The following is a 58,759-nucleotide window of genomic DNA, read 5'->3' on the forward strand; positions in this document are numbered from 1 at the left end:
ATTATATTTTTCTTAAATTTACTGGTCAAGTGATGAGTGATGAAAGAATTTGAGTTGAGCCTGTTAGCCTTGACCAGGCCAGTCCATTCCAGTTCATATATAGTAACTTGTATATGAATGTAACTGTGTACTTGATTCCAATTGGTATATAGTAAACTTCTACTATGTTGTTTTTTCTTTTAAGATTTCTACTATGTTGTTTGTTCAAAGCTACATGTTTGGTGCTTTGGCCCATTCTCCTTTTTTGGGCTGATGATTCAAAGTGTCATTCCGTTAGGCTTTTCCTTGTTTCTTGTTCTGCCGCTCTGGCATCACTTCTTGTGTGCAATGTAGGCCTTTTATAAAATCTCTGCCTTATCTAAAAAACTATGTTGTTAATTAAAAAGAAGGTTGTTGTGTTAGTCAATACTCACTGGAATTATTTTTTGAACATCTTAGTTACTATTAGAGCTATCATGTTAAGGTTATGTCTACTAAAAAAGTGTATTGTTTTCATAAGTCATCTTTCCTAGTTTGTCATTAATTTAATAATTAAAAATAATTTACACTCAATTTTGTGCAGCTTTAACAATATTGTTTTCATAAGTCATCTTTCCATAGTCTATCAAGTGCCTATTCTAAAAATTGTTACAATATGATCCCTCAAAGTTGACAAGGAAAGCATTCGTAGATAAATGTCAATTATGCTTTTACCTACATATTATTAACTTCCTGTGACAAATTTTGTAAATAGTTAAAAGTCAATTTTGTTGTAGTGTGGGAGGAAGCATATTACCTTGAGAAATGAGGATAAGGAAGAGAATCACACTGAAAGCCTAGATGATTGAATTAATCATTTCAAATAACACAAAGGCAAGCTTCAATTCTTGAATTATTTGTTTAGGCAGATTATAACATTGGCATGTTGTGTTATTTATAGATGAACTATGGTAGACAAATTATATATGTTGCCAACAGTATTCGATTGGAAATTTGACTCTTTTCCCTATATTAATTGGAGAAATAATAAATGTAGTAATTAAATACCTTTTATAAGCAAATACCGCATCTATTGAAGTTTGAAGAATATCCTCTCTTTTTTTTTTTTTTTTTTTTTACAAAAGCTCATCAAATCCCTTTGAGTAATGATAATCATACAACACATCAACAAAAATTTGAAATTTTAATAATAAAAAAACAAACAAAATCCTAATCTTAATTAATAAGGTTAGCCAAAAACAATCTGATAAAAAAAAAGGAAGAAGAAAGAAAACTGATCTCGTGGCAATCAGTATTAATGAATATTAAACCTCAAAATCACACAGGAAAGGCTTACAGTAAAGGACCTTTCATTGAATATTAGTAAGTGACCATTAGAAACTTAGTTGAGAAAGGAGGAATAGAAGGGTGTTAACTCAGCAACTGCACAATAATAATCTTTTTTCTTTTCTTGATGTTAACTCGTTAGCTTTAGTCAGAAACTTGATAATCCAAACTGTTTAAAGGGTCAATGTAAATTTGACTTAATGTAAATGTGATAGAGAAAACCATTTAACCATATTCTGAAGTTTTATCACCATCTTTTGATTTTTTGTTGGTGCTAGATTTGCTTTTTTTTTAATTAAGATAAATTAAGATTTGACTCATTTTTTTATAACCTGTTGATTAAGATAAAGAATTTGTTTTTTTAACTAAAATTTGAACTTTTTGTTAATGTGCGGTCGTTGTATAATTTATTGTAAATATCGTTGTATGAATATCATTACTCAATTCATTTTTGTTTTTGTGTGCATAAACTTATAATTTAGGACCATGCGGGCCAGATTATAACAATTTAGGTTTTAGTAAGGTAATAGTTAAAGACTAAAAAAAATGTTATTTTTTCGATTTCTATTTATAAAATATAATTATTCAATTCATTAATATTAAGAAAAATAATTAATTTAATTAATGATTATAAATTTATCTTGAATTTATAATTTTTTTTAAATTATTCTTGTTATTAATTATTTTTTAATCAATATATTTTTCTTCTTCTTTTAATTAGAGATATTATAGTCTAAAAATAATCAATACAAGATACATCATAAGTCTTATAAAAATAAATAAATACCATCTCAAACTTAATTATTATAAATAAGAACAATACTTAAAGAATTTGAAGTGATTTTATTTTGTGTAGCTATGATGAACTATTAAGTGCTGTATGGATGAACCACTCCTCTTTATCTGTAGTAGCAGATTATTCGCTTCTTTTTAACACGTAGTAGCGGGGTAATCACTTTTTTTTTTTTCCAGAAGCTTCCCAATGAAACACTTTATTTTAAATAAACTGAATGAAACTTGAGAATTATATATGTTTTAGTGTCCTCTTCAATATTGTTATCTATATTTATTTTCTCAAATTCTATTTTATCACGCACTAAAAATATTCTATCCTAAAATAATAATTAACATTTTTTTCATATTTTTATTTTTTATCTTTAATTTATGTCAATACTTTTCACCACAAGAAAAATACATATCAATACAAATGAGTCTTTAACAAGTTAAACGATCTTTATATTTATCCAAGTCTAATGTTTACAAGGATAAGTTTACCAACTTTTCCAGCACATGAGAAAGGAAGAAGAGGAATGCTTGGATCTGAAACCCATTGAAGAAAAGGTGAGAGAGGCTGAGAACGGAGAGAGAAAATGATCCTGAAAAACAAAAAAGTGATTAACTTGATTTTACATGTTAAAAAAAAGAGAGTAATCTACTATTAAAGATGAGTGGTTCACAAGTGACTCACTTTTGAGATAATTCTCTAGTCAAATCCTTTTATATAGGATCGTCCTAGATCGAGTTTTATAAAAAAGATATTACTTTAAATTTAATTTTTATAAATAATAATATATAAAGAGTAATTAATTAAAGAATTTGAAGCCATTTTTGTTAGGAACAATACATTTTTCTATAAATTCTTGATCTCTAAAATAATAGTTGTCATAGTCTATTTTACACAAATCATGAAAAAATCAATAAATAGATAAAAAATAATAATTTTATAAAATTAATTTTATATTATCATTAATTTATTTATAGATTTTATTTTTTAAATGATAATTATTTTAAGATTTTTTTTCTTATATAACAATTATAATGGGATAAGGGAGCAATTTAAAATATGATTTTGTTAAAAAGAACAATGACATACAAGTATTTAGAGAGAATGCTCTTTTTCTTAATCTTCAAAAATACAACTACTGTCGTTACAAAAGTTACAATATATAGACTACTGCAGTTACAATATATTTAAAATGACTCCACATAACTACTCCATATAACTACTTCACATAACTCCTATTTACAAGAAACTACCACTAACTTCTTAACTTCTATTAACTTCTATTAACTTCTATTCACATCAACATTCCCTCCCTTAAACTAAAAAGAAAAACAAAACATTTAATTTATAACTGACGCATCAACCATTCCCAGCATACTCCGTAATTTCAAGAATTGTTCTAACTTGAGAGGTTTTGTCATTATGTCTGCAACTTGTTCTTGAGAATTACAGTAACTCAACTCCACAATTTTGTCTCTGGTCAAATCTCTAAGAAAATGAAACCTTATATCAATATGTTTGCTTCTGCCATGAAAAACAGAATTCTTTGATAGCTGTATAGTAGAATTATTGTCACATTGAATCAAAGTACTATTTTCCTCCTTATGATCAAGTTTCTCTAAAACTCTTCTCAACCAAATACATTGACTGGCACAAAACGCAGCAGCTATGTACTCAGCCTCAGTAGTAGACAATGTCACTATAGGCTGTTTTTTAGAAGACCATGAAACTGCTCCAGAACCAAGTAAGAATGCAAAGCCAGAAGTGCTCCTACGATCATCCAAATCACCAGCAAAATCACTGTCGGTGTAAGCCACCAAATTTGTGCAACCATTCTTTTTGTAGAAAATTCCAAGCTCAGTTGTACCTTTCAAATACCTTAATATTCTTTTTGCTGCAAGCCAATGAGATTCAGTTGGGCAAGACATGAATCTACTAATAAGACTCACTCCATACATCAAATCAGGTCGAGTTGCAGTCAAGTACATCAGACTGCCAACCACCTGTTTGAACAAAGTTTCATCAACTTTGGTTCCTGCTTCATCCTTTGACAATTTCGTGCCTGGAACAATAGGATTCTTCACTGGATTGCTTTTATCCATTCCAAACCTTCCTAGAATTTCATGAGCATACTTTCTTTGACACACAAAAATCCCATCTAAACTTTGTATTACTTCAATCCCGAGAAAATATCTCATCCTCCCCAAATCAGTCATGTCAAATTCCAACATCATGGAATTCTTAAAATCATCATACATACTTTTATCATTTCCAGTATATATTAAATCATCAACATAAAGACTTACTATTAAAATTTTACCTACTTCCTTCGACTTTGTGAATAGTGTGTGTTCACATAAACACCTTTCAAAGCCTTCTCGAACAAAGTAAGCCTCTATCTTGCTATACCACGCCCTTGGTGCTTGCTTCAAGCCATACAATGCCTTTCTTAGCTTGTAAACTTTGCCTTCTTCACCTTTCTTCTCATATCCCAATGGTTGTTGCACAAAGATTTCTTCATTGAGTTCACCGTGAAGAAATGCACTCTTTATATCTAGTTGAAAAACATCCCAATTGTTTTGTGCTGCCAAAGCAAGTATTAATCGAATGGTGTCAAGTCTAGCAACTGGAGCAAAAACTTCAGTATAATTAACTCCATATTGTTGTGCATACCCCTTCGCCACTAGCCTTGCTTTGTACTTGTCTACCTCTCCTTTCTCATTAAGTTTGGTTTTGAAAACCCACTTAACTCCAATTGGCTTCACCCCTTTCGGTAGAATAGTTAACTCCCAAGTCTTGTTCTTTTCTATTGACTCTATCTCTGCCATCATTGCATCCCTCCACTTCTTACTCTTGACAGCTTGTTCAAATGTAAGTGGGTCATCTTCAGTGAGCATTATCATAGCATTCAGACCATCTTCATCTGACAAACCTTCACCTGTTACATAGTCTATTGCCCAAGATGGTGGTCCTCTTACCCTCCCTTCATTCAAAATTGGTGAATCATTTTCAGTTGATTCACTAGAAGAAACACCAGTTTCACTTGAGTTTCTTGTATCAACATCACTGCCTTCTCCTTCAATGTTACCTTCTTCTTCATTGTTTTCTATTCCTTCTTCCATGTTATTCTCATCACCATCATCGTTCCACTTTAAAACATCTGATCTACATTCTTCATTGCTTTTGCCCCAATTCCAGCATTCATCTTCTTGAAAAATCACATCCTTGCTAATGATGATTTTCTTGGAAACTGGATCATATAATCTGTATGCCTTTGATTCATCACTTACTCCCAAGAAAACACACTTCTTGCTTTTTTCATCTAATTTGCTTCTCTTCTGGTCTGGGACATGTGCATGAGCTACACACCCAAAAACTCGAAAATAATCAACCATTGGCTTCACATTGCTCCATGCCTCTTCTGGAGTTTTGTTCTGCACAGCCACAGTAGGACATCTATTGAGGATATGCACACTCCATTTTACAGCTTCGGGCCAAAACATTTTAGGAACCTGCTTCTCCGCTAACATAGAACGCACCATGTTCATTATCGTTCTATTTTTCCTCTCTGCAACTCCGTTTTGTTGAGGAGTATAGGCTGTAGTCAATTGTCTACTAATGCCTTGATTTTTGCAAAATTCTACAAACTCATTTGAGGTAAATTCACCACCTCTATCTGTTCTCAAAGAAGCAATATATGCACCAATCTCCTTTTCAACATGAGCTTTAAAATTTCTAAACATGGAAAAAGCTTCTGATTTTTCATGTAAGAAATAAATCCAAGTTTTACGAGTGAAATCATCAATAAAACTTAGGATGTACCTCTTGTTGCTATTTGATTCTGGTTTAATAGGCCCACAAATGTCTGCATGCACAAGTTGTAACTTGTTTGATGCTCTCCATAAACTCTTCTTAGGCATAGAGTTTCTGTGTTGCTTTCCAGTTAAACATTCTATGCATATCTTCTTTGGAATCTTGACTGAAGGCAACCCAATTACCATCTTCTTATCAAAAAGTGTCCTCAATCCGTTATAGCCTAAGTGACCAAAGCGGCAATGCCAAAGATGAGATTCATTTTCTAATACAATTTGGAAACACGAGGAAGCTTTTGGTATCATGGTAGCCAACACAGAAAATATTCTATTTCCACTCATATCTGACTGCATAATTAATCCTTTCTCAGAATGATATACCCTACACTTCCCATGTTGAATCAAAATAGTTAAGCCTTTTTCTTGAAGTTGCCCTATGCTCAATAGATTATTCTTAAGTTCAGGAACATAATAGACACCAGAAATTGCCTGAGTAAATCCATTCACTTGCATACGAATGATACCTTTTCCCACAACAGCCATTCTGGTATTATTGCCAAGTTTTACAGTTTGGCTAAAGCTTTCATCCAGTTCTGAGAACCACTCCTTGTTTCCAGTCATATGATTGCTGCAACCAGAGTCAAGGAACCACACTTCTTCCATTTTGTCTTGCTCCAATTCAACATAAGACATTAATAACAATTCTTCATCTTTTTCCTTCTCTAATTCAACATAATTGGCATTTTTCTCCCAATCAGGACATTCATATTGATAGTGTCCTAACTTGTGACATTTGAAACATTCAATAACAGCTTTATTGAATGATTGTCTTCCCCTTCCTCGACCTCCTCTGAATGAACCATTACCTCTACCTCTACCTCTACTTGCTTTGTCTTCATGGGAGATCTTCAGAACCTGCTCTTCTTCTCCACGACTTCTCATCCTCTGCTCATGAACAAGAAGACTACTTTGCAACTCATCAATAGTCATCACGTCTAAGTTGTTGGATTCTTCAATTGAGCATACCACATAATCAAATTTTGAGATCATTGATCTCAAAATCTTTGCAGTAATGACTGTTTCACTCATACTTTCACCATGAGCCTTCATTTTGTTGGCTATGGTTAAAGTACGAGAAAAATATGCATTCACTGTTTCTCCTTCCTTCATTTGAAGAATCTCAAAATCTTTGCGTAAAGCTTGCAGTTGAGCCCTTTTGACCCTGGTTGAACCTTGGAATTTTTGCTTCATTGAATCCCATATATTTTTTGCTGTGTCCCTCTTGAGGATTGTTTCAAGGACTTCACGATCTATTGCCTGGAAAAGGTAATTCTTTACCTTTAAGTCCTTCAACTTCTGCTCCTCGATCAATTTGCATTGTGCCTCCGTAGGCTCTATTCCATCTGCCACAATCAATATCCCATTCTCAATGAGATCCCAATATTCTTTGGAGCGGAGAAAATTCTCCATCAACATTGCCCAATGATCATAATGACCATTAAACCTTGGAATTGCAGGCTGCACGAAACTGCTACTCCCACCTTCTGCCATTCTTCTCAACTCGTTCTACTCGAAAGAAAGAAAAACTACAGTTTCTTTCTTGACTCACACTCACTATTTTCCTCACACACTCACTGTTTTCCTCACATGCACTCAATATCAGGCCCCTACAATGGAGCTCTGATACCAATTGTTAAAAAGAACAATGACATACAAGTATTTAGAGAGAATGCTCTTTTTCTTAATCTTCAAAAATACAACTACTGCAGTTACAAAGTTACAATATATAGACTACTGCAGTTACAATATATTTAAAATGACTCCACATAACTACTCCATATAACTACTTCACATAACTCCTATTTACAAGAAACTATCACTAACTTCTTAACTTCTATTAACTTCTATTCACATCAACAGATTTTAACTGAGAAGGGTAAAAATATTTAATTTCTCGAAACCTTCGAAAGCATTCAATATTTCTTTTGTCTCGTGAGCAGGAGGATTAGTAGAAATATAGACTTGTATTTAACATTTTTATTTAAAAATGACAAATTCATAACAATATTACATTCTTAAAATTTTGATTGGATGGAATTAGTAAAGAGGAAGCTGTCAAAAAGTCGTCATTCGATGATGCCATCAACACATTTAAATAACTTTTTATCCGAAGGGTTAAATACCCAAAATAAAAAAGAGTAAGATGATAAATGATTATTGACTTTGAGGAGTAGGAGTAATGATAAAAAAAAATCTCAAACGTTAAAGAACTTCATGATAAAAAATTGATTTTATGTGTAAGACATAAAATATATTTATTTTTAATATTTTCATATATTTTTGCTCTATTTTACATAAAAGTTACTTTTTTATTTATTCTCAAACACTATTTAAAAATAGAAATTAATTATTTAATTTATAATAATATATTATATATTTTAATCATATTAGTTTTGGTTCTTATTGAATAGTTTACAATTATACTATGTAAGTATCTATGATAATTATCATTGTTATTAATCTTCATTTTCTCTCTTCTATATTTTTTTTGTTATGGCCCTCAAGAATAATAACATGTGTGGAGACTATGTTAGGAAATAAGTATAAGGAATAACATACAATCCCATGGTACTCCATTGTCATGTTTATCATAACTATCATTTATATTATTTTTTAAATAATTATATATAAACATAAGATTAATTTTTTTATTATTTTTTAATTTTTGGGTTTCATTTTGGTTTCTAAATTTTAAAAAAATATTTTGATTTGTTCTCATGTTTTTATTAAATCATTTATCATATAACATTGTGAAACCGACGCTCCAAATTAGTTTTGTAATTACTCTTTAGTTATCATGAATGCATTTTAATATGTGATACTTTTAGATTTATACTTCATAAATTAGTGTTTTGTAAATAATATACTAACAACAATAATCTCAATAAAATTAAATTTTATTGTATCTAAAATTTTAAAACATGAATAACCAAGGATATCATTGAAGCTAAATAGACACTACTATCTTATAAAATATATTATATTTTCTATCATATTAGTTTTCATTCTCATTTGATAAATTTTACATAATTACAATTAGATATATAAAATTATACTATATATTTACTAACAACATATCTAACAACAATAACTCCAATAAAATTAAATATGCATTTCATTATTTTTAAAATTTTAAAACATGAATAATCATGTATATCATCATAGCTATGTAGACGGTGTTGTTATTTTTATAAAGTATATTATATATTTCAATCATATTAGTATACAAGTATTTATGGTAACTATTATTGTTATTAACAATTGTTTACTTTCTTCTATATTTGTTTATTATACGATCCAGAATGAGAGATGGGATGAAGATGATGTCTGGAAACAAGAATAATAAATAATATATCATCTCATGGTGTTGTATTGTCATGTTTATCTTAACCATCGTTTATGTTTTCTTTAAAAATAATTGTATAGTACATAAGATTAATTTTTATTTTACTTTTTGGGTTTAATTTTATTTTCTAAATTTTAAAAAAATACTTTGATTTATTCTCATGTTATTATTAAATCATTTATCATATGACATTGTCAAGCTTGTTCTAAATTAGTGTTGTAATTATTTTTCAATATAGTTATCACGAATGTATTTTAATATGTTAGTAATTTTAAATTTTTAATTTACAATTTAGTCTTTTTAAATAATATGTTAACAACAAATCTAATAACAATCATCTCAATGAAATTAAATATGTATATTATTGTTTATAAAATTTTAAAACATGAATAATCATAAATATCTTCCAACTAAATAGACAATGTTATGTTATAAAATATATTATATTACATATGTCATTTCAAAACACGCGCAGGCCATAAAAGCTTTTGCACCATAATGTAAGGCACCTAATTATAGCATTTGAGTTTCGTACAAGGCCATCAAAAGTTTTTAATTAATTATTAATAATAATAATAATATGCCTTTTAAATGTTCATAAAATCTAAAACCGAAACTACACGTTCGATCTATATTAAACCAATAAAAGGCATTCAATAAAATTATTAAATCTTATAGGACTACCACATTGGTTTCCACTAATAATTATGTGACATGTATTAAAGATATATTAACTTCCTAACAAAATTAAGAGTATTATTTTTTCATCTTAATCAAATTAAAATGTTAAGTTATCTTGTCACATAATTATTGGTAAAAACATAAGTGGAATAAAATATGGGTTTGATTTCTAAGTAATATACTTGTGGAGAGGACTGAAGAGTCTAATGTGTGACTAAATTTCGAATCAAACAATTAGGGTTGTTGTTGATAAAAAACAATACAAAGAGTTATATTATAGAGATCTTGGTCAGCATATTTCTCATATCGTACTTTAAAATTCTGTAATTTCTATAATAGCGTCCAAAAAACTTACCCGGAAAGGCACCAACAAGTTTTTTCTTCTTTTTGTATATTTTTTTTTAATTTATATGTATGACAAATGTGTATTATGTTATTTCATTTTTTGAACTCAGGTAGAAACATATACAGCAGAGAGTTGAAAGAACAAAAGAGGAATGAGTTGGGAAAGTGATGAGAGAAGAAAAAGAAGTTCAAAGTGATTGATAACAAGGGAAGCTCACATTTCTGTGCACTGTTTCTTCAATTACATCCATGGCACACCAGAATGCAATCCTAACTGTTGAAAACAAAGATGTTACATTCATCAAACCTTCAAAGCCCACTCCTACCACCATTCTTTCACTGTCTAGCATTGACAATGCTCCCGATAACGATTTCTTCATGCAAAGCCTTCATGTATACCGATGGGAAAATCACAATTCCCCTAATACTCCAAAACTTGGCCCTGCAAAATTGATCAAAGTGGCACTCTCGGAGGCTCTCTTTTACTATTATCCTCTTGCAGGAAAGTTAGTAAGACACGCTGATGGAAAATTCAGAATCAACTGCAACTCCGAAGGAGTTCCATTCATAGAGGCTATTTGTAACTGCAGCCTCTCATCTATTCATTACCTAGATTGCAACGACGTCGAAATCGGAAAACATTTTGCTATCGATTTTCCTTCGGAAGATGAATTTGGAAACCAATACCCTTTGGTTTTCAAGGTGACTAAATTCCTCTGTGGGGGTTTCACATTAGTGATGGGCTTGTCCCACGCTATTTTAGACGGAACTGGGCAATCTCAGTTCTTACGCGCAGTTGCTGAACTTGCAAGTGGAAAAGCTGAGCCCTCTGTGAAGCCCGTGTGGGAAAGAGAAAGACTAGTGGGAACATATACTAGTCAACCAATGCAAAATCCCATGGACAATGCTTCTTTTGCAGTTTCACCATTTCTACCAACCACAGATTATTCGCATGAATGCTCGAAGGTGGACAGTGAGAGCATAACAAGACTCAAGACGAGTTTGATGAAAGAAAGTGACAACAAAGAAAGTATGAAGAAAAAAGGGTTCACAACTTTTGAAACCCTAGCTGCGTACATCTGGAGGTCAAGAACCAGAGCCATGAAACTGAGTTACGATAGAAAAACATTGCTGGTAATGACAGTAGGGTTGAGACCACACTTGCTGAATCCTTTGCCTGATGGATATTACGGAAACACCATCATGGATGCATTTGTTACGTTAACAGTGAGGGAGCTGAACGAACTACCACTATTGGAAGTTGTGAAACTCATCAGAGAGAGCAAAGAAGTTGCTTTTAGCGATGACTATATCAGACACTCAATCGACAGTATGCATACGAAGCCAATGGAATATTATTATGAAAGAGGTGGAATAACGTTTATAACGGATTGGAGACATTTGGGTTTGTTGGAAAAGGTTGATTTTGGGTGGAAGGAGCCAGTGAATACTATGCCAGTCCCTTCGGACATGTATGGATTAATAGGTTTGTGCAATATCTTTCTTCCAAGTAATTTGGATCCTTCAATGATTGGAGGAGCTAGGGTTTACGCCTCCCTGCCTAGTGCTGCCATGCCCAAGTTCAAGGAAGAGATGAAAGCTCTTACCAGTGTCCATAAGAGAAATTCGAAAATTTAAGAGTTTTCTATCAACACTCAAAAAATGCGTGGGATTTCAACCGGGGACAAGTTAAGAGCAACAAATTAAGTGTACGGCGTGTATCTGTTCTATGTTTCCATCTTTTTGGCTGGTTTCCTTTTTCACTGTTATCGTCACGTTTAAGTAATTGTTTGATTATTGCATATTCGATCTGTTTTGCTGTCTAATAGTTGTAAAAATATGTTAATATATAAAGCTCCTTTTATTTTTCGCACTACCTTCTTTTCGGTATGAAGAAGACTAAGGAGACCAACCTATGTTTGTCGATGTGCATTTGCTTTGTTCTCATTTTGTTCGTACGTGCCTTGTAATTAAGAAACGTTGTACATGTACTTATATCACAGAAAGCTAATGCACGAGATATCGTGTTTTGTTTGTTTCATTCTTTAATTTATTTTTTTAATTGTAGTTACCATGTTCTTAGCTAGCAATGAATCTCCAATGAGTTGTGACTCACCAATTGTTCTCTGAACCAAAGCATTATTCTCTAACCAATTTTTGTCTGTTAAAAAGGGTAAAAATATGTTGGAAAATATTTTTTAACACTCAACATCAATTGATAACTTGAGAGAATGAGAGAAAAATATTAGTATGATAAATAATGTGATATAATAAGAAGAAAAATAAAAATAAATAATGCGATATAATAAGAAGAAAGATAAAAATAAATAAGAATTATTGATTGAATGTTTAAAATAAAAGATTATAAAAACAGTTGAATTAGTATTGTCAAAATATCATCACTCAAAATTGTTATTCCTAATATTCAATTCAATTATAAAATGATTCAAACAAACAATATTTTCATAATTTTGAACCGTAAAAAATGAACAATTAGAAAATTTAACAAAATAATAATAAAATTAATGTCACATTATTTTTTTATGGATGAAATAATCATGTTGTGTCCATTCATAAACATGAAGAATTAAAATAAAAATTTTAAAATATAAATGATAAAAAAAACAAAATATAAAATAATGGACCACAACGATATTTAAGAAAAATATTTATTATTTCAAATAAGATTATGTTTTATAGACAAACTTGAAAAAAATCTCTCTATTAGATGTCTCCATCTCTTATTGGGTTAGTGCTTTCTCTCTTTACAAGGACCCCTTTTATACATAACTTTGTATCTTACTATTAAAATCAAACTAGCTAGTAACATATATACAAAATTTAAATCATAAAAATAATTTTTTTAATCTTTATCTAAACAGCAAAAATAAAAATATGTTTGGCATATTATTAATTTGCAATGAATTATATGACTACACACAAAACGAAAGAAGCAGCGGCAAGGTGGAAGTTAATTGGTTTTTCTAATAGAAATTGTTTGATAAACATCCAATGTACTTCCAACACCTAGAGAGAGTAAAAAAAAAAAAGAGAAAATGACATATATAATAGGATTTATGATGTGATAGGAAGAGATAAAAAGAAATGAAAATTATTGGTGGAGTGTTTAAAATAAATAATGATTTATGTATTATTCCTCTTTTCTAATTCCCAAAGAATATGAAAGGATGAAGACATTTTTATAAATCTCTCCTCACTCAACCCCTTTTGACATAATAGGAATAAGCTTAATGATACACAAATATCCACTTGTATTAAACATACCACCAATTAATATTTCTCATTTTTCTTTATCTTTTTCTTCCTAGCACATGATAAATCTTGTCATACCAATATTTTTTTTTTCTTTTTTCTTCTTGTTTCTCTCTAGGTGTATTATAACATAATAGGTGTCTAGCTAGAAACATTTCTCCAGAAATAAATATGATGTGATATCCCATAAAGATGAGAGGTAGCTACACATGTGAAAATAGTTTCACTTAAATTAGGCTTTACTAGACTTGAATTTAACTTTAGTTAAAAGTATATAATGTTAACTTATTTATCTATTAAATATCTTTTTTAAATTAAGGTTTGACTTAATCAACATAAAAATTTGATTTGATCTATAAATCTTTGAAGACCTACTTTATGATAATTTAAAATCATAATAAAAATCAAAATACATATGCTAGGATTTTATTAGAATCGAATTTAACTTATTTTATAATATAAACATATTTTTATGAATTAATATAATATCAATAATAATTTATTTAAAAATATATTTTGTAATAAGACTTAAAAAAAGACACAAATTTATTTTTAATAAAGTTAGCTATAAATTTTAGCTTAACTTTGTATTAAAAAAAAGTCTTAGCACCACGTGACCTCTTTTTCAAATTTCAAAATATTCATAATCACTTCAAGATGCAAAACTACACTTCTCAATGTATCTTCAATACTATTTTACGGTGCCATCAAAATGAACCAATGTTTATTTACTCACGCACCACTGTATATGCTAGTTATTTATTTATTTTACACTTAGATTAGATGCGTGTTGTAATTATTATTTTGAGTTCGTACCCGTCTGAATAACTCACATATAACTAATTCTTTTACATATTTTAATTTGAAGTAGATTATTTCCAAGTCAGATTGTGTGGGTTGCAGTTGGGTGACTCATTTATGCGGTTTTTTTTTTTATCCAATTACATCTTCTTTCTTCTATAATTTCTTAAATTACATCACTTTCAAAAAAAATGTTTGAAGTGCACATGTTTTTAAGGTTGGGTCAGGTTTGACCATTTCGATTTCTCAATATGTGTTTCTTTTATATTTTTTTTAAAGTGTTTTTAAACGAACTTATTAAGAAGTCGAGAATTCATTACCCGATTTCCCAACTTTATTTTTTAAAATATTATACATTTTAAAAAAATAATTTTTATTTTTTCTAAAAAATATTTTATTATATATACTTTTTTTATATTATTTAATTTTAAAAAATTGATAATATTTTTGGTTTAATAATATTTCATTTATGCCAGACTTTTGAACTTTTTGAATTTTTTTAAAATATTTTTAAAAAAATAATTAATTTTTTAATATTATTATTTTATTTTTAAATAATGAAAATATTTTTTGTTTAATAATTTATTAACGGTCTTAAAATAAATAAATAAAAAGTGAAGTGATTAAAAAAATAGATTAATTAAAAACACAATGAATATATAATTATCACATTTTAGTTATATTATATGAAGAAATTAATTAAAACACTCAAATAACAATAAGAATTGAAACATAAAAATGATGAAACTAATCATAATTTGAAATGTGTTGTCTAGCGGACATGTCTTTTTTCAATAGTTGGATTACTGGTTTGTTAAAAATAACTAAAATATCTACTGCACAAAAACGTTTCCAGTAGTTAGATTCTGCACCTTTAACATATCTTCATTGTTTTTCAACTCTATTATTTGATATTCAATTAATTTTTTTGAATATTTTGCATGGTTTGTCTATCGAAAGAACAATTGTCTGACCACCTGTGATTTGTGAATTACATAAGAAAGAACCCCTAAAGGCGCAACTTACTTGATCTTTGAGTGTTTATGTTGCATCCAGAAAAAATGTCAAATCTTATTAGGTTTGTTCCAGTGAAGGAGTAACCCAAAACTCGTCTTGTCGTGGTATCTTCCACTTGCCCTTATAATACAACATTGCATCATGAGTATGAGTGATGATGAATCAAAGTAGGTTGAATATACCATTCGGTGTTCTATTGATGGTACATAATAATTCTATAGGGTCAACACACGAATATTGTTCATTGCACATCAACATTGTGCAAGCATTATCATCATTTTTTAATTGCAGAGATTGAAAAAATCATTCCTAACCTGCATCTATAGATGACTATCCGTAATAGATTTCATCCACAAATTGGTCATTGGTTAGCCGAAGGATGCTGTGTATTATACTCTTAAGTTTCTCAAAAGAACACTCATTAGGAATTCGCATTGATATTGGAGTAGGACATTGGAAATGAACACTAGTTTGGTTGTGAATGATTGATCCATTTGGAAAAATGAATGTTAATCTCGAGATAGAAATGATTTGAGCGCTTGTTTCTCTCAAGAATGTCATAGTATTGAGATTGAATTTGGTTTGTGAAAGTATGTTGTGTGGAAGTGTGTGGTTGTATTAAGGGTGTTTGGTGTTATTTATAGTTGTTTGAATATTTACCTCATTGATGTGTATTAAAATTTTGTAAGGTTAGAATTGTGTTTCTGATAAAGACTTGTCTAGAATCCAATGTTGATTGAGACATGTCATTATTTTAATTTCACTTTTATCGATATAGTGCATAGTATTGTCAATTTCGACTGTGATTTTACCCTGCTACCTGGTGCACCAGACATCCATTATTACTTTCAAACTTGAATTTAAATTGTGACTTGTCAATTCAATGTCAGTTTTGTTATTGAAACATCTATTATTTTTTCAGACTTGGGTAAATTGCAAAGTGTAGTCAATTTCGACTATGATTTTACCCTACTATCTGGTGCACCAGGCGTCTATTATTACTTTTAGACTTGAATTTAAATTGTGAGTTGTCAATTCAATGTCACTTTTATTGGTGAAACATTTATTATTTTTTCAAAGACGTGGGTAAATTGAAAGGTGTTGTTAATTTCGACTGTGACTTTATCCTACTACCTGGTGCACTAGATGTCCATTATTACTTTTAGGCTTAAATTTAAATTATGAGTTGTCAATTCAATGTCGGTTTTGTTGGTGAAACATCTATTGTTTTCTTTCAGAAACGTGGGTAAATTGTAAAATGTTGTCAATTTCAACTGTAATTTTACCCTGATGCACCAAATGTCCATTATTACTTTCAGACTTAAATTTAAATTATGAGTTGTTAATTCAATGTCAATTATTTTGTAAATAATAAAGATTTGATTAATTCGCACAAACTTATAAAAATCAAGTGTCTGCGTTTTAGGGAATTATCATTTTGTGGACCAAATTGTTAACATAAACTGAAATAAATGATTTATTTCATTACGTAAACTAAGTATTACAAACAATAACTACGGAATGAAGTAGACAATGCAAACTCACAATGACATAATATTAAAGCATCAAACACCGACATAACACACCACGGGAAAATCTCAAAGCAGAAACAACTAACACGCAGATCATCCTCAGATTATCAACCTCGTTTGAATATTGGTTCGTGGGAAGGAAACATGTTACATCCTTTCGGTCCAAAAGAGGAGTCATTATCACTACCATGGTCTTTGACCCAAAAAATTTCATATTCATTTAATAGGTCCTCAACATTCGAGGTGGAGTCATGTTGGTTGTTTGATGGGTTATTGTTATCACAAATTGTGGCAAATAACTCCACAAATGGTAGTGTATAAGACATCGAAAATGGAGATGTTGGATATGTTGGTGTGGTTCAATGTTTATTTTTTGGTGAACAAGTTCAATGTAAGGGTTATGACCTTGTTGACTATGAAAGTTTTTGTATTGTTACTAATGAAGGTGGTGTCCTCATTAGTGTTGTAGATTTAACCTTTGTAGTAAATACAAACATGCAGTTAGGTGACACATTGTGGTAGGGCTTGAGATGAATATTTGAAAGTTTCTACGAAAGTCTTTAGTTGATATTGGTATTTATAGAATTTGTCGGTTGCAAGTAGATGTTCATTGTGCAGTCACATGCACTCGTAAATGGCATGCTAACCTATCCAGTACATGGCCTCGAGATGTGCTAAGGGTCAGTACGTTGAGCAATAATAATAAAAAAAACATGTTGAATCGTTCACACAGGCTTTTTGGATTCTTTGACGTGAAAACTATGAAATAAATTTGCCTTGGATATTTTTAATGTATTGGAGATAAATTTTATAAATTGCATAACATTACCATTTAAGCATTGTTTTAAGGGTCGGAAACATAATTTTTATTTTATTTTTTGCTATTAATTTGAAGTCTTTCTTGATAAAACTGATACGCGATATTTTTTTTTGAATTTTTTGATGTGAAAACTAGGAAATAAATTTATCACGGATATTTTTAATATATTGAACATAAATTTTATAAATTGTATAACATGACCACTTAAACATTGTTTTAAGGGATGAAAACATAGTTTTTTTGCTATTAATTTGAAGTCCTTCTTGATGAAACTATTACACAATATTTTTTTTTTGGATTCTTTGACGTAAAACTATGAAATAAATTTGCCACATATATTTTTAATGTATTAGACATAAATTTTATAAATTGCATAACATGACCAATTAAACATTATTTTAAGGGATGAAAACATAGTTTTTTTGCTATTAATTAGAGGTCCTTCTTGATAAAACTGTTACACGATATTTTTTTTAATTCTTTGACGTGAAAATTATGAAATAAGTTTGCCACATATATTTTTAATGTATTGGAAATAAATTTTATAAATTGCATAACATGACCACTTAAACATTGTTTTAAGGGTCGAAAACATAGCATTTTTTATTTTTTGTTATTAATTTGAGGTCATTTTTGATGAAACTATCACATGATATATATATTTTTAATACTTTGACGTCAAAACTACGAAATAAATTTGTCACAGATATTTTTAATGTATTGAAAATAAATTTTATAAATTATATAACATGACCACTTAAACATTATTTTAAGAGTCGAAAACATAATTTTTTTTTTGCTACTAATTTGAGGTTTTTATTGATGAAATTATCAAACACAATATATATATATATATATATATATATATATATATATATATATATATATATATATTATTCTTTGACGTGAAAGCTATAAAATAAATTTGTCATATATATTTTTAATGTATTGGAAATAAATTTTATAAATTACATAACATGGTCACCCAAATATTATTTTAAGGGTCGAAAACATAATTTTTTAATTTTTTGCTATTAATTTGAGTTCCTTCTTGATAAAATTGTTACATAATATTTTATTTTTTTTTGGATTCTTTGATCTGAAATCTATCAAATAAATTTGTCATAAATATTTTTAATGTATTGAACATAAATTTATAAATTACATATGACCACTTAAATATTGTTTTAAAGATAAAAACATAATATTTTTTTATTTTTTATTATTAATTTGAGATCCTTCTTAATAAAATTGGTACATGATATATATATATATATATATATATATATATATATATATATATAAATTTTATAAATTACATAACATAATTACTTAAACATAACATACCACTTTAACATGACATAGTTTTATTTTGATTTAGAATGATTGCATATGATGTTAGCAGATCAAACTCATTCATGAAGAACTAAACGCCAACAACCACCTCCCTAAATGGATAAAGGAAAAGTATACGTGGGAATTCAGTGTAAGATTAAACGAAATATATAAAGGGAGAAAAGTATATCTTAATACATTATTATGATGTAACATGAAAAAAGAAAAATAGAAAAAAAATTATAAGTATTTGTTAGATATTTGAAAAAAGTCTCTTAGGTTCAAATCGTAATAAATGAAAAATGAACTTAAAATAACTAATAAGTCTAGCTCAAATATTTTAATTTCCCATATATTTATTTCTTCTCCGTCTTAGTTTTTTTTACCCCACAATTATGCCGGCTAATAAAAGAGATGTATGAAGTGACGTCACTACTACAAAAAGTACGAAGTGATATCTATCACTAAAATTGACAGCAAAGATCAAATTTGACGATGCATTTAATGGGAATGAATTTTATTCATTTTTTCCTTTCCATTTTTTTAAATTTCCTCCTGTGATAAGCATTTGAAAAAATAAATGAAATGAAAGTAATACACACTTTAGGGAGAGTGATGTTTATTTTTTCAAAAGTTAAATAAGAAAAAATTAAGGGTGTGTTTTGTTTAAAGGAGTGAATATGAGATGCAATTGAGTTCAGGTGTTTTAGGAATAAAAGTTGTGAGATGGATGTTTGTTTGGTGTGAATGTGTGTTGTAATTTTTGAAAAAATTGTAGATCCCATGAGGTAAAATTGTCACCCCCAAATGAGATGAAAGGGGTGAAAATCTAGCTGTAGGTGAGAAAAAAGTTTCATCTTTTTCAGATTATTTCCAAAAATCTGGTAGACCTTTGTGTTGGCTACATAATTGATTATTCTCTAGGCATATATATATCCATTACATTAACCAAATTGGAGAGTTTGTCTCGGGTTTGTAATATAATTAATTATCCTTATAACATAGTTATAAAGTGATTAGATAAAGTTGCATAATTAATTATACAATTTTCATAATCAACTAACATCATTCAAGGAAAAAAAAATGTCCTGAAACAAAAGAAAACATGCATGAATAATGGGAATAAAATAAACATTTGTTGAATCTTTATTTTTTTTATTATTTACCTACTACTTTAATCCAAATCTTTCATCTTCTTTGGATCTAGTTTATTTGATTAAGTAAGGTGTGCGAATTATTATGAATCATCTAACATTATTTTTTATTTTCACAAATAACAAAATATTTCATCTCTTTTATACTCTCTTTCATTTCAATCAAATAACTTTATTTTTTATTCTTTTTCAATCTTTTTTTTTCTCTTTCACCCTTTCATTTCTCTTTACCAAAGAAAAGGAAATGAAAATCTTTACACATATCTAATAAATTAATCAGGGAATATATATATATATATATATATATATATATATATATATATATATATATACTTCGACATCCAAATTGACAAACGACTTAAATTAAGTTGAGTGGCCATTTCCCATGTTAAAAAAAAAAACAAAAATATTTCTGATCCTTAACTTTAGATGTTGCAAATCTCCTATACTTCGTTTAATTTATTTCCAATGTTGCACATTTAATCTCCGGGCACACTCTACACGGTTATAATCTCACAATTCCTAATTTTCTGATGAGATAGAATTTACCATTATCATAGTACAAACCGCTTTGTATACACGTCAAACATCTCGGAGGACGATAGTTGTGGCTCCTGCAAATTCAATTCCAAACCATGTATATTACCAACTTCATACATTGGTAATTAAGGATATTCCAATATGAAGCTTATTTGTCAAGTATTTTATATTAATGTATGTGTGTGACTGTGTGTGAAAGAGAGAAAGTAGTAATACCTGTCTGAGGTCGAGGCCAAGAAGTCTATTCAACAACGAAGCAATTGGACCATTTAGTTGCACTATGCCTGTTTTCGTCCCACGGATGGTTGAACGCATAGCACTGAGCAAGCGACCGTAACTTAGTCCAGGTTCATTTTGCACGGTTTGGATGAAACTATAAGTCAAGGCACCGGTAGCTTCATTGCCACTTAAGGCCTACATGCACAAACCAACACATGAATTCATGCATGAATCTTTAATTATCTCCACACAGTTATATGTAAGAACTTTACATGGTAAATACAACGGGAAAAAATAGAAAAATGTTTGATAGACATTCAATGTATTTTCTAACAATTAGAAAGAGAGTTAAAAAAAGAGAAAAAAAATGACAAGTATGATAGGATTTATGATGTGGTAAGAAGAGAAAGATAAAAGAATTAAAAGATGTTAATTAAGTGTTTAAATTAAAAATTATTTGCATATCATTACTTGAAAAAACATTACATACAGAGGTATCTATGGAGGTTTGACCATCCTCACAAGCTGAAATACAAATTGCTAGCCCTCCTCTGGTACCTTTATCAGTTCTGGGACATCTTTGATCTTCCCATGTGTAATAGCCTTCCCTGTTATTACAGAAGAAACAGATTCAATTCAAAAAAAGTTAAAATATTTAGTTGGTCCTAAACTATTTGAAAATTTTCAAGTTTTAAACTTATTTTTTTAATTGAGTCTCAATCTAAACTAAAAAATATATATATCCCTAGCATTAGTTTATGATAATTTGAAATCGTATAAAAATGACAATTTATGATTGTTTTCAGAAACCTAAAGACCCAATTGAAAAAAATATATATTTACAGGAGAGAAAATTCAATTAACAAAAAATTTAAGTTAAACTGCTTGAAAATTTCTAAATAGTTCAAGAACCAACTTAGTAATTTAATTAAAAAAGAATAGGCAAATTAAAGAGGTGTTCATTGTTAACAAAGCAAGCATTCCCAAACTGACCTATTCATCTTGCACACAAAGGCTAAATCAAGAACAGTCCCACTATGGCATGCATCAATAATGGCATGGAGTTTAGCACCACGTGGTAGTGGCCTAACAATTGCTGCATTAATCTCATCATCGAGTATCTTTCCCTGCTCTTCATAATCAACAGGACATATTGCTTCGTCAAACCCATCAATCTCATCTCCATACATATTCATTTCCTGTGTACCATGTCCTGAGAAGTGGAACACCAATGAATCCCCTGATTGGCTACCCTCAATCAGCCACCTCATAGCCATTTGAATGTTATATTTCGTTGGGATTCTTAGCTGGTTTCTCTCCTCTCTATCATCTGCGGGTACGTAGGTTCTGAATGTTCAGATATGGCATGAAAATTATAGCATCTTACATCGTGCTTTAGGAGATTTGTAATGTAAAAGAATAAGAATATATTTACCATTATCTACCCTCAATCCTTACTTGCAGCCCATGATCACAACAAATATAGATATATATATTTATTTGATTTAATCAATCATTTAGTTCATATACTTAGCTAGTCAATCTTTATGTTTTAGTTACTACACTTAAAGCTTACTCATTTTAATTTTTAAAGATATACTTTTCAACTCGTTTTAATTCTTATAAATATACATTTTCATTTATTTTAGTCTCTATAATTTTGAATGACAGAAACTAATACTAATTAATATATATATATATAACCTTGAATAGATATAGAAATTAAATCAATTTATTTCTAAATGTTAATATCATAAGAAAGCATATGGGAACACCTGTGAGCATGAGAATGGAGGCACTGGGAAACCCAAACTCCTTAATCAAAAAGTATTTCATGCATTTTACATCATTCACGGAGCCTTTTAGTCTGTAACTCTTTCCATGGTAGCGGATTCCACATAGCACAGCCCTCTTTGAGCCATATACATGGTATGATGGCCTTAGTGACTGAGGAGGCTGAGGATAATAACCAAATTCATGAGTTGTCCCATAATAACTGGGATTGCTGTTAACCGAACTAGTCATCATGGTATTTACAAAGCCTCTAAAACGACCTGCCAAGTGATGAAAGGAGTTGTAGGCTTGACTCCATGGACCCGCGGTAGGTCGAATCTGGGTGATGCCATGGCACACTGCACACTCAAAGACATGAACCTCTGGTGGAACCATTAATAGTATTCCACACTGGTTACATCTTTCTTGTCTACTAGCCATATTCTGTTAGAAGCTAATGGTGAGGCCTGAGAATGAGCGAAAGGGTATTTTTAAATGTGTGTGGTGACTCTTTTCAAATGTGTCAATGAAATTCAGCTTCCGCCATCTACTTGGAGAGGACAACGCAGAATAGGATTCTAATTCCTTTTCTAGTGGAGAGTGAATATATTGACTTGCTTGTTTTTCTGCCGAGTGGACATTACCGTTGATAAATAAAGAATCAGGAATAAGGAACCAATCAAATGTGGCTTTCTAATTTGCTCGATCGTATCCACTAGTTAAATACATTTTTTTCATAAACACTTATAAGAAAATAAAATGAGAAGAACATCGATTAATCTTTTTATTAGAATTTTTTTCGTCTAATTTCTCCCCTGAGGCGTATAAATTGATTTTAACATATATAAAAAATTTAATTCTTTTCTATTTTCTTCTTTTATAAGAGATTACATAGAAATTTATTTAAAGAGGGAGTTTGTTGCAATATATATATATATATATATATATATATATATATATATATATATATATATATATATATATGATGATACATAGACAAGAATACGAGCATATTCCTGCGATTTTTGTACTGTGGAACTAGTTCAATGGTTTTTCATTCTTTTCACTGCATGGAAGCCCAGGCCATTATTTAAATATGGAGGTCCTCCTTTACGACCAAGAACTAGTTTTCTTGATAGAATCCATTTGCTCATCATTGAAATTACTAGCTAGATAATTGTAGGTAAATAAATATAGTAGAGAATTGGTTTGGACGTGCCTTGTTCTGGAGGACAAGAAAGTTTCTTTTTTTATGAAGAGAAAATTAAATGAGTTGGATTCCATGAATTCACCAAGGTTTAGATAAATTTCAAGACTTACCAAACATTTATAGATATATTTACAGATTATCTATCAATAAAATTCTCATATCGATTGCAAGAATCAAATCTACACCATTATGAGATATTAATTTATTTTTTATGAATTGGATCAACCTTTATTAACAATTAGAAAATTTTCTGTTATTGTCCTAGTTGCTTATATAACCTTCCCACATTGGTTTTACCAATATATAAGAAATGAATATCAAATTAAAAATATTTTAAATTTTATGTATCGACAAATGTTGACTGTTGATATATTATGTTAGTGGAAGAATTCCAACATGACTTCCTTATTATTCAAACTCTTATGTTTAATTCACTTAAATTATGACTCTCAATATTCCAATTACTGTGATTTGTGACATCGATGAATAAAAATATATTGATGATCAAATTAAACTTGAAATTAATTGTATTTAATTTGATGGAAGTGTTTTTGTTTGGTGTCCTATATATAGTAATTTCAGTGAGTAAATGAGTTCTATAACAGCATTTTGTTTGCGATGCCTCCAAATCCGGCTTCAGTTTCTATGGGTTCGTATGCATGTGTTCAGTCTGTATGGGTTTGTCCTTCATATAAGTTCTTGGGGTATCCTTCCCAAAGGGTGACGATTTGTGGGTAATTAATATTGTTTAATTTTCACTCATATTTATATATGCTGAATGTTAGAACTCTAAAGTGTTAGAATAATGAAGTTTGAAACATGAATGATGAATCATATATAATACCTAAAATGATAGAATTAGGAAAAACCAAATTATATTCTTTTTAAATTAAGACTTGAATTAAGTAGAATAAAAAAAATTACTGCTGAAATCTTACATAGGCATAGTTTGACTAAGGGAATAGTGAGAGAGGGATTTCAAATTGTTAAGAGGTTGAGTGGCAAGCTTAAAAATGCCTAATTAGAATGCTTGATGGGTAAATAGGAAATGAAATGAAATTTTGGGGAAGAATTTGGTGATGGCCGAATGTCCTATCTAATACACAAGAATTTGTTTTTTTTATCACTTTAGTAAAGGTTAAGATGAATTTGTAAAAGTTAGATTAAAGTAATTAACTAAAAAGGACTAAATAAATTAGGCTATGATTGGTAAAGTGTTTTAGTATTAATCATTAGGAAAATTGAATAAATAAGTAAAGTTTTTATAATGAGTATTATATTAACCTTAGATATTCTTTTTAAAGAATCAGTATAGATATTCTTTTTAAAGCACGTATATTTATATGAAATTAAACACGATGCTCTTTAGGAACATTCCTAAAGTTTGATATCATTAATTAGGTGTTAATGGTAAAAATTATAAATAGTTTTCAAAAAAAAATTATACCTATCAAGAAATTAAATAAGTTTCACTAATAATTCTATTAACAAATAAATATTTAAGTATGAGACATAAAATTCATTTTTAATTATAAATTCTTTTTTATTTAATAAGAAATTATAGTTTTCAACCTAAAAAAATCGTTTAATGATTGACGAAAATAAGGATAATAATTTTGATAATAATGTCCATTAATACCAGTAGTAGTTCTTTCTATATAAGAGTAGTTAATAAAGTAATTTTTGTAATAATAGTTTTTGATAATAATATTTTTCTAATAGTAGTTTTCAATAATAATTTTAACTATGTAATATTTAATGAATTCGATAATAACATGCAAAGGAGATCGGATAAAAGTAGAATTTAGAAAAAAAAAATGAAGATTAAAAAAATAAAAAATTTAAAAAATGCATAAAAGTAAATAAAACAAACAATAATTCATTAAAAGTAGGATGAATATTTATACGGTAACCTTTAAGTTGAAAATATTAATGTTTGAAGATTTGAGTGGTAATAATTCAATTCAACAAAAATGATTGTGAAAGGTTTTACTGTGAGACTCCTAATATTAATAACAGTTTACTACTTTCCTGCATCTAGTGACTTTACTTGTTTCATCTTATTCCTTTTCGAAGAAACTACTATTATAACTGTTTCTTTTGAATTCGAATTTGTCCTTCCATATGAGTGCTTCTTTCTCCATTTGTATCACAATACTATCGAAATCATCTTCATCAAAATAATACCCTTCAAAGTATACAAGATTACATCGAAACTAGTTGATCGAAATGGTTTTCTTTAGGTGTATACTTAACCCTTTATGGTTCCTTCACCCTGTTATTAATCTTTTCCATTGAAATAAAAGCCATCGAAAATGAACTAGATTTCCCACACTTAAAAAATTTTCATTACAGATATAACACTGGACATTGTTAATTCAAATGTAATTAGAACGTTAGCAGCATGCAACATGTTCATTATTTTACATGTTAAGATAAACCATAAATTTCTGAATCTTAGATGTTACGAATCTCCAATAACTCGTTTAATTTATTTCGAATAGTAGTACATCTTTAATCTCTGTCAACTGTCTACACTGTTATAATCTCCATAATTATTTTCTGACGAGAATTTACCATCACAGTTCAACCCGGGCTGTATACACGTCAAACTCCATGGAAGAGGATAGTTGTGGCTTCTGCAAATCCTGTTCCAAGACATTTATAATACTAACATCGTCATACATTATAGTAAGTATTCCAATATGAAGCTTATGAGCCTCGTATTTTATATTATGTTAAAATAAAATTCATATCTCTTATTTATATTTTAGGTTTTAGTTTAGTTGAATTTTTTTTACTCCAGCCCCTTAAAGTTTTTCTGTTAGTTGAATTCGATTCTTCTTCCTGTCAACACGTGATAAACTATAACACATATATCAGGTTAGGTAAAATTGATTCTTTTACATTGTGTTTGAATTAGGAATTAAAAAATTTCAACGAATTTGAAATGTCAAAAATTTGAATTGTTTTGATTTTAATTTTCTTCCTTTTTCAAATACTTTGTTAGGATAAATTAATTCAATTTTTTTCAATTTTAAATTCTTTATTTGGATAGGAGAATTCAATTTTCTCCATATGTAAAATTTCAATTATATTTTAAATAGATAAAATTTTAATACTAAACTTTATAGAAAACAAATAAAATCTAATTTTGAAATATTAATTAAAAAATATTTTTTAATTTTTAATTATTTAAAAATATAAAATATTGATAATTTTAACTATGATTGTTTTGTCTAACCACAACCAGTTATGTTTTAAAACCGATATTAACCAAGACTATTTTTTGGTCGACATCAAATAGAGTTTTTTTTGTCAAAGTATGTCGAAAATATTTGCTAACTGATGTCAGTCGGGGCTATTTTTTAACTAACGTTGATTGAGTCTATTTTTCAGCCGATGTTGGTTAGGTTTTTTTACCAATGTCGGATAGGATTTGTTTAGCTAACACCGGTTAGGATCTTTTCAAACGACATTGACCAAGGCTATTTTTAGCCAAAGTTGGCCTAAAAAATCCTAACAGACGTTGACAAAAAAATCTATCCAATATCAGCTAAAAAATAGTTAGGTTGATGTCGACCAATAAAACCTACACGATGTCGGCCGAAAAATATCATTGGTCAACGTTAATCGAAAAATCCCTAGTCGAAGTTGGCTAAAAAATGGTCCTGACTACTGTCAGACAAAAAACCCTACCCAACATCTGCTATAAAATAACCTTGGCTGATGTTGGCTAAAAAATAGCTCTGACCGATGTCGACTAAAAAAATTCTAGTGGATGTCGACCGTAAGAACCTAGTCGATGTCGACTAAAAATAGTCATACCCGATGTCGGTAAAAAATACCTAGCTGGTGTTAACAGAAAAAACTCTAGCCAATATAAACCAAAAAACCTAACTAATGTGGTTAAGAAATAGCTCTGACTGATGTCAGCCAGAAAACCCTAGTCGATGTCGGTAAAAAAAATTCTAACCGATGTTGACTAAGAAAATCTAGTTGACATAAGCCAAAACATCCTAACTAACATCGGCTGAAAAATAATCATAGTCGATATTGGCTAAAAAATAGCTTTGGCTAATGTTGGCTGGAAAAACCTAGTTGACATCGGCTGAAAACCCCTAGCAGGTGTCTACTCAAAAGTTAGTCATGATCGATGTCAGTAGAAAAAATCTAGCTAACGTCGACCAAAAAAATCCTTGGCCGACGTCAACAAAAAATTCTCATGAATAACGTCAGTGAGAAAATAACCCTAACCAACATCATCTAAAAAAATCTTAGTCAATATCGATAAAAAATAACTTTGGTTAACATCATATAAAAAAATTCTGATCGAAAAAACCTCGGCTAACGTCAGTGAAAAACAACTTATGTCGATGTTGGCTGTAAAAACATTGGTCACCCATAGTTGCAAGTGTTGAGTGAGAAATAGTCGCGAATAAGAATGTGAGTTAGAGTGAACATCTTTGAAAAAAGAATTTTAAATTCTATATTTTTTTAGAGAATTTGAAATCTCAGTGTTTTAATCAATCAAAATAATTTATAAAAATATCAAAAATAAAATCTCTTTTCAAGTATTTTATCCAAACAAACTATTTTATCGTGAATCATTTTAAATTTCTTGAAAAAATGAATTACTCTTGCTCCATCCAAACACACTATCAGTGTCAGAGTCTAACATTGATGTTACAAGTGAAATTTTTAAAACTTAAAAGATGAAATAAAAGCCTAAAATAAAAATAAAGGAGAAAAATTTTGTTTTAATCTTGTATTAATGTGTCTGTGAAAGAGAGTAATACCTGTCTTGGGGCCAAGGTAAAATCTGTATTAAACAGCGAAGCATTTGGGTTATTTAGCATCCCACGGATGGTTGAACGCATGGAACTGAGCAAGCCACCATAACTTAGTCCAGCTGGTTCATTTAGCATGGTATAGATGAAACTATAAGTAAAAACGCCAGTGACCGCATTGCCGCCGCCACCACCACTTAAGACCTACACAACCAACCCATATGAATTCATGCATGAATATATACGAATATATTTATGGATTAAATATATTTTTTTTAGTTTTTAATTTGTAGTTTTTTTTACCCTTATAAAATATTTTTTTATTTTTAATCCTTATAAATTATATTTAATTATAGCCTATATTTGAACCTATATTTAATTATCTCCACACAGTTATATGAAAGAAATTCACATGGTAATTACAATTAAGCGGGAAAAAATATTGCATACAGGGATTTCTTTGGACGATTGATAATCGCCACAACCTGAAATGCAAATTGCTAGCCCTCCACTTGTGTCTTTATCAGGACCTCCATATTGATAATCCCATGTGTCCCTGTTACGTTATTACACTAGAAAAACATTAAAGAGTATGATACATATTTACTGTTCATGAAACAAGCATTAATTAATCCTAAATTGACCTCTGGCTCCACACATAAGCTAAATCAAGGACAGTGCCACTATTGCATGAATCAATAATGGCATGAAGTTTAGCACCGTATGGTAGTGGCCTAACAATTGCAGCATTAATATCATCATCGAGTATAATTCCCTGCTTTTCCCAATCAACCGGACATATTGCTTCGTCACGCTCATCAAGCTCATCGAAATCCCCATTCGTATCCAGTTCCTGACAACCATGTCCTGAGAACTGGAACACCAATGAATCCCCCGACTGGCTACCCTCAATTAGCCACCTCATGGCCTTCAGAATGTTATATTTCGTCGGGAATTTTTGTGGGTTTCTCTCCTCCATATCATCTGCGAGTAGGTTCATTCTGAATGTTCAGATGTGTAAAGTGTTTTGTGGTTATGGTTACTAAACATATTCTAAAACCATCAAATTCGAATGCGACACAGAATCAATGGAAAAATATGTGTGAAGTAAAAAAAAAAATAAGAATATATTTTTAATTGATCTATCCTCAATTCCTTACTTGTCAACCCATAATCACAAATACAGATATAGATATTTATTTGATTTAATTAATTATATGATCTCTGTATCAACATATTTTAGTCCTTATATATCTAAAAAATATTCATTTTAGTATCTACACGTATATTTTTAAGCTCGTTTTAGCTCATATATATATATATATATAAAGATACACAGGGACACAGATTAAAAAATATAAAGATAGACAGCATAGAAATATTGAATAACTAAACATATACTATTTGATTCTAAATGTTAACATCATAAGAAAGTATATGGAAACAACACCTGTGAGAATGAGAATGGATTCCCTAGGAAACCCACACTCCGTAACCAGAAAGATATTCATGTTTTTAACATCATTCACGGTGCCGTTTAGCTGGTTATCCTTCCCATGATAGCAAATTCCACATAGCACAGCCCGCTTTGGGCCATATGCATTGTATGATGGCCTTAGTGACTGAGGAGGTGGAGGATAATACGCAATTTGAGGTGTCCCATAATAACCCCGCCGATTGCTATTGTTAACTGAACCAGAACCAGGCATTATGGTATTTACAAAGCTTCTGAGACGACCTCCAAACTGATGAAAGGAGTTGTAGACTACTTCACTCCATGATCCTGTGCCAGTGGCCGATGTAAGACATGAGGTGGGAATACACTATTTTAAAAATTAATTTAATACATAACAAAAAAAAAAGGATTCAAACACATAAAAATAAAAATTATAAAATATAAAATTTCAAAAGATAAATATGTTTAATTTTATTAAAATAAGAGAATGTATTTATTTATCTTAATATGATAATAATTCAATGTTCAAACATATAAAATATAAAATTTTAAAAAAATTCATGAGTTTATTAAAAATGCGGGATACATTTATCTACTCTCAAACAAGCATAGTTCCGTCACTGACCTGTAATGGAGGGTCGAATCTGGGTCATGCCATGGCACACTGTGCACTCAACGACACGAGTCTCTGCTGAAACCATTAATAGTGATCCACACTGGTTACATCTTACTTGTCTACTTGCCATTTGTTTCAGTATCTGTTAGAAGCAATTAATATATTGCAGAATGGTGAGGCCTCTGAATGAATAATGAATTGGGTATTGGAAATTAATTATGAACGCAAAGGAAACGGTGGGGTGACTACTTTTTCAAATTCGTCTATGAAGTTCAGCTTCTGCTATCTATTTAGAGAGGAAAATGCAGATCCAATAGGATTCCAATTATTTCTTTTGGGGAATGAATATATGTCTTTCTTGTTTATCTGTCGAAGGGACTTTACCCTAGATAAATTAAAGAATCGGGAATTAGGAATCAATAATAAAATGTGGCTTTCGTAAGCACCTTGATAGGGTAAGGGACTATTTTGGAGTAGGAGGGACTCCAGATAGAAGGATAATTTGGATTCTCTCTGCAGCCCCGGCCCTCTCTACATATTCATCTCTCCATCTCTCCTTTATCTCTCTATCATTTAACTTCACTTTTTTATTTTCTCTCTTCTTCTCCCTATGTATTTTCTCTCTTCTTCTCCCTATGTATTCTTCTCCCTATGTAGGGAATCCAAATCTAGAATACTGACATGTGCCTTGCACAGTCAGTAAAAAAGCAACTCAATTTTTTAACTAAAAAAATCACAAAATGCAAAGAGAAAGAAAATGTAAAAGAAAAAAATTATCATGGTGACATACTGGGGCGGAATCAGGAAAACTTGTCCAGCGAGCAAAATTTAACATATAAACAAAATTAATAATAATGAAATTTTATTATTAATTGTTATCTAAAAATTAATTTATTTAATAACAATAAATTTATTGGCTTCTTTTTTAATACAAGAAATACAAGCCAGTGGTGAAATTTTTTAAATTTGTGACACAAGAATAGGATGAGATGGATCAAAACTATTGACTTCTTTTTGCTTAGAGGATGAAGAAAGAGTTTTATGAATTGTCATACTTTGATTTCAGTATAAAAATTAATTTATCTCCCAAATTTAAAATATTGTAAATTCTTAGTTAAAAGTAAATATAAATTAAAGCAATGCAAATTAGATTCTTAACAAAAATAATGTAACAGAAAAATGTTAACGTAAACTAAAATATCTATAAATTATTTAAAAGCAATCTAAATAATAAAAAAATTCTTTCTACTTAAACATAAAATTATGGAGCCTTGTGGGTGAAGATGGGAATTTAGTAGAGGGCAAGAGAAACAAAGGAATGGCAAAAATATGATATTTAATGTAAATAATGAGTATATTTTGTGCAATAGGGGGCAGCTGCCCTTTTTCAATCAACCTAGTTCCGTCCTTGGTTACATGTACCCAACTTTCTCGAAATTTTTTATATAATTTTTTATTAAAAAATCACAAAGTGCAACAAGAAAGAAAGAAAATTGTCATGATAACTTTCTAGACAATTTTTATATAAATAAATATAGATTATTCGGCTAAATCACTCATAGCAAGATTGTATTTTCGAACTTACATTCTCACAATGTGAACATTGTCGTAGAAACATCAAATTTCTCTGATGATGATAAAAGAGGATCCTGCAATGTGTATTCAGTTTCATCATGAAAAGTTGAAAACTATATCTTGAACTGCTAATTAATTTATGGCGTGCACTGTATATATAAAAATAATTGGATTGTCTGGAGATATGATAAATCACAATTGATGGAGAAAAAGATTATATATGAGATATGCTTGATGAACCTCGTGTAGGTAACATGTAACTCCTCTCACGTAATCCAAATAGTATTTGTAGGGGACAAAATCCATATGGTAAATGATATATACATGGATTTTTCGCTTTAGAAAATGAAAAAAGAAAATGGTGACGTATATATATAACTTTAGAAATTTTATAGTGGCAATAAATGGTGATGGGATCCAACCTGTTCAATTTTACGATTAAGATATGTTGCAATATGCGGTTATTGCATCTGCTTCGGTTAATCTTTTTAATTTCGTCATGCATCTTTTCTAGGGGACCCCCATAAGTTATTCCAGAGTATTCTCTGATTGTTTTTGTGAAATGATAAGTCAGTACACCATATTCATTCCCTTTCCACCAAAAACCTACGTAGGTTGGTCAAAACCCACCATGAGGTGCAAGTATCTATTGAACTACATTATTGCATTGTCAAAGAAAAAAACTCCAAAGATTAATTCTTACTGAGCTATCAGCAGCTGTCTGACTATCTTCACAACCACTAAGACAAATTGCCAATCCACCACTTGTATGTTTCTGATAGGTTCTTTTGAAGGGGACTTGTTATCCTCCCAAATGCCACTGCAAGCATACAATAGGCAGATTCAAAATTGTTTAAGGTAATGCAAACAGAAAATTAAATAGCAAAAAACCACAAAAAGTGCACTTATCTTTCATGTTTATAAACAAACAAAAGATCAAGAATTGTTCCACTATGACAAGCGTCAACAATAGCATGAAGTGTGACACCTTCCTTCAGTGGCCACACTATGGTAGAATTTATTTCATTGTCAATGATCATTCCTTCTCCCAAAAAATCAACAGGACAAAGAGTCTCATCAAACCCATCAATTTTGTCTTCTTTGAAATCTGGCTGTTGCAAACCGTGTCCCGAGAAGTAAAAGACAAATGAATCTCCTGGCTGACAGTCCTTCACCAGCCACTTTAAGGACTCCAACTTGTTGTGTTTCGTTGGTATTAAATTGGCATTCTGCTCTTGTTCTACAATTCATTTTAGTCTTGGAATGAGAAAAGTTTGTGGCACATTATTATTGAGGATGTTAGAACATGCATATAACTGAAAACAAGTATCAGATACGAGGTTGTCTAACTTACTCTAAACAAAAATGGTGTTAAACAATCTTATCATAGTTTATTGTTTCAATTAATACCTGCAATCAATCATCTTAAAGTTGTAAGAGAATTACACCAATCACATGTGATATTGAAATTATTTAACCCTATTTTTACTTTGGATAAGTTAGACAAGTCCATTAGATACTTGTCAAGGAACAATTTAGTGATACAACAACTATATTAAATATTAATAATTGCATTCCTATTAATAAGCCTTTCAAATTTATTGTTAACTAAATTTTCAATCAAATTCTATAGTATAGTCTAAGAAATATAGTGTTCCTTCTAAAGTGTCAAATTACTATATTTACGAGCTTTTAATTTTACTTTGTTAAGAATTAATACAAACTAGAAAGATAGAGAATAACTCAATAAGTGAAACCCAAATGAACAGAAACAGATCATAAATTTCTAGAGATACCTGAGAGGACACGTATGCACTCCTTTGGAAACTTAAAATTCTTGATGAGCAGTTCCTTCATGTTACTAATATCATTAATGGTTCCTTTGATCAAGTTGAAGCAGAAACAGAAACATCGAGGAGAATAATAAACTAAGGGAAGCATAAGAAAGTCGATTCTGGATTCATTAATAAAAGAACAGAAAAATATTAGCTCATCAACAAAAGTTTCTAATCCTATTATAAATTAGACAGACTGGTACACTACCAAGACTGTAAAATTGTGAAAAGTACAAAGCATACTGGTAATATAAGTACATACATCTGTTTAGAGTAGAATAGAATTTTGTCAAACTCCCTCCTCTCAGAAAACCCAACAACCATTTGACAAACGGAACCATTGTATTAATCTACAAGGGAGCATACTTGTAAAATTTAATAGAATACTACATTTCACAATAAATATTCCAACAACGAAGGAGTCTGCTCAGCTTACACATCAACAATTTGCCACATAAAGCAGATAATGACATTTTAAACATCACAATCAAATTGGCCAAACAGAAGGACATCACCTTAAGGCAAATAATAACCAACCAAAAAAGAATCTGTAATTGAGGTAACAGAAAAAGCAAGAGAAAATTCCCAGGTAGCTACTTCGTCTTATCAAGAACCTGAGATTTGGCAACTGTGTCGGGAGCTCAAAGGATTCCTTGTGGAGATTCAGCTGCAAGCTCTGTTGGACATTTTAGTGTAATTGATCTCTTTATTATGCTAAAATAAGAGTGCATGCTTGTTTTAATGTAATAACGAGATGTTCGGTTTAGGCAAATTTTGGAAGTTACATGAAAGTTACTAAAACTTCCATCAACGGTTGAAAGTTACATAGAAGTTACTAAAACTTCCATCAACGGCAGTTTTTAAAAAGAAATAACTTTCATCAACCGCCAAAAACCACCTGTTCTTTGATCATAAATAATCATTCTGATTCAGAAAGCATAACATGTGATAAAACATATAAGACCAAAACAAAACTCTTGAATTATAATCTTCTGATTTTATCCGATTGAACAATTTTGGTTGAACCCCGAAATTTGATTCAATCTGAAAGTGTTATACACGACTTCAGATTTATCCAGTATTATCTCGATTTTTAAATTAACCAACAAAAGATTGAATCAAATCTTTCGAGATGACGAACGATAATTCGAAGATGACAAGCAAGTTTGCGAAGTTGGACAAGTTTGAAGGGCAGGATTTCAGAAGATGGCAGAAGAAGATGCACTTTCTCTTAACAACATTGAATGTGGTGTATGTGCTGAGTACACCGATGCCGGTGTTTATGGAAGACGAAACTCTGGATCAAACAAGGAAGCGTTTGAAATGGGAGAACGACGATTACATTTGTCGTGGACACATTCTGAACGGTATGTCTGACTCTCTCTTTGATATTTATCAAAATGTTGAGTCTGCTAAGGAATTATGGGACTCTCTTGAATCCAAGTATATGGCAAAAGATGCTTCAAGTAACAAATTCTTAGTTAGTAATTTCTTTAATTATAAAATGATTGATTCGAGGCCTGTTATGGAACAATATAATGAACTGCTGCGAATTTTGGGTCAGTTTACTCAACATGATTTGAAAATGGATGAATCCATTGCAGTTTCATCTATAATTGATAAACTGCCTTCTTCTTGGAAAGACTTCAAGCATACCTTGAAACATAAGAAGGAAGAGTTGACTCTGGTTCAACTCGGTAGTCATTTCATGATTGAGGAGTCGCTGAGGGCTCAGGAAATTAAAAAAATCAATGATAAAAATGTAGCAGGTTCCTCTTCCGTTAATATGGTAGAGGAAAGTGGAACAGTTAAGCAAAATTATAATGCTAAAGGTAACAAACGCAAATTTCAAGGAAATAAGAACAAAGGTCCAAACAAACAGACAAAATTGTCATGTTGGAAGTGTGGGAAACCTAGTCATTTAAAGAGGGATTGCCGGGTGTTCAAAGGAAAGAACAAGGCTGGTCCAAGTGGGTCTAATGATCCTGAAAAGCAACAAGGATGATGACGTTGCTTGGTGGTTTGATTCGGGAGCAACAAGCCATGTGTGCAAAGATTGTCGTTGGTTCAAGGAATTTAGACCAATCGATGATGGCTCTATTGTGCAACTGAACCAATCCTAGGATTAGGTTGTGTGAATTTAGTTTTTACTTCCGGAAAAAGTTTGTATTTGGATAATGTCTTATTTGTACCTGGTATTCGTAAGAACTTATTGTTTGGTATGGTTTTAAATAATTATGGTTTCAAGCAAGTACTTGAAAGTGACAAGTACATCTTGTCAAGACATGGTTCGTTTGGCGGATTTGGTTATCGTTGTAATGGAATGTTTAAATTAATATTGATGTTCCTTTTGTTCATGAATCTGTTTGTATGGCCTCGTGTAGTTCTATAACTAATATGACAAAATCAAAAATTTGGCATGCTAGATTAGGACATGTTCATTACAAAAGATTAAAAGATATGTCAAAAACAAGTATGATTCCTCCTTTTGATATGAACATTGAAAAATGAAAAACTTGCATGTTGACCAAGATCACTAGGAAACCTTTTAAGGATGCTAAAAGTGAGACTAAAGTCTTAGACCTTAATCATAGTGATTTGTGTGATTTGCATGCTACTCCATCATTAGGTCATAAAAAAAAATATCTTGTTACTTTTATTGATGATGCATCAAGGTATTGTTATGTATATTTATTAAATACAAAAGATGAAGCTCTTGATAAATTTAAAATTTATAAGAAAGAGGTAGAACTTCATCAAAATGGGCTAATCAAAACTCTTCGTACGGATATGGGAGGTGAGTATTATGATCCGGATTATTTTCAATCTACTGGAATAATACATCAAACTACAGCTCCCTATACACCACAACATAATGGTGTAGCCGAAAGGAAGAATAGAACCTTGAAAGAAATGGTGAATTCCATGTTATCCTATTCGGGTTTAAGTGAAGGATTTTGGGGTGAGACTATGTTGAAAGCCTGTTACTTGTTGAACTGAATTCCTAACAAAAGGAATAAGGTTACCCCATATGAACTTTGGCTAAGGCACATAGTCAAGTGTATAATGGGAAGTCTAGACCCTTGGGTGTTAGACACAACATGGTTCGGGAGTTAATCATGCATGGTGTGATATCAGTGGAGTTTGTGAGAACTCAGCATAATTTGGCCGATCATTTAACCAAAGGGTTAAGTAGAGATCTCGTGAAAAGGTCGGCTGTGGGATTAGGATTAAAGTCCATATGAAATCTCTTATGTTAAGATACCCAATTCCCATCTAATATGACATTAGGTGCTGAATTCAATGTGGAAAGCTTAACATGTAGAGATTGAAACACATCATCGAAAGTATCCCAAAAGGAATGTGTTCAGTTCTGTAAGTTAAGGAGGTTGAAGTATAACTTCTCAATGATTCTTTTGAAAAATTGCATTTGCAGGTGCAAGAAAGAAAAGGACTACCTATATAAGCATGAAGTTTAGCCGCTTCAAGAAGCTAGGACTTGGCTTTGATATGCTTATGAAGGATAGGGACACAGGCTAGTAAATTAGTGTCGAGCAAGAGTAATGTTATAAACTATTGTGCAAATTATCTTCATGTATTCATTATGAATAGAAAGGGTTCAATCCTTAGTGACACCCTGATATTCGAATATTTGAAACGTGTAATTTGCTAAGATGAAATTCAATCGTCACGATATTTCATCTATGCAGTAGTTTGTTGTATGTTATGACTTTGGTGATTTGATCGACAATTACACTAAAATGGGGGAGGTTTGTTGGACATTTTAGTATAATTGATCTCTTTATTATGTTAAAATAAGAGTGCACGCTTGTTTTAATGTAATAACGAGATGTTCGGTTTAGGAAAATTTTGGAAGTTACATGGAAGTTACTAAAACTTCCATCAACGGTTGGAAGTTACATAGAAGTTACTAAAACTTCCATCAACGGCAGTTTTTAAAAAGAAATAACTTCCATCAACCGCTAAAAACCACCTGTTCTTTGATCATAAATAATCATTCTTGTTCAAAAAGCATAACATGTGACAAAACATATAAGACCAAAACAAAACTCTTGAATTATAATCTTCTGATTTTATCCGGTTGAACCCCGAAATTTGATTCAATCTGAAAGTGTTATACACGACTTCAGATTTATCCAGTATTATCTCGATTTTTAAATTAACCAACAAGCTCTACTGTTTCTTTATGTTTTCTAAGGCCAAACAAATCATGAAAATGTTCCCTGCATGTAATGGCAAACATTAATTCATAAAAGGGTAAATATCCAAATTCGTTCTTGAAAGTATAAATCACTAACATGAGTCCCAAAAAGATGGAAAACTAATTTTTTGTCCTCGAATGTGTAAAAATCCCAATAGATTAGTCCTGATGTTACTTTGGTCCTTGAAGTCTAATGATGTGACCATTGAGGACTGCATTGTCACGAGAAAAAAGTGTCACATGGAGTGCTGACTTGATAGGACTAATTTGTCATCAAATTTTCGATGGACTAATTAATTTGTCATTTTCAAGCCACAAATTAGATTGAAGTAAAATTTCAAAAATTCAGTACATTAGGTTGATTCTACTGTCTTCTTCAACTTACTCACCATCTTCTTCAAATAGAACACCATTGTGGACACCACCGTTTGCCACCATTGGAGACGGCTTTTGGTAACGACGGCTCTCCGATGCTCGTCACCCTCCAATGCCACTGTTTCCTCCCTCTCTCACACCGCCACCAGGCCCACCACCACCACCCCCCTTTCCCCTTTCTTCACCAACAACAAAAGCATAAATACAAATAGACAAACACAAACATAAAACACCCAGAAACACAACATAAAACCCATCGTTTACTCAGATCTAGAATTACAAATTGCAATCCAGTATCAAGGAGAATAAGAGAACCTATATCTATTGCAAATCAACATAAAAATATAAAAATCAAATATGTTGCAAATCAACATAAAAATCTAAAAAAACAAACTCTATATGTTGCAACAATGGCGCGTTTTGTAAACCATTGCACTAGAGTTCCACCGCCTTTGGAATCATAGATCTAAAAAAACAAAAACTCTTATATGTTGCAACACTAAACATACGTTTTCTGACCAATCTTAGATCTAAAAAAAACTTAGATCTATGAAAAAAAACTCATCTCTAGAATTGCGCAAGCATCGGCGAACCGAAAACCCGATCGAGGTTTCAACGCCTGAAGCAACATGTTGCAATTCTACACCGACGATGGCCTCGACCTCAAGATCTCGCCTCTGACTTTGTCCAGTGCTCCATAAAAATAGCGATCAAAGAGAGTTCAAAAGAACATGTGTAGGGGAACCTCACCGTTTGGCGTGCTCATGTGTAACACCCTAAAAAATGTATCCTTTCAAAAAGTCCATTGATTTACTTAATGAAAGATGATCCTCCATTTTTATTAGAGTTAACTCAAAAGATGAGAAAAGATAGCGGATTTTTTGGCAAAAATAAAAAGTTTCTAACCGATTTCATAAATCAACACTTGATCTTTTAAAACATTCATAATAAAATGTAGTAACCACTTATTGTGTTAAAACCTCGAGTCGGCAATGAAATAAAAAACATAATAAGCCATACATGCTCAAATAAATGATAATGGTGAATAGGTGAACCTCCATGGTCACCAAATATAGATAAAATAAGTATCATGCATCATAGAAAGTAACATAATATAATGCATCTCAATGAAACCGGGGAGTAACATATATTATGACACCTTCTACCCCAACATGCATATAAATGGGAAAAGGATATAAAATGGAAAATCTAATTAAATCAATTTTATTCAATAAAATCTTAACTAAACCCACGTGGCTAAAAGATTCATATATGTTTTATTGTTACCAAATAAAACTTCTCAAAAACATTTCCAGCTCAATACAAAGCCGTTCAAGTTTACAAAAGAACTCAAGTTAAGCAGAAAAATAAAATAAAGTAAAATAATATATTCGAAACATCATGCAATTAAAACATAAACTCATGACCCAATATCATATCCTATCACAGTATTGTGCCCCGACATCCTCCAGCACGAGGTTCCTTAAAGCAATCTACCTAGCCATTTACTCCCATGAACACAAGGTTCGAGATCATCACATGATTTAAACACAAACAACACATAGGGAGTGAGCCATCACATTCCTCAACGAATAGAAATAAAGGGAAGCATACAGGTATGATATAAATATAACAATAATATAATTATAATAACAACATAGGTGTAACATGACTCAACTTTGGCATAGTTCACATTATTTCAACACTCAACATGCAGCATTACTTGCCCTAGAATTTAATCACAAATCACATACCACGCCTTCACGATTAATCATATATTCAAGACAACACATCTCAAATACAATACCACACCTCATACTTACACAATTCATTACACACCATCACATAACAAGTCACAAGTCATAATAACCATTACATAAGCGTTATGGAACAGATACACTAAGACTCAATCCTTTATGCAATGTGGTATCATGTCAGTGAAAAACAACACCTGGGGGTATAGGAGTACATAACAAGACACGTTACATAATGAGTATGTTAAGTGACTCTCACTAAGTGAAATCATAAGGTAACTAGTCAGGGTCACTCTATTTTGCAAGAATGTTCCAATCATATGGATCAGCATAGGCTTAAAGGAGTACTCAAACCGAGTGTATTTACCCCCAAGGCCTAGACTCTGAAGAATTCATTAGGGTCTCACCTTCTTGATTCAGGTCCAACCCCTAAAATAACTTTTGCATACAGACACTGCTCATGAATTATACAATACCCCCGACATCACACTTGTTTTCAAACACGTTTAACACATTGCGCTATAATTTAACACATCGGGTTCCTAACTTAGAACCCTAAACTTTTCTTTTAACATCACAGGTTCCTAACTTGGAATCCTACACTTTCCTTTTCACACCTCGCGCATAAACACTTTTCTCTAGGTAAACACTAGCAAGATTATTGTATAATTCACAATTCACAATATAAGTAATATCACATCAAGTATTAACCAAACACTTATACACAACCATATTCCATGTCCACAATTTAACTTTTTACAACGTCACAATCCACCATCACATGTTCATGTGTATCTCACAAATTAACACATTCTCAAGTTGCCACTTATATTCAATCTCAATCATAATTTCATAATCTCAAAATGTCATGTCATTACGCATCATGGGTCATATACACATCACACAGTAGTAATATTTACATGACACAGAGCATATATATATATATATATATATCATACAATAAAAATCTTCCAATATTTAAGGCATATAGTCATTCACTTATTCATTCAGTTAATAGCAACCACATGTACATGTATAGTAAACAAGTATATCCTTACATTTCCTCCTAAGTTACTACAACCTTTGTAGAGTAAAGTTACAAGTACAGGGGATGTAATAATCTTATTAAGTTCATACTTATCTTATTTGAAAGCTAAGACAATTATCTACAACTCTTATGTTTATCACAAAAATCGGTTTGACCATTAACTATGTCTAAACCTAAGGTAAACATTGGATCATTGCTTAATCCTGACAGTTCGACCTTTGCTCAATAATTTGACTCTCCATGGGGCTATATAACTCCGAATTGGGTGAAACCAACAGAATTTGTTAGCTAACATCTGGGGCTACAACTTTTATGCAGATCACAAAACCTAGTTCAGTCATTTTATTAGTCAGGTTTAGGCTATAAGTTAACTCATGTTATTAGGAAAATAGTACAAGCTTAAAACAACTGATTTTCACTAAGCACGAGCATGCTCTCACCAATCACGGTCGTACTTCGTGAAAAACCTCCATTTCGTGAAGTAAAAGAGGCATGATTCAGATCTTAAAAAACACCCAAATTCAAAACGAATAGCACAGAACATGTGATCACATCATGGGGAACAAAACCCCTCAATCAATTTCAAGAAAACATGCAAGAATCAAGAATTCCCAAATTTCTAGGTTTCCAACATTCAAAGTCAAACACTCGATTAAACCATCCAATTCACATCAAGGCATCAATTGACCCATCAAACATGAGCAATTCATAGTTATCATTGTACAAGAAAAATTAAAACACATAAAACACCCCAAAATTAACCTCAATTTGTTTCTTTAAGGATCCTACACATGTTCACTCTTACCCTAAGTGTGATAAACTCATCCCCAGTTTGGTTTATATATAGTGTCATAGCTTTATTTTTTTTTTCATATATACTACTAAATTGGTTTCCTACATATTTAAAACTTGGTATAATCTGGCTTTAGACCTTTATGCAATACAAAATATTTACAATCGAAGACGATTTTTTGAAAACTGTCTTTAAATTTTCATGTTTTTAAATATTTTTTAAACAAAAAAATAGTATATTCTAAGACGATTTCTAAAAAATCGATGTAGACACCAAAATTTTAAAACAGTTTAAAAACAGTCATGAAAAGACAACACTTTTCATGACAAAGGATTCAAAGACGATTGAAAATCATCATACAAAATATTATACAACCGTGTTTGAAAGGCTCTTTTTGTAGTAATTCTTATTTGTATCTTTTTGCTTGTTACGAATGAAATAACATAAGTATCCTTCTTTCAAAAACAACTTATAATGGCAAGAGCTTATTAGGGTCCTTTTTTATTTTTACAAAGATTAAAATAAAAAGTGAGTAAATTAGAAACATAAAAATATTATGAAAATTAAATACTAGAAAATTTACAAAGTATTTTAGTTAAGGCCGAGGGTGTACGGATAAAAAAGGGACGGGGAAGTGGGTGCGACAGTTAACTAGAATACCTACCCTCACTAAATTTTGTTTGTAGGATCTAATATTTGCATATCTTCATTGAAATCCAAGAACTATATTTTTTTCAACTATACATAAAGCCATTTTTTTCAAATTAATTAGGTGAACTTTCGAATTGTTTCTTCCTCGTTAGCTACTATTTATTTTTGTGGTCTATTTTACATTAACAGATTTATACAAGATAATTTTTCTTGATTTCAATATGACATTTTAAGTCTTACTCAACTGAAACATATTACATACAATAAAAGATATATGCGATATAGAAAAAAAAATGTTTTAAAAGAACTTAGTAACCATTTAAGATAAATGTGTTCTAGAAAAGTTTAAGTTTATTAATATGCACTTTTATGCTGTAATTTTTTTTTATATTGTCATTTAAGTATACCTCATAATGAATGGCGTGATGCCTTTAAAAAAAATAATGAATGGTATGATTATTATTTTTGTAATAATTTTTTTAAAATTCAAATTAATGGATGATGATTTTTGAAATAATCAGAAGTTTGAAGTTAAAAAACACTCGGTACAGGAAACACGTACGCGCATATCTGCAACAGAGTATTGAATTAACAAGGAAATTTTAATGAACATTGAACAAGAAGCTATATATTTCTGGTCAAATTGCATTTAATTAAGTATTATGGACGTACCATTACTATCTTTCATTTCTTGTTGCATCTCAATAAATCCAACCTATCACATTTATGTTTTTGACGAATGCCACCGGTTTTAGAAGAACATAAAACCTTCAATCATAGAGCAATAAAGCGACCTCCTAAACAAGTAAGATCTGTATCAAATGGTGCGACAAAATTCATTATATAAAGACTTGAATCCTAAGAAATCCTCCATCCACATCTCAAATTATCTATCCTTAATTTAGTAAACAAACTACCAATCCCAAATTTAAAGGTTCATTTCAATATGGCAATCTTGTCAAGTTTTACACCATTGACTATTCCTAGTATAGTCTTGTTAGTGGTTGGAGTCTTAGTCTCTGGGGCTGAAGCTAGGCCAAGGGCTTTCTTTGTGTTTGGAGATTCACTTGTTGATAGTGGAAATAACAATTACTTGGCTACCACGGCACGTGCTGATGCCCCTCCTTATGGGATTGATTACCCTCCAAGTCATAGACCAACTGGTCGTTTCTCCAATGGCTACAACATTCCTGATCTTATCAGTTTAGTTCACACATCTCTTTGCACATTTTCAACCTTTTTTTTTTTTTTTGGCTTTAACATGCATCTTTTAAGCTTCATTTTCATCATTCACATTTCAAGTTTGAACCCTTCTTTTTTTGTCATGTAGCTTTGTATATAATAATTAACTTAACATAGACGTATAAAGTGTATGTCTAACTAATTGGGATGTTTCAGGTCAGCGACTTAGTGCTGAGTCTACATTGCCATACTTGAGTCCAGAATTAAGAGGAAATAAGCTCCTTGTTGGTGCCAATTTCGCTTCAGCTGGAATTGGAATACTTAATGACACTGGAATTCAGTTTGTAAGTTTATTAATTACTTGTTAGTTACTTGTCATGTTATGTCCAAAACGTTAAGCACAGAATGTATAAATATAATCCAAGATGAATTCTAAAATAAGGAAAACAAGGCTTAAATATAATTTCAGATTTTGTATTTGGTCCTTAACAAATTCTTTTCTGAAAAAAAAAATTGCATTTCACTATTGTATTTAAAGGATGAAATACAAAAAAAAAAAAAAAATAGGGACCAAAATTCAAGAAAAAAATATGTTAAGGACCAAATCCAAAATCTGAAAAAATTTCAAGGACAAAAAACATTATAATTTTGAGGCTAACTTTGAGGATTGCACTTAAAATTGATTTTATGCAACTTTTGCAGGTAAATGTAATCAGAATGTATAGACAGCTACAGTATTTTAAAGAGTACCAAAACCGAGTGAGAGATTTAATTGGAGCTTCACAGACTAAGAGCTTAGTGAATAAAGCACTAGTGCTCATTACTGTAGGTGGCAATGATTTTGTAAACAACTACTTCTTGGTGCCCAATTCAGCAAGGTCTCAACAATACCCACTTCCTGCATATGTCAAGTATCTCATCTCTGAGTACCAAAAGCTTTTGAAGGTAACTCCCTATTGATTAAACGAAAGGGTTAACATCACTCAATTCTTGTGATCACTCTTTCTCTCATAGTCATTATATATATGTTACAGAGGCTATATGATTTAGGAGCTCGTAGAGTTCTGGTGACAGGCACAGGACCCTTGGGTTGTGTTCCATCTGAATTGGCCCAACGTGGTAGAAATGAACAATGTGCTCCTGAACTGCAACAAGCTGCAGCATTGTTTAACCCTCAACTCGAACAAATGTTACTACGACTCAACAGGAAAATTGGAAAGGACGTTTTTATTGCTGCAAACACAGGAAAAACGCACAACGACTTCGTTTCTAACCCCCAACAATTTGGTACTACACACTACTAACTCATCAATTTTCACGCCATCTAGCCAGTTTTTCCCACAGGTTTTCAATTACTAATGGAGTCTCGTTCAAATAATTGATCAGAATACATGAATTGTTGTAAATCTTTAATGCTTTTGATTTCTACATATAAAAAAAAAGTTTTAAATTATGCAATTCTGACCAAGCATCAAAGTTTTTGGGGTCTCTGTTACCTCAACGTACAACAAATGCATGTGGGCACATCAGTAACAATCGATTGCAATTTTTCACAATATCAAAGATTGTGTTGTTCACAATTGATGTCTCTCCTTTGTCCTTTAGTGCAACATATCACCTTATTGAAAATATTAATGATGAGGTGAAATAATATTACATTTTAGTTAATGACAGAGGAAAATGGAGACAACCAAGTAGAAATATGTGAATTGAATCATGAGATTTAATGCGATTTCTTTAAATAGTGACTGTCATAAAGAAATTATCAAGCAAACTAACATTTATGTTGTTGCTCTGTGTAGGATTTGTTACATCGCAAGTAGCTTGTTGTGGGCAAGGACCTTACAATGGTCTTGGGTTGTGCACAGCACTCTCCAACCTGTGCTCCAATAGAGAGCAGTATGCATTTTGGGATGCATTCCATCCATCTGAAAAGGCCAATAGGCTTATTGTGGAGGAAATTATGTCAGGTTCTAAAGCCTATATGAATCCAATGAACCTTAGCACCATCCTAGCTTTGGACGCAAACACATGAAGATAACACTATGATCCTAAAACTAGTATTCGCCTTCCATGCTAATTCATGCATGAAATCTCTCTTTCTACTTTTTTAGTATAATGTAATTGTTGATTATCGTATTCCTCTGCAAAAGTGAGGAGCAAAATTATTGGAAAAAGAAAACTTCCATTTACCAAAAGTAACAAAGGAGGATATAAATGCTACATTCATTACAAAGGCCACCACATTTTATTTTTATAATGATCAGAGATTTGAACATAAAACATCATGCATTCTACTCCAACACCCAGAAATTATAACATGGTCCGGGACCACCATGTTAGCTGTATCCCCGACCAATATGCATGTGACACGTGGACAACTGAATTACATGGGACTTGACGGAAAAATATGAGGGTTAACGGTGTTTGCTTAATCAATTAAAACGAGCGAAAAATCAAATCATAGTTAATTCCTGTTCCGATAGACACGGTAAACACTTTTCATTCCAATAAGCTTTCTCGAATTCATTTGAAAGGTTAAATTTAAATAGCAAGGCAATGTTCTGGGCTCATTGTAGTAATAGCATGTCATCGGTTTTAATATGCAATATGCAATTCCTTCCCTTTGTAATCTTCACTTCTCAGGAAAATCCTCCTCGCATAGTCAAGCTCTTTCTCCCTTACCTTGAATATTGTGGGGAACTGCATTTGCAAGACCAAAATTGAGGGGATACAAAGTATCATCTAAATCTGCAAAATAATTCGTAGCAATAAGTACAAGTATGAAATTTTCAATACAAGAGATCTTGAGAGAAAATGGCCGGATGTCATCTTTCAAACTCAAGTATGAAATTTTCAATACGAATTGATTAACTTGATTTCAATTTGGTTTTTCTCTCATTTAATTGATTAAGCAAACACCCATTAACCCTCATGTTTCTCCCTTAAGCCAGATGTTAATAAGTTGTCCACGGTCCACATGTTGCATGTGTATTGGGCGGGATGATCCCGGACCAGAGTATAACTTCTCCTGTTGAAGCTCACCCTTGGCAAATTTGGAAATAGTATTAACTTATGAATCTTATATTAAAACAAAAATGTTATTTCTACACCTACGTTTTCTTTTATACCTGTCGTGCAACTCATGAGTGGATAACTCACGTGCAATTCAGGGATATTGTTGGTTATAGGAAAACATAAGGTGATAAGAATAAGAACATGTATCCTCCACGAGAATGTGGATGATAATTATCCCTCCAAATATTTTAATTTTGTTAAATACTTAAAATTTAAACTTGAGATCTCATGTTTAAATAAAGTAACTTAGTTGATTTATGCTTAATTATTGAAGCCCCATACTTTAAAAACACAATTTTGACGTTAATTATAATCATAATTTATAGGCTTAATTAAATTTTTTATATATGGAATATAAGTCATTTTTATATTACTATCTAATATATTTTTTTTCAATCAAATACGTAAAAAAAAAATTCGGTTTCATTTTATTACCTATCATAGGTTTCATTTTTATATTAAATATATATATTTTAACTCTTTAATTTGACCTTTAATACTATCTTATTAATTTAGTTCAGTTGATTAAATATGATAAATTGATATCTGAGTTATTGTAAATTTCAAAATAGTATTTTTTTTTATTCCTGCCAATAAAACATATCTTATTAATTTAATTTATTTCTTATTTTGAATGAAGAATTATTGTGTTTGAGAAATGAGTTTTTCTTATTGACGTAAAAGATTTGTTTTTAAACATAACCTAAATTTACGATTATCATTTTTATTTTTATTTTCAATAAAATAATAAAATTTATCATTTATCCTTTTAGCTAAAATTAAATTATTTATTTTGATCAAACTCCTCCTTATCATTTGTTAACTAAAAAATTATTTTTCTGAATGACTTAATTAGGTTTTTTATACTTGAAAAATAGAGCGTTTTCATATTATTACTTAAAAATTCATTTTTTATCAAATAACTATCTAAAAAAATTGTTTCAACTTACTACATATCGTTATTCTCCTCCTGTTAAGTTATAACATGTCACATCATCACGCTCAATCACTGACACGTCACTGTCACATCATTGCAGATGATAACGTGTCAATGAGGTGTTCATGGTAAGGTGTGATGATGTGACACTTTGTGTGTCACATTATCACTCAACCGAAGACGACTAACGAAAAATGAAACTGATTGAAAAAAAAAATATATTAGATAATAATACGAAAACGACCTATATTTCAAGTATGAAAAACTCAATTAAGCCTAATATTAAAAAAATGCAGAAAATAAAGTCTAACCTTAAACTAAAACTAAAATATGGTTTCAATTCCTAGGTCAATAAGCCCACAAATGTATTAAACATATTTTAAAACAAAAGAATTATCACAATTGTCATCTTTTATCACTTGTTTGATTAGGAGGTAAATTGTGATTTTAACGACACTAATGTTCAAATTACATAAGTATTTCAATCACGGGGTGGTCTGACTAATCCAATTTATAAATGGGGTTAAATAACCCTATCCTAAGTGGCTCAATAGAATTAGAATAATTGTATTATGAGTATAGTGATCAAACTCTTGAGTTAACTCGCTACTTACAAGTTTACGAGTCCACTTGTCATCTGTGAGTTGACTCTTGAGTAAACTCTTTTTTAATAGACTCTGGATAAACTTTATAAACTCTAAGTAAACTCGGTAGACTCTCAAGTTTACCACCGAATCAACGAGTTAGCAAGTTAAAAAAAATTAGACCAAAATGTAAGTCATTTTAGATTATTTTTTGTCTGTTTAGCATTCAACATATTTTCATTTAAAGTGTTATTCTCAAATACAAAATTCTCACATTTAATAATAACAAACTCTTGTTCTCTAATAACATCAAACTGTCGATCAGAATAATCTATCACTACTATAACCTCTACAAGTCATTGTCTAGTAGTGATGTATTATTACTAGATTTGGTTATTTAAATATTTTGAATTTTATAATTTACTATTTTGTTTTATTATATTGTTGAAATATTTAATTAGTATGTTATTTATAAATATTTTATTATTATTTTTATATGAAGTAGACTCATACGAGTCTACAAGTCGAGTTTATGAAACTCTCACGAGTTTGCATAAACTCTCGAGTTTTGATAACCTTTATTATGAGTTGAGCTCACTTGTTAATTTTTGTATTCATATATCTTTGACTAATTATATATTTTTCTATTAATTTTACTAATTACATATTTCCCCAATTAAACAAAAAGATCTGTTGGCACCGGTAAAACAAAACAGCGACTCCGCCAATACCACCGTCGCAGAGGGATGTTATTAGCTAACTTCTTAATTATTATAACCCCATTGCTCCACCAATTAATGTTGAAAAATTAATCAGTCAATGAAGGTAAAATTTGGATTGGAACGAGCTGCACGGGACAAGGCAATTACAATTTTATAATTGGTTTAATTTGTTATTCTCGTAATTGACCTGGGATGTCTATCTCCACAACACTAAGCAATTAATTTGTGGATGTGTTTTTGGTTCTGCAGGGATAGGGCGTGGATCCACGAGTTCATTGTGGCCATGACAGTAGCTTGTTTATTGTTTGGGTCTGTATGTTGGCACTTGTGCTTTTTTCTAATATATTCATTCTCTTTGCCTATATAAAAAAACGAAGCAATTAAATTGAATAAAGAAAAGGATCGGCTCCGTCGTAGATGCTGTCGATGTCACGGTCGTCGTCGGAATACCTCCCGACGGCGTCGATGTATTAAGCGGTGATATCGAATCCGGAGAAAGTTCAGAACCCGAACTTTCAGAGTTACCAGCCGTACCGTATGTGCACTGTCAGTGTGAGCCGCTCCCATTTTAGCATCAACGGAAAAGGAAACAAAATTATAATTTAGGATTTAGTGAGTTAAGTAACGGTGTGTTTTGTTTAATGAATACAATTGCAAGAAAAACAAACCAAATCTAAAAGAGGACAGAAATTAAAATTAATACAAAATAATAGAAAGAATATATACAAAATATTTAAATAAGTGGATCTAACTTCTAATACAATTATTTTAATTTTATTGGGCAATATAGGATAGGATTATTTAATTCTAATTTTAGTTGAAGATATTTAAATAAAGCCTTCAATCAGAGGCTTTAACCAACTGAACTAATATGTCATCTATATTATAAAATAATTAATGTTATTATATTTAACACTAAAACTTTTAATATATATTTAATACACATATAAGTTTACATAATAAATTTTGATCTAATAATATACCTTTTACATATATAAATTGTAAATGAAAATCATAAATTTAATAAAAATTTATATATGTAAAAAAAATATATTATTAAACTTATGATTTTCGAAAGAGCATGTTTTCGGTCGACCTCGATTATGGTTATTTTTGTCTGACCTCAATCAAAGCTATGTTTGGCCAACCTTGGACAATGATTGTTTTCAACCTAACTCAGTTGACTTGTTTTTGGCTTACCTCGACTAGGATTATTTTCGGTCGACATCAACCATGTTTTTTTGCATTTAGAGCTCTTTTCGACAAACCTCGATCAAGGTTGTGTTTTGTTGACCTCGATCAGGTTGTATTCGACCAATCATTGTTAGAGTTGTATTTAGTCAACCTTGTCTTAAGCTATTTTTGATCAACCACGTCTATAGTTAATCTAAGTCAATCTCAATTTGGGTTATTTTTAGTCAACCTCAATCGTGATTGATTTTGGCCAACCTCATTCAGGATTGATTTCGGTTTATCTTGACTTGTATTAAAAATGTATGCCACAATATTAAATTTAAGGTCCATGGGTCGGTCCTAGCCCTATGGGCATTTAGGACTTTCTAATATGGGCCTTTTGGCCTTTGGCACATGCAGGTCAAGGTCGGGTCAGATCATTTTGATGACTCTAGTCTTGGGTACCTCGTACGCCACTCATGAATGGAATTGTGACATCGTTGATGGCAGAATGGACGAAAAGGATGAGAAATATAAACATGAGAGTTGTGGCTATTGATAAGATCTGCATTGTGGTTTGTGGTTTTACTCTTCAAAGGAACTCCACATAAGAGTAAGATACACACAAAAACGGATGTAAGCCAACACATCAATGCAGAGGCTAAGAAGAGTTTACACGCATTTGGTTTACCAATGAATGATACTAGCATCAAACTAAATGTGTTCTCTGATGACCCAGTAACTTGCACAAAGCCCCTAGGAGGGTGCAATGAGATGTTGACCACGAATGTAACCATGAATGCCGCACAACACATGTAGCCTCTCTTTTGTTCAAGTCTTTTACCTGTACGTTGTAAGAAATTTATAGTCTATGTACAACAAGCAAGGTTTTAAATACCAGTAACGGTTGCATTGTAGTTTCGTCACATTTGTAGATATCATGGCTGATGCAGTCCCAATTGTGGATGCAGATAGTTAAGAAAACGTTGATGTTGCGGTCCAAATCATAGTCACAGTCCATTTTTTAAAACCTTGTCCACAAGCAAAGCTTCAATGCCTCCTCCTCCTTGCTATGTGATTTGATTCTCTTTATAATATTATAAGAAAAAAAAATTAAGATCAAACTACAGTGACACCCCCTGAGTTTTAAATGAATTACGGATGCATCTCCTCTTTTTTTTTCACCCTACATATGCTATGCACTCCTAATTTTTATATTCTGAATACAGACGCACCCCCTCTCTGTCAAACAACGTTAACTCTGTTATGTTTACGAGTCACATGATTGGCACATGATTTTAAGTATAAAAAAATCCCCAAAAAGCCCTCATCCTCTTCCTTGTGTTTGGTTGTTGCTGATGGTCAAGGAAGCCCAAAACACAAAACACAAAGTCAAATCAACCTCTAAAAAAAATAATAAAAATCCACACACCAAAAAACAAGAATGAAGCTTAAAAAAGATGAATTTTTCAGGCTCCTTTTCGTGGTTTCTTCGTGGCTCTTTAATAAAAAAACACACAATAATTACTAGCTTTTCGTTAATAAAATATTCTGAAAGTTTAGTATCAACAAAAGAATAACAATAGATTTTAGTCTTACTCCTGGTTCAATTCACATGATGCATCCCCAAATTTGTCACCAACCTATAAACACTGTATAATCCTTTTTTTCAAATAAAATACAACCACCACAAAATCTATTAAATAAATTCCTCAACTACACACAAATAAATCAAGACATAGCTTTAATTTATGGTACTGTACAAAAAGCTTCAATATACTTGGTGGGATCCTCGCACTATGGGGTTGCAATTATCAATCGAGAGTAACAACACTATGGTAGGTTTGGGATGTTAAGCAAGCGCTCCCCAAGAGGCAACCTGTGCGTTCTTATTGTAACCCACCTATATCCACGTTTGTGGCTTTATTTGTTTACTTTATGTATTTGTTATTCCGTCAAATATCTTTCAAAAGTCTAGTTCTGTGCAAACAACATGGGTCGTGCTCCATCAGAACAGGTCATGCTGATTTCGCTGAAAATTTGTAAAAAAAATGCCAGGATACGAGCACAACCATGCTCTTTATAGCCTAACTCATGCTCAAAATAAAATAAAATAAAATAAAATTCAGCATCCTCATCATTTCCGAGGATGACCATGCTAACAAAAAAAAACTGCTACAGTTATCATCCTCGTCATTTGTTCATACAGATGCAAGCTATAGTTATTTAAAAGGGGCGTTGGGGCGCTGTTTGGCCCCCAATCTCCCTCAACTGCCCACTTTTCTCCACCCACCTTTCATTCCTCTCTTCTCCCTCACATTCTTCCTCCTTCAACTCTTCTCCCCTCCCTCATATTCTTCCTCCCCCAACTCTTCCTTCTGCCAATATGCCTCTCAAGTAAGGCATTCCATCTTCTTCTCTTTTTCTTTTTCTTCAATTTAGGATTTTTATTCTAATTTTCAACTCTAGGATAATATTTTAGGTTGAGTTGATTGATAAATAAACTAAATGTGTGTTATTTAAGTTGTGATATGAGTGGCATGTCTTTGTCCCATAAAACACTGAGAGTGGTGAGATGAGTGATTCGTTGCTCGTTGTGGAACTGAACATGTTGATTAACAATGGAAGCCTAATGGAATTATGTGGAATATGTCTTGTGATTGTGGTTACTTGTTCATGTTGGTTCTTTATCTTGTGTTCATAATAACTTGAGGGGTTCTTTGTAAATCGTTTCTTGAATTCCAAGAAAATTGTGTCAGTCTTTAATTTAGAATAACTGCATAAGGGCAAACAATGCTCAAGTGTGGGGTGGTCCATAAATCATTATTTAGGCTAATTTTTGTCCCATTTTATCTTGATTTGACTTCATTTTGTTATCAGAGCATATGGGTATGTGTATGTTAAGTGTGAAAAATTGAGTAGGAAAGCTAATAAATAGAGAAAAAAATAGCCAAAAGAGAGGAGAAAAAGAAAGTTATGAGCATTCATGCTATACCTGCAGGCACGACCCGTGTTGCTCTAAAGCCAAATATCATAATCAACATCACACATCCAAGCACAGCCATGATGTCCTTAGCACAACCCATGTTGAACTTCGGGCTATTGTTTAATTATCATTAGTATAAATAAATAAAAAAGAGGTATTTTAGGTTAGCTTTTACTTATTTTCAAACAATAAGGGTTTCTGAGTCTAAGAGTTTCATCGAGAACAACTGGAGTCCTAATTTGTAAGTATTTTCAATCTCTTTCATTCTCAATGCTATTTTGTATGATGTTTGGCCATATTGTGATCATGGTTTGCTAAACCCCTAGAGCTTAAATTATGATATGATGTAGTTATACCTATGTACCTTAATTCCATATTTAATTGAGTTCTCCAATGTTATTTAGTTAATCGTATTGTTTTATTGTTTTCTCTTTTACATGGGAATTGATTACTCTAATTCATAGTTAATTAAGTGTTAGTGACCATTTACTTATGATTAATTGTCGTGTAAAATGATAGGATTCATAAAACTTATATGATCAAATTGGTGACATGAATCTCGTTTTTACAAACCTCTCTTTTATTCATCCTTAACCTTAAACTAAATCACAAATGACCAATTGAGAATTAATTTAGGGGGAATAGTATTTTCAGACCTTGACTATAGGATGACAATTAACTTAAAAGGCAATCGACGATTAATCATCAACTTAGGGTTCTTGATTAAAATTGTATTTGGGGGAAAACATATATATGCATATTCATAATTCAAACTTGTCTTCAATCATACATTTCTTTCTTAGAAACTATTGCTTAGCTTAATTTATATGTCTTTGTTACAATTGGTTAAACACTTTCAACACGTGATAAAACCCCCCCTAAAATTAGTTAGTTTATGTAATTTGAATTATTTAGGAACACAACTAGTTTCTATGGTACGACATTTGAATTTTTGAGTCTACGATATTATTTTGTAGAGTACAATTGTCCTTGTGCAACATTATTTTAAACATCAAGTTATTATTGTCATAGGAAATAACATTGGTTCTAAGGTGTATGCTCCATGAATATATGGATTTGGTACCTACCATTTGATCGGCATGAATGCATTCAAATTTTAGAGACATCAATTTTCACTTATTGTATATTTTGCAATCACCATAAATAAAAGCTAAGGACAAAGTTTGTCTCAAGTTGGATTATTTCTTCCTAGACATGTATTCTCTCATGGTCTGTTATATGTTGTGGTCACTCAAGTGAAGAGCAAATTAAATCAAGTTTAAAGGTACTAATTTGCAATAAAAATTACTCAAGAATCACAATCACTAAATATTGTATATAGAGAAGTATTAAAAAATTGTATTGTTTATATTTAACCAAATTTATATATTTATATGTCTTATTCAAATTAATCACAGTTTAATATCTTATTATGCATGTAATTAATGACTGGTAGAACTTTTTTTTTAAAAAAAATCTGTTAGTAATAAAAAAAACTGTGTTACTAATTATATTTGTTTTTGCTGACAGTGTTACTAATTATATATTGCTAAAAGATTAACATAATCTATATGGTGTTGATAAAATATATTAGATAAAAAAATTATATTTAAGTACATTAAATTAAAAAATAATTTTTAATATCTAACCAAAAAATATGAGAGATTGCCGGATAAGTTAACTATAGTATAAAGCATATCATTTAAAAAAAAAAATCTCACTTTTTCTCTCTAGAGAAAGAGAGAAAGAAAGTGAGTTTTCTTCAAATGGTAGATACTAGTTGGATAACAACTAATTCTTTGTCTTTTTAAATTAAACTTTGATGTCTGCATTTTTTTAGATAAATGCAAATTCTCTTTTGAAATCCAAGATCAACTGCTTCGTTGTCACTTTCCCTTGAGTTTGACATTGGAACCCTAAAATGCGCAAAGGAAGAATAAAACTACATTGAGGCCTTATCACCATCTCATTAATTGAGGAAGAAACCCGAACACAAAAGCAAACCGACACAAAACCAATGCTTACAATCAATTGATGATGAAATCCCAGCCGACCAAGCTCCCTAAGCAAGCTGCATGCCTGCAATGTATTCCACGAATTACCAACCAAAGATGCATGAAGCTGAACCTCAATCCAAAAAATTTAAAACTCATACTCACTAACCTAAGATTATGTTAAATTAATAGTATACAATATCAGAAAATAAAGACTACAAGCAAGAATTTGACAATCTGAATATACTCTGGTTCGTTACCTTGATTAGGTGGATTTAAGAAGTCCAAATTTAGCGTGGTACCCAGATTCATGTTTATCTAAAGCAATTTATTAACAAGATAAAAAACTTTTCCGCAAAGTGAGAATATGCTGCTATAATATAAAGGTTTCAGGTGGTTAATAATAGAAACCATGTGTTAACAATATGGTAAGCAAAGTCTGTGAGTACTCATTCTTTTTTTTGTTTCCGTTATCACGATTTCTTTCATGGATTATTTAGATTCATATAGAGAGATAAAAATTCAAATGGCGATTACAAAATATCAATTAAGAGAATGATTTTAACAATTAAATTTTTTCATTAATGTATTAATAAAGAATAATTTTCAAGAAAATAATAGTTATGTTTCTAAATATATCCACATTTGAAGAAATGTTTCTTTCAATTCTTTAGAATAGTCGAATATATGAGGTATTTGTATATTGTTTTATTTATTTCTTAATTAATATCTCTGATTATAATTATAATATCATTACTTTGTTTCCCTTTTTATTTTTATATTTTCTTAAAAAATGAAAAATAAAACTTTTACTCATTAACGAAATATTTTATTATTATTATTCATTTATAAAATAATAGAATGCAATAATAGTCTTAAAATTATAATTTTCTTAAAAATAATGAAAATTAACACTTTTACTCATAAACAAATTATTTTGCTTCTTTTTCATTGATAAAATAATAGAATAGAAATAAATGATAGTCTTAAAATTATAATAAAATTATCTCTGAAAATAAAAATATAACTAAACACTTTCTCAAGTTTTTTTCCTTTTACTAATGTGATCACAATAAGTTTACCTTTTATTAAAAATATAAAAGAAGAAAACGTCACTTTTAAAATATCATTTTCAAACAAAAGTAATTCTTTTTAATTTTAATTTATTTTTTCAAATAATTTATTTTAACCATAATTTTTCAACATTAATTGAACTATAATTTAAGATAAATATACTGTAAATAATTTACAAAGATCCTAAACCAATTTTAATGTTAGAAATAATTTGTTTAACAAGAAACATAATTAGTTAGAGTTTAATTTTAATATATTCTCAATGTAAAGACTTTTACAGTATTAACCGATTAAATTAACATTACTTTAGCCATAACTTATAAAAGAATTACCACCTCTAGTCCTTTATTTTTATAAGAAACAAGACAAACTTTTTTTACTGAAAAATATTTATATCATGTTATTCATAACAAGGTGTTCAATACAATCAATGATAACTTATAACAGAGATTTTTTTATAATTGATTGTGGCACCCTAGAAGCCGATGGGCAACACAAGGATAAGTTATAACATAATGATTTTTAATTATATAATAATTCATCATCAGTATATCAAAAGAATGTAATTACTCATAAAAACAAGCAGGCTTTTTGAGGGATAAAGTGTTAACCCTTTCAGTTGTCTCCACATTCCTTGGCTCAGCCGAAAACACCTCACATGCTTACATGACATACACTTCTTTCCTTTTCTCATTTCCTCCACCATTATCCAATAACACACATCATCTGCACCAACTCTGGGCCCATGCAATCAACTTTGTGAGTCCCACAATTCTATTTATATTAGTAGAAGGATTTTCACTTTTATTAGAAACATATAATGAAAAATATATGCATGATCATGTGTTATTAAATTAGAAAAATTAAAATTAAATTTATGCCAGCATTGTTAAATTGATGGAAATATTTATCTCACAATATCTGAATGTTAGTTTTTATCTTAAACAAAAATATCTCCTGAAATTATCTGCGGTTAGAATTTTCAAACATTGGCATCCAGTTAATTGCGGTTGCTGAAATATAAATTGAACTATTATTTTTCCTGAGTCAAAAATCATAAATGTGTCCAAAACTATTAAATCATAGATTAATTTTGTTTTTCAGTGTGTGATCGTCATTGTCACTGACTAAAAAAAATTTACACACAAAAATAAATGAATATGAATTCTCTTACTAATAAATTCTTCTCACATGTGAAAGTAAGAAGATCTTACATCACTACCCCCAACATGTACATGTTAATTGTCCTATTTATAATTTATTTTGATAAATTTAACTTAAAATATGAATAGTCTATACTCATCTAACGGTTCCAATGATCGTGTAAATGTGGGGGAATCCATTCTCCTCCATCATATATGAATATTGCTCGACAAAAATCCTAAACAATGGGCCACAATTCCTTACTGCCTCATTCATGAATATTTAGTTGTCTATTTAAAATCGTTTTTCCTAAATTATCAACCTCAACTTCATGTCTTCTCTTTAGTTTGGCGGTTTTGGCAAGTACTATTTCCCCCTTTTGTATGAATTATTTAACGTGACTTCCTTCTTCTTGTAATGAACAATATTATCATATAAACTCTTTTCTCTCACATTTTGCATATCTTATGATCTCATGATCTATCTAAAATTATCATTTTTTAATATTGAAAAACCAACTATAATTACTTTTCTACTCCCCCTCCCAATTAAGTATATATGTACTTTTAGAAGAAAAAAAATGGTTGTTTTTGCAATCAGAAAGTGTGAGACTGTTTTGAGAATGGCAAATTTTATTGTGCGACATTTGAGAGAGATTTCACTAAAGGGCACGTGGACGTGTCTATTTTCACATGCTGAGACTGATTTGTTAAGATAGCACAACCATGTTCAATAATATTTTAAATTTTGATTTTATTTTGAAA

General features: G+C 30.7%; 4 protein-coding genes across 7 annotated transcripts; 2 read left to right on the plus strand and 2 right to left on the minus strand.

Moving 5' to 3' along the window:
• Positions 1–10,582: 10,582 nt before the first annotated feature.
• Positions 10,583–11,971, plus strand: LOC114381604 (spermidine coumaroyl-CoA acyltransferase-like). Its single transcript, XM_028340866.1, has one exon. It carries the CDS (start codon positions 10,583–10,585, stop codon positions 11,969–11,971), a length of 1,389 nt encoding a protein of 462 aa, XP_028196667.1.
• An 8,652-nt stretch (positions 11,972–20,623) lies between these two features.
• On the minus strand, positions 20,624–23,295 carry LOC114382047 (metacaspase-3-like). Its single transcript, XM_028341280.1, has 5 exons — positions 22,800–23,295; positions 22,018–22,354; positions 21,515–21,632; positions 21,022–21,219; positions 20,624–20,879 (listed from the first exon to the last, which is right to left on the minus strand). Exons 1-5 carry the CDS (start codon positions 23,236–23,238, stop codon positions 20,820–20,822), a joined length of 1,152 nt encoding a protein of 383 aa, XP_028197081.1. The 5' UTR covers positions 23,239–23,295; the 3' UTR covers positions 20,624–20,819.
• A 3,082-nt stretch (positions 23,296–26,377) lies between these two features.
• Positions 26,378–33,345, minus strand: LOC114381925 (metacaspase-3-like). 4 transcript variants are annotated; one of them, XM_028341155.1, is made up of 9 exons: positions 33,148–33,345; positions 32,867–32,989; positions 32,455–32,518; positions 30,879–31,011; positions 30,248–30,580; positions 29,442–29,781; positions 29,248–29,353; positions 28,807–29,001; positions 26,378–26,655 (listed from the first exon to the last, which is right to left on the minus strand). In XM_028341155.1, exons 2-9 carry the CDS (start codon positions 32,947–32,949, stop codon positions 26,587–26,589), a joined length of 1,323 nt encoding a protein of 440 aa, XP_028196956.1. In that variant the 5' UTR covers positions 32,950–32,989; positions 33,148–33,345; the 3' UTR covers positions 26,378–26,586. The 4 variants fall into 4 exon arrangements, with proteins under 4 accessions (XP_028196956.1, XP_028196955.1, XP_028196957.1 ...); XM_028341154.1 differs by having other exon boundaries at positions 32,867–33,050; XM_028341156.1 differs by lacking the exon at positions 32,867–32,989.
• Positions 33,346–44,000: 10,655 nt separating this feature from the next.
• LOC114382042 (GDSL esterase/lipase At5g33370-like) lies at positions 44,001–46,496 on the plus strand. Its single transcript, XM_028341273.1, has 5 exons — positions 44,001–44,324; positions 44,521–44,648; positions 45,007–45,249; positions 45,339–45,591; positions 46,107–46,496. Exons 1-5 carry the CDS (start codon positions 44,069–44,071, stop codon positions 46,337–46,339), a joined length of 1,113 nt encoding a protein of 370 aa, XP_028197074.1. The 5' UTR covers positions 44,001–44,068; the 3' UTR covers positions 46,340–46,496.
• Positions 46,497–58,759: the final 12,263 nt, after the last annotated feature.

This window comes from Glycine soja, chromosome 13, assembly GCF_004193775.1.
Source record: "Glycine soja cultivar W05 chromosome 13, ASM419377v2, whole genome shotgun sequence".
NCBI classification, from domain to species: Eukaryota; Viridiplantae; Streptophyta; class Magnoliopsida; order Fabales; family Fabaceae; genus Glycine; species Glycine soja.

Coding starts and splice junctions, on each gene's coding strand:
- LOC114381604 (XM_028340866.1), top strand. CDS start 10,583: ATGGCACACCAGAATGCAATCCTAACTGTTGAAAACAAAGATGTTACA.
- LOC114382047 (XM_028341280.1), bottom strand. CDS start 23,238: ATGGCTAGTAGACAAGAAAGATGTAACCAGTGTGGAATACTATTAATG. Junction 22,355..22,799: donor CTCCATTCTCATGCTCACAG/GTGTTCCCATAT, acceptor ACGTACCCGCAG/ATGATAGAGAGGAGAGAAAC. Junction 21,633..22,017: donor TTTGTGTGCAAGATGAATAG/GTCAGTTTGGGA, acceptor CTGTAATAACAG/GGAAGGCTATTACACATGGG.
- LOC114381925 (XM_028341155.1), bottom strand. CDS start 32,949: ATGCATGACGAAATTAAAAAGATTAACCGAAGCAGATGCAATAACCGC. Junction 31,012..32,454: donor AATGTTCACATTGTGAGAAT/GTAAGTTCGAAA, acceptor TGCTTCTAACAG/ATACTGAAACAAATGGCAAG. Junction 26,656..28,806: donor TTACCTTGGCCCCAAGACAG/GTATTACTCTCT, acceptor GTCTTGGAACAG/GATTTGCAGAAGCCACAACT.
- LOC114382042 (XM_028341273.1), top strand. CDS start 44,069: ATGGCAATCTTGTCAAGTTTTACACCATTGACTATTCCTAGTATAGTC. Junction 44,649..45,006: donor ATGACACTGGAATTCAGTTT/GTAAGTTTATTA, acceptor CAACTTTTGCAG/GTAAATGTAATCAGAATGTA. Junction 45,250..45,338: donor AGTACCAAAAGCTTTTGAAG/GTAACTCCCTAT, acceptor TATATGTTACAG/AGGCTATATGATTTAGGAGC.